Source organism: Medicago sativa, chromosome 6 (assembly GCF_051527215.1).
Source record: "Medicago sativa cultivar Bolivia chromosome 6, Bolivia_mono, whole genome shotgun sequence".
Lineage (NCBI taxonomy): Eukaryota > Viridiplantae > Streptophyta > Magnoliopsida > Fabales > Fabaceae > Medicago > Medicago sativa.
Genome location: NC_140754.1, coordinates 74,456,438 through 74,528,526, shown reverse-complemented (window position 1 = coordinate 74,528,526; position 72,089 = coordinate 74,456,438). Strand labels below are relative to the sequence as shown.

Sequence of the window (72,089 nt, the reverse complement as noted above, 5' to 3'; positions counted from 1 at the left end):
TAATTGGTATCTTATTCATTGTCAAAGTTGTTCCTTAATTGCATCACTTACTATCAAGTTAGTCCCTCAATTATATCACTTAATATTAAACTAACCTCTGAATTATATAAAAAACCATCAAATCAACCCTTGAAAGTCTGCACGAACACTATTCAAAATCAAAGTTTTTTTTCCTATTCGGAAATTTTAAGGGTGTAAATATCCGAACCCCACAATTTCATGGGGAAAATTGGCATTTGGATTTTCCCAATAGGTGGATAATGTTAGTGTTGACATATCCAATTTTCTTTTTTAATGAAATATAGATTTTTATTTTCCATACATTAGAATTAATTGTTTTTGAAGTGGAGAGAGAGACATGGATTGATAGAAGATTAGTGTATAAATTGTTATGTGATGATGCATGTTCCTTCCTTGTTTTTAGTTGATGTTTCAAATCAATGAAGATCAATTTCACTGAGGTGGCTCTTATGACGGTAACCACTGGTGGTCTCTCAAAACTACCAGTTACGATAGATTTAACAGAAAGCATTTCAAACCTACCACTGGGGTGTTTTGGTTTTGCAGTTAGAGACCTGTAAGTCAAAGAATCCGAGAAAAACAGGAAGCATTTCAAATCTGATAAAAATGTAATCAAAATGAAAACATGTGAACTGTGGCAGAACATTAATGCTGATTTGAGTGAGTTTGCTTACGGTTTCAGTGTTGGTACTGTCTTTGAACTACAAAAACGATTTCTTAATATAATAATGTTTCTTCTTTCACATGATCTGTTGAGAGCTTTTGATATTTTATCTACACTACGTACCATACTATTTTTAATGCAAAAAGCCAAAAAAAATCATTAAAGAAGAACTATTTACACTAATTAACAATGAATATCATAGAAGAACTTAATAATATAAAGAAAGTAAGCATTATACTAGAGAAAACAGTTTACACCACTATCATAACAATTGTCTATAATTTTAATTTTTGTCTTTGTCAAACAATTACCTATGCATCTTGAGTTGCACCTCAAGGAACTTATTGTGTGCGCAATAAGATCTGTTATTTGATGCATGAACAGGAAGTGTATTACTGTTGGTATATATATTGTCTTTGATCTTTAAAATAACTGCACTAGTAAAACGGTAACTTAATTTAGGAATTTTTGTACTAACCTGATCGATTTCTTCTTGCTCATTTACATGTTTTTGTTGTGAATTGTCGAACCAATCTCTATCTGGTTTTAATTCTAATGATCAGTTTCTATTAAGCGAAATCATGTTGCAGCATTTGTGTTGAGAACTTTTGCTTTATTTGTGTTGAAAACTTGTTGAGTGGTTGGTTTGTTTGATGTTTTAGCTCATTGTGTGAAAGAACTTCAGTTGCATATATGACATATCTATTTGAAATACTATTTCTTCTGTACTTTGCCCATTTGTTATGATGTCAATTATGTATGAAAAGGTGTTGTATTGCACTGTGCTTTTGAGATTGAGAAACAAAATTAAACATACGTAATTCCATATAAAGATGACAATGGATAAGAGATAAGTCAACCCATGAGAATGTTTAGATTGCTACATGACAAGGAACAAAATCTCTAGGATTGACAAATAGAGAATTGTGACTTAACACTAAGATTAAAGATGACTAAGTAAGTCCCACATCCACCAAAACCAATAGTGTCACAGTGTTTATATATTTCAAAGAGCTTCACTTTATTGTCAGATTATAGGATGGTTATTTTATTGTGTGAACTACTATGACTATCACTAACTATGCTATTATTTGGTTTTTTTTTATTTTTAATTCTCTTCTTTCACGTAAAAAATACAATAAAGAGTTCTATTAAGTTATCGAGAAATCTCTTTTTCTTCTTTCTATTTGATGTATTTCTGAGCCACTTCTCCCCTTACATTAATGTCATGTCGAAATTAAGAGGGTTCTCAAGAATGATTTTAAGAGTATAGTCCATTTCAATATTTTTTGCTCTTAGAGAAGTTAGAGATTAAAATGTCGGTAACATCATATTTGAGTTGTCACTATTCCATAGCAAAATGGTAATAGTGTGACATTTAAAGGGTTTTAGTGTTAAATTTGTGTGATCTTAGTTCCGTATTGTAGGTGTAACTCTAGAACGGATCCTACATTGCAGTAGGACTCTGACACAGTCGTAGCTGAATTGTTTTATTTTGGAGGTTATGTGGTTGATAATCTGCGTGCATAATATTTGAGCAGTTCCACTAAATATCTTAAAAAGAGTGACATAACTGTGACTCAATCTATTAAAAACTTTGGTGGCTGAAAATTCTTTTCGAAAATAGACTTTGAAAATAAAAAAATAACATTTTTAATTGTGTAGAAAATTATATCCACCATCAAGCACCTTGAATTTACAAAGAGACAAAACAACGAGGTAGATATTGACCGTAGAGTTTATAATATTACTGGTGACATGTCCTATAAATTCATCAATATCGTTGAGATTAATACTTATTTTACTTCATATGAGTCAGCCATCAAACCTTAAACTACATTGCAATTATCTGCAACATATAATTCTGAAATTAGTTTAGTCTAGTCTAGAAAAACCTAAAATAAAATTAGTCAGCTGTCAAACCTTAAACTAGATGAATCTCATTACTTGCTATTTGAACTAGATCCAACATTTTTTTACCACACACCATTGGAACTGTCCAATCTCTAGTGTCTTCATTGCTATAGCCAATATAAAACCTTCATTATTTCTGAAACTCTCATAACCCTCGGCAACTATTATAAAGAAATGGGGCACTTGAAAAGTCCCACATCGACAGAAAGAAGTATCATATTGCAGAAATAATTATGTTAAGAAGTTTATACTATGCTCCAATGCCATTTTGTGAATTACTTTTGAGGCTTTTAGTTGATGTTTCAATAATTTGTGCAGGTTTAAGTATATAGTTTTGATTTTATAGTTAGAGTATTGTTGTCATTTTTAACTATTGGAGTTGCCTCCTTGGTCAAAGAACCTGAGAAAAACAGGAAGTATTTCAAACTTGAGATGCATACAGAGATCATAAATGTGTAATCAGAAATGTTGGCTAAAATGCAACAAAAGTGCTTTCAAGGATTGAAAAAAATCAAATTGTAGAGTCATATTTGTTATGACTTGTCTTTCTTTGTGTGAGAATAAGTGAAATATTTAGTGTTTGCTAAATATGGAATAATCTAAAGATGGAATGTGCAAAGAGTAATGCAAATGAATGTTTACTCTCGGATTAGAGTAATAATAGGAAGGAGAGTACATGAGAGGTTTATAATTATTTGAAGTATTGTTCACTCAATTTTTAGCATGTACGTTACTATAAAATGTTCAGAAGTTTTGTATTTTAGATAACACAACAAAAAACAAATAGAGTGTAACAAAGTCAGTTCTATTAATTAGAAGTTCATCTTTCTTCTTAGATATCTTATTCCCTCATACAAGTTTCTTGTTCTAGCTTAGTGCATATTTCATATTATTATTAGAAGCCAAAATTCCGCTGCGGAACCAACAATTGGTATCAGAGCCAATTGTAAAATTTTAGAGTTGTAAAACTTTAATTTTTTTTTATCCAAAAAAAAAATGGCTTCTTCTAGTGGATCAGTCAAGGTCGACAAATATGAAATAGAGAAGTTCAATGGGAAAAATGATTTTTCCTATTGGAGGATGCAGATGAAAAATCTACTTATATCACAAAAGTTGCATAAGGCGTTAGTAGGGAAAGAACAAAACCTGTGAGTATGAAGGATGAGGATTGGGAAGAGTTAGATCTTGAAGCACGAGTAGCCATAATCTTATGCCTTGAGAGGGATGTTGCATTCTTGGTTAATGAAGAAGCAACAGCTGCTGGTGTATGGTCAAAGTTAGAGAAAAATTTCATGACGAAAACTCTGACAAATCGGATCTACTTAAAATCCAAATTGTATACATGCAAGATGGAGGAAGGCACCTCAATCCGGGATTATGTCAACAAGTTTGATAGGATTATATCAGACTTGAAGGATATAGATGTGAAGATTGATGAAGAAGACCAAGCACTCATGTTATTGCTTTCATTACCAGAGTCTTACGAAAATCTAGTTCAAACATTGATGCTTTTGGGTGATACTCTAACCATGGATGAGACTAGAACATCACTCTTAGCGGATGATCTGCGAAAGGTTGCTACAAGTGGGATGTCTAGCAGTGGAAGAGAATACAAGGAACAAGCTCAAGGATTGTTTGCTACTAGAGGGAGGACAAATGAAAGAGGACTAGGCAAGGGAAGGAAGTCTAGATCTAAATCTAGAGCTCTTGCGGAGAGACCATGTTTTAAATGTGGCGAGCATGGGCATTTTAAAGCAAATTGTCCAAATAAGAGGGTATTATTTAAGAAGCAGACCAACAACGACAACAACTCCAAAGGCAAACAACAAGATTTGCCGGAGGCGAGTTATGTTTCAAATGAAGAGGATGATTGTTTCTCTGTCTCAGAGAAAGACCACGATATTTCAGGTAAGTGGATGCTTGATTCAGGAGCCTCACACCATATGTGCCCAAATAGGAAGTGGTTTACTACCTACCAAAGTATAGATGGTGGAACTGTTTTAATGGGGAACAACCATGCCTGCAAAATTATGGGTATGGTACAATACGAATAAAGATGCATGATGGAGCATTGAGAACTCTGATGAATGTGAGACATGTTCCAAATTTGCGGAAAAACCTTATTTATCTTGGTGTTCTAGAGGAAAATGGTTGCAAAATAATTATGGAAGGTGGAGTTTTAAAAGTTGTACGTGGTTCATTGGTTGTGATGAAGGGAGTTCGACACAGAAATCTTTATCCTCTTATAGGTAAAACCGTTACAGGAGACTTGGCAGTTGGAATCATTGGAAGTAAAGATCAAACAGAATGCACGAGGATATGGCACATGCGCCTTGGGCATATGTCAGAAAAGGGTCTATCATTACTTGGTGAGAAAGGTTTGTTGAAGAACATGAAAAAGCCATGCATGGAATTTTGTGAACATTGTGTGTACGGAAAAGCACATCGCTTGAAGTTTTCTACAAACGAACACAAAAGCAGAGGATTGTTAGACTATGTGCATACTGATGTTTGGGGTTCGGCTTCGGTTACTTCTAAGGGTGGTTCTAGGTACTTTGTTACATATGTTGATGATTATTCGAGGTATGCTTGGATTATTTTCTTAAGCATAAGAATGAGGTATTTGATACTTTCAAGTGTTGGAAAGCAATGGTTGAGAACAGAACGGGTAGAAAGCTGAAAACTCTGCGATCGGATAATGGTACAGAGTATACAGATGGAGCTTTCAAGAGGTTTTGTGACCAGAAAGGCATTGTTAGACACTGGACGGTAAGAGGCACACCACAACAGAATGGAGTCGCGGAAAGATTGAACCGTACACTTCTTGAGAAAGCAAGGTGTATGCGCTCTAATTCTGGGTTAGGACGAGAATGGTGGGCAGAGTCGGTTGCTACAGCTGGTTATGTAGTAAACATATCCCCACATTCTAGTTTAGGTGGAGACACGGCCTATAGGGTGGGTCAGGCGAACATGTTAACTATGACAAACTTAAAATTTTCGGATGCACAACCTATTATCACGTCAATGATAACAAACTTGATAATAGAGCTAAGAAAGCTATCTTTCTAGGATATGCAAAAGGGGTCAAAGGCTATCGTCTTTGGAGTCTAGAAGATTCTAAGTTTGTGATCAGCAGGGATGTTACCTTTGATGAAAAATCTATGGTGCCTAACTATGGTGATGTTAAAGTATCAAATCAAATAGTTGAGATAGAATCTAAAGACCAACCAGATTCTAGTCATGTTCAAGTGGAACATCCTAGTGTTACTCAAGATAATGAGGAGGATGAACTTGATCATGAGGAGGTTCAGCAAGGAAATACACATGTATTGCAACAGCAGCTGCAGGAATCTTTGGCTACCACTAGGCCAAAGAGAAATTATAAACAAGTTCAGAAGCTTGGGTCAGACAAACCTTTGAGGCATTATGGGCAGGTAAACTTGGTGGAGTATGCACTCTCGGTTGAAGATGATGAGCCGGTCAGCTTCAAACAAGCTGTCAAAGACAAGGATAGAGAGAGTTGGTTGGTTGCAATGGAGGAAGAGATGCAATCTCTTCACAAGAACAAGACATGGGAGGTAGTCCCATTACCTGTAGGAAAGTCTGCTATTGGTTGTAAATGGGTGTATAAAAGAAAAGAAGATCATACTAAGACGTGCGGTACAAGATATAAGGCTAGACTAGTGGCCAAAGGGTTTGCACAAAAGGAAGGAGTTGATTACAATGAGATATTTTCTCCGGTGGTGAAACATACTTCTATCCGAGTGCTATTAAGTTTAGTAGCTCATGGTGATCTTGAGCTAGAACAACTAGATGTGAAGACAACCTTCTTGCACGGAGACTTAGATGAGGAAATATATATGTATCAACCTGAGGGTTACAAGGTTGAGGGTAAAGAGAGTCAGGTATGTCGCTTGAGAAAATCACTTTATGGGTTGAAACAATCTCCTAGACAGTGGTACAAGCGATTTGATTCTTTTATGATAAAACAAGGTTTCTTTAGAAGTAGTTATGACAGTTGTGTCTATATTCAGAAGCTTCATGGAGCACTACAAGAAATGTTGCATTTTTCCAGGGGCAGAAGCCCTGGTAAAATGCTAAAAGCCTTGGCAATTAGACGTTTGCCAGGGGTTTTGCCAGGAGCAGAATCACCAGCAAATCTGCTCATCGCAAATTGTCCTGCCAGGGGATTAGCTCCTGGCAAAATGCGCTCCTGGCATAGGCCCTGGCACAACCCCTGGCAAATTGTGTCTGCATGATTGTAGACTTTTATGACACATTCAGGTCAATGCAGGCTTTTGCAGACTGTGTTAGCATCACATGTTAGGGACTTTGCCAGGGGTTAACCCCTGGCAAATTGTATACGATTTTTTTTTAAAAAATGTTTTTTATTTGTTAATAAAATCATAATATTAATATTTAATAATTCAAATAATATTAAAAAGGAATTTAAATATTTAAAATAAACGTTTTTATTTCTTTTTTTTATTCCAAACCTTCACTGTCACTATGTTAACTTTATTATCTGCTATCAAATACTAATCCATAAACCTGACAAACCTTAAAAAAATGACCAAAATTAATGAATGGTTTATAACTAATCCAACCTTATTATATATCAAATCCTATTTACATTAACCATATCCTTCTTTATCCTTCCAATCAATTCCTTATCAAAATAAAGAGATATCACTCTCTGTTAGTGTCATGTCTTCTCCTTACAACACCATTGTCCTTCAATAGAGAAGCAGCATGAAAATAAGCATCACAGTAAAGCAGTAGAGCAGAACACGAGGTCAATGGAACAAAAATCCAAAGATGAAAGGGTTCAAGAAGTTACAGAAGAATTTCGGAGATTTATAGAAGAGATTTCGAAAATAGAGGAAGATTTATAGAAGAGAGAAAACACGAGATCAAGAAGTTACAAACCTGATGAACGGCGGCGGTGAGGAACGACGGCGGCGGTTTGCGGTGAAGGAAGAAAGATACGTTTGAGAGATTGAGAAGATGAGAGGCGCTGAGAGAGTGAGAGATGTGTTGTAAGAATGAAGGAAGGATGAGCAAAGCTTTGGCATTTTTTTCAACAATTTGCCAGGAGCACAAAATTAAAGATCTACAATTTGCCAGGAGCCCAACCAGGAGCTACCCCTGGCAAGACTCGGTCTCCAAGGTTCCTAGGGTAGCCACAGACCTACCAAAAAGGTGTCAGCAATTTGCCAGGAGTTTGTGCATTTTGCCAGGGGTTCTGCCCCTGGCATGTCAGCTTTACAGAATTTTGTCAAATTTTCTGCAGAATGCAAAGATTCCCTTACTTTAATTTGAATCAAATTTTCCCGCCTAAAATTTGCCAGGGGTTACTGCAATTTGCGAGGGGTTTGCTCCTGGCTTATGGTGTGGTTTGAATTTGCAATTTGCCAGGGGTTTCCCTGGCATTACTTCTGGCAAATTTTCCAGGAGCTGATGCTCCTGGCATTATTCCGTGGCAAAATGCAAGATTTCTAGTAGTGGAGGTGATTATATCTATCTATTATTGTATGTCGATGACATGCTTATTGCTTCAAAAAGCAAGGAGGAGATAGATAAGCTGAAGTCTAAACTTGGTAAAGAGTTTGAGACGAAGAATTTGGGCGCTGCAAAGAAAATACTGGGTATGTAGATTAGTAGAGAGCGGACAAACCGAAAACTGTTCTTAAGTCAAAAAGGCTATTTAGAGAGGGTTGTTGAAAGGTTTGGAATGAAAGGTGCTAAGTCGATGGTTACTCCATTAGCTCCACATTTTAGACTTTCTGGTAATCAGTCTCCCACTATAGCAGAAGATAAGGCAAACATGAAAAATGTACCTTATGCTAGTGCAGTTGGCAGTTTGATGTACGCTATGGTGTGTACACGTCCGGATATTTCACAAGCGGTAAGTGTTGTTAGTAGATTCATGGCAAATCCAGGAAAGGTACACTGGGAAGCAGTGAAATGGATTTTGAGGTACTTAAAAGGTACCGTTAACACTGGTTTGTGCTTTGGTGGAGATACATGTCAAATAAGTGGCTTTGTTGATTCGGATTATGCTGGTGATCTAGATAGACGACGATCTACTACTGGTTATGTGTTCAAAATACACGGTGCTCCAGTAAGTTGGCGATCTATGTTACAGTCTATAGTGGCACTATCTACTACGGAGGCCGAATATATGGCCGTAGCAGAAGGAGTAAAGCAAGCATTGTGGCTAAGGGGTCTTCTAGGTGATTTGGGTGTTACGCAAGAACGCGTGAAACTGATGTGTGATAGTCAAAGTGCAATCCATTTGGCTAAGAATCAGGTTCATCATGCTCGAACCAAGCATATAGATGTCAAATATCATTTTGTACGGAATGTAGTGGATGAAGGTCATATTTCTCTTACGAAAGTACATACTGATGAGAATCCAGCTGACATGTTAACCAAAGTTGTCACAGGTAGTAAGTTCCAGCATTGTAAGGACTTGCTAAACATATTCGCATGTTAAGTCATGTGGTACAGCTGAATAAGAAGGTGCAATTTATTCGTTCAAAATTTAAGGATTTCAAATTATGAACGAGGTGGAGAATTGTGAGAATAAGTGAAATATTTAGTGTTTACTAAATATGGAATAATCTAAAGATGGAATGTGCAAAGAGTAATGCAAATGAATGTTTACTCTCAGATTAGAGTAATAATAGGAAGGAGAGTACATGAGAGGTTTATAATTATTTGAAGTATTGTTCACTCAATTTTTAGCATGTACGTTACTATAAAATGTTCAGAAGTTTTGTATTTTAGATAACACAACAAAAAACAAATAGAGTGTAACAAAGTCAGTTCTATTAATTAGAAGTTCATCTTTCTTCTTAGATATCTTATTCCCTCATACAAGTTTCTTGTTCTAGCTTAGTGCATATTTCATATTATTATTAGAAGCCAAAATTCCGCTGCGGAACCAACACTTTGTCTATAATTGCATTTTTTTTTGTCAAACAGTTGACAAAAATCAAACAGTTGAGTAATTTTTGTCATTGTGGGAATATGATTTGAATATCCATTGTAGAAACCTCAAATCAAGAGGTAATGCAGATTTATTTGCCGATCATTATAACTAGTAGCATGATGCGTAGTAACACAAGTAATAGTAGCACGAGTCTCAAAGAACTTTGGCAGTATATAGAGGAAGATTCGACAATGTAGTCAGCCCAATCCACCATTGATATTGACAACACTGACAAAGCTACACAAGAATGAAAAAAATAAATTGTATAGAGACATATTTGTTTTGAAGGCAGCATTACCATTGAGATAAGAGTGTGATTCGGTGGAAAGTTTGGAAGAGAAGAGATCGTGGGGAGCTTCATTTTTGGATAAATGTTTTCTTATGATATGAATGAAAAACAAAAATTAATCCCCCATCGAACCAAAGACGTACTATGATATTATTTATAACCTTCAAAACATCAATTATTTATTGGGTTGATATTGAACTTGCTAAACATATCCTTGTCAAGCATACTTCTGTACAACCTTTTATTATTTATACATTTTTTCGACAATTTATATTTTTTTAACATGTGATAAACTACATGTTAATTTTTTAAACACTAAGATTTTTTTCTTTTTAAATATGAATTTTTTTTTGTTCGGTTTGTAGTTTCAAAAGCATGCTCGGATCCAAAACTAAGGCTTTGTTTGCGAGTTTGGAGAGGAGTGAAGGGTTTGGGAAAAAAGGAAGGAGTATGTGGGAGTTATAGAGGACATTGAAAGACTAGGGCTTTGGGGATTTATTTTTCTTCAAAATATAAAACTATTTTCATTTAGGAATCTCAAAAATTGTATTGGAGAAGAGTTTTGAAGGATTTATATGAATTAATTCTTCAAATTTAAATCTATATTGTTATCATATTCTTAAAAATAAAAATATATTAATCATAAGCATTAATTTATCACTCTCGAAATAAATACTCTTTCAAAAAATGTGAAAGATTTATCAATTTTTTCCTATATTTTTCATCCCTCAAAGTCATTACTTTCCCTCCCTTCAAACTCACAAACTTAATGGTTTGACTTACACTGCCAAAAGACTAGTTGGCCCTTCCAAAATGGTTTTTACGCGAGAAAGTGAGCGTCTTAGAAAAGAGCTATTGAATTTTATGTTTCTTCTGAATCTTAAAGAGCCAAGAAAAGGGCACTAAAGACATACACGTTTTCTTCTTTTTTGAAGGAACATACACGTTTTCTATTCGTGTTTATTTAAGCATTTTTTAATATTCTGTGTTTATTTGTATTTTCGCACAATATTATAACAATAGTAAAAGACACAAGAAATAGGGATTTGAAGGGTCTTTCAAATAGAACTAGATAATTATGTTTAAAAAAAAAGGAATTTGAATTAGTTTTTGAAATTTTTTAGTTGAAAATGTTTCTTTGATGTTTTACCAAAAAATTTAAATAGATTTTATGATATCTCTTCCAAATACATTTATTGGTACACTACTTTCTCTTCAATTTATCAAGTTTAGGAATAATAGAATAATAGATACAAGAAAAAATGCATTTCTTATGTACACAACAAGACCATCATCTATGCCTCGGTAGTATACTAAGGCACAATCATCTGGATTATTCTCAATTTTGGATGACAAGATCAAAACCAATGCCATAGCCATACACCATTTATGAATGCATGGTGGCAGTCGAGCAATTAGAGTTGAATTAATCTTCTAATTTGATATGTATATGCGACAAGGTAGTTATATTGTGTCAAAAAGAGACTATTATGATCATGAGTAGGCTATGAAGTACTGACACGAACATCAGACACAACACCAATACAAATATGTTTACACGTGTAAAATTTTAATCAGACACATCATATCAGTATAGGAAGTATGCTCAGTTATCTTCTGAAATTATCCAAGAGAGGTTAGTTGTACTTATGAAGCTGAGAATATTTTGTTTTTGGAATTGCAAATGTTAGTTTGTTAATAATTAGTATGTTAGTATTTTTCTCATTGCCAAGTATTTAACTCTAGACTTTGAACACCTTTAATCCCTTGGCTCAAATCAGTTTGGGCTATCCAACCCCCCGAAGCTGAGAATTTTCATGGCTGAGAATCTTAGGAAGTCTATAAAGATTGCCGAACACAACCTTGATTGACTCGCCACTTCTATGGCGCATGAAGTCTTCTCTGTCCACTTCCAATATCAGTTCTTTTGTAGTCGTATTGAGTGAATATGTTTTCATAAGGATTTTGAATTGGAAAAATTGTTGAATGTATTATGAAATTCATAGTTGTGTTATTTGTTTATTTCATAGATTTTGTATAGAAGGAGAAGAGAAATATTAAGGATATTTCAATATGGTAACTTTAGTTAAATACCTCCCTATGCTAGAGTAACCCTTTGGCTCTGTCAATTCTTCTTCGTTGAAAGCAAAACTGAAATTTGTGTAAAGGTCCCAGGCATAGAAGAAACAAAACAATGAGGTAAAAATTGGTTATAGAGTTCATAGTATTACCAGTGAATTATATTGGCCTATAAATCCATCAGTGTCATTCATGTCAATACTTATTTTGATTCATATTGAGGAAACTATCAAACCTTAAACATTGCCATTATCTACAACATATAATTCTCAAGTTGTTTAGTCAAGAAATACTGGAAAGAAAAAATATTCAAGGCATAAAATTATATAATGACAAAATTGATGAATCACAATTCTTGCTATTTGAAGTGGAAACAGACATATTCTTTTGGCAAACGCATTTAGACCTGTCCAATCTCTAGTGTCTTCATTGTACAAAATGTAAACATTCCAGCAATTAAAAGGAGAAACTAAAATCAATTTCCATGCCGGGTCACATTCAAACTTTGACATTAAATGCAAAGTTATAGCAGCTAAAGATTCTGCTCTTTGTTTTTGTCCTTATCGGTTCACCCATTTAATCTATCCTATGCATAGTCACATAATTCGCAATTTGCGTTAGTACGCAGTACGATTCGTTGTACGCATGAGAAGAATTCGATATATATGGAGTTATAAAGCTTCCGTTCGTGTTGGTTTGTAGTATTAGTACTCTCATTCATCTTGTAAGTTGTTTAAATTTAAGACGTAGTGTTAAACCAACTAACAACCATGTATCCCTAGAAGAATTCTAGAAACAACAAATCAAGAGGTAATGCAGATTTATTTTTCCTCTATTTCCTAAAATCCAAATGCCAATGTATGAGACCCTGATATGGTTTATTGATGACTTGTCGATCATTAGAAATAGTGGCATGATCATGCGTAGCAACACAAGTAATATATAGTAGCACGAGGTTCAAAGAACTTTGGCAGTATATAGAGGAAGATTCGACAATGTAGCCAGTCCAATCCGCCATTGATATTGACAACATTGACGAAGCTACACAAGGATGAAAAAAATCAAATTGTATAGAGTCATATATTTTTTTGTCTTAGCTGCATTGCTATAATGGTCCAAGGTATTGAGTTAGGCATACATATCACTGAGCAAGAAAAGAGCCACTAAGAATAGTCTCACAACAACCAAAAGGTGTAGTATGATATTGTTTACTTTCTGAAGCTAATAATTAAGATAATTGAGAGTTGTAACCTTTGATAGTTTGAATTAAGAAGGACTGTTAAATGTATTTCAAACTACTTAATGGTAGTTAAATGTATTTCAAACTACTTAATGGTAGTTATGTACCTAGAGATCTTTTTTTTTTTTTTTATAAAGGAATACTTAGAGATCTTTTAACTAGCTAGTTTATTGCTTTACTTGACTCACAAGTAACCGGGTTATTTACTTTTAATCTCATTTATAAAACGTGTAATGCATTATTGTAACAACTCACTTCTTTTTTTTTTCTTCAAGAGAATCAATATTAAGTCTCTTTACTAAATACTTCTTCTCAAAAAGTAAACAAAACAAAAAATACTTATTCTCAAATAAATCTTTTAGTTCATAGTGTGTGCTGAGATTTATTCTAACAGAACTATGTGAAATTAGATAATAAATTGTCAATGTTATTATAGAAAAGGATAAATTATTTGTACAAAATTTACTAGTGTTTTTATACTGATGTGTTTAGTAAGTTTAAAACACAGACAAAAGGATATATGAAAAGGGGTTTGAACTTTTGTTGATAAAGAGTTGGGTTCCCCATTTCATAAACTTTTGGTTCAGTGGGTACGTGGCCTGTGGGGAGAGGTGAATGAATTAGGCAGGCAATTAGATACGCTGCATATAGATATCACAATCTCCTGATAGGAACAACTTGGTGAGGGGAAGAAATGGCTGATGTGTGTGCGCTTAAAACCTTCGTTTCTAAAACTCATAACCCTCGGCAACTAATATAAAGAAATAGGGCACTTGAAAAGTCCCACATCCATGAAAAGAAGTAGTATCATATTGTTTAAATTTCGCAAACGTGCCTTCATAAATTGTCTTGATCAAGAGGTTGTATGAAATATTAATGTTTAATGTAATGATAATTCACTCACACGGCTTCTTTGATACTCACACGGCTTCTTTGATCATTGATTTTTGGAATTTTTATAGTTTCATATGGGTTATAATTTTTTATAGTTTCATATGGGTTATAATATATTACTTTTTCTCACAATTTTAATTTATTGATGCAATCTCTCTTCTTCTCTCTTTCACCAAAACCCTTTGTGAGCGCAAGGAATTCGTCTTTGTACGAGTTCTTGCTTGAATTGCGAAGGTGAAGGTTCGATGATGATGATTTTCAAAGAAAATCACTGAGAACCTTCTGCAAATTTGAACTAATTTCGCTGCATTGAACACATTTTTGTTTTGATCTTCTGGAAATTTGAATTGATTTCGTATGTTGAATGATGAATTTTGATGGAGAATTGGTATGAATTTGAGAGTTTGTGGTGGTGATTTGAGATGGTTAGGTTCTGTTACGGTGGAGGAAGTGGTGGTGGGAAGTTTGTTACGGTGGTTAGGGTTTGGAGAAGAGAGAGAAAGTTTGTTAGAACTTTTTTGTGATGATGTGTCAATGAATGAATGGTATCTCCTCTGTGCAATTGATGAGTTGGCTCCTTTTATAGGCTGACATGTGTATTTGAGTCCCAATGGAATGGTGACATGTGTCCTGGACCTTAACTGATTCGGCCTTGACTGATTTTTGGACTTGAGGGCTTTTCTGCAAAAAAATAGAAGTTGTGGACTAAACTGCAATTTGAAAAAAAAGAACTGGACTGCAAAAATTTTAAGACTGAAGGACTTAATTGCAATTGACCTAAAAAGGACTTAAAATAAAAGTTTGACCTAAAAGGACTAAAATTTAAAATAAAAAAGGACTTTAAAAGAAATAAAACGAAAAAGGACTTAAAGTGCAATTTTTAGAATTTCTAGGACTAAAAATGAAAAATTAAAAATAAAATTGAGTTAAAATTTGATAAATGGAAAATAACGTAAAGTGAAACGACTAAAATTAACAAAACGGACTAAAATGAACCAACTACTAAATGAGGTACTTTAAAGTAACCTCTCTCTGTCAAAATTTCGTGTGAAATGACCAAAATACCCCTAGGGACTAAAATGACTCAAAACGTCTCAGATGCAAATTTAAAATGGATTTTAACATGGGATTAAAACAAAGATTTACAAATCAACTGAAAAGACTCAGAGACAATTTTCAAAGATTAGAAGGACCCTTAACATATGAAATGACTAAAATGCCCCTAGGGGCTAAACTGACTCAAGAATGACTCAAGTGTAATTTTTGGAATGGGTTTTAACATGAGATTGAAACAAGGACTTTTACAAACACATTGAAAAGACTCAAACAATTTTCACGAATTAAAATGAGTTTGAATGCAGAAAATGACTAAAATACCCTTTTTCATGGATTTGGCAAATAACATTGAAATGAAATGCAGAGAAAGATGCAATTGACTAGAGACAAATTCAAATGACTTGAAATGCAAGAAAAATGTTCTGGGATGACTTGAAATACAAGAAAACATAGACAAATACACAATTGAAAAGATTTTTAAAACTGAATTGAGAGATAAAGCAGGGTAAAATGTTAGTGTAAACAACAGCAAATTGGCAATTCTTCAAGAGTGATAGACATATATCAAAGATGGAAGAAAATTTTGAACAAGTATTTTTATGTCCAAAATTAGGGTATAACAGCTGCCCCTATTTAAGTTTCTTTGTCCGGAGAGTCAAGAGATGAAATCTCTGTTTTGACGGGACGAAGATACTTAAATATTAACATTTGCACTGTTTTTGGACATAAAAATACGCCTCTCACATTTTCAAAGACATGAATGTCATGCAACATTTTGATTATGAATACAAGACAAACCACTGGAGTCTACAGAGCATGTCATATCACTGGGGATCTTGGTAGACATTGACAGGGCAGACAAACCAGGGGATAAAAGTGGGGTACAAGCTGTTCTTTGGATCGAACTTGCCACTTGACCAAGAGATACAAACAAGAGATGGGTACAAGCTGCTCTTTGGATCGAACTTGCCACTTGACCAAGAAATACCAACAAGAGATGGGTACAAGCTGCTCTTTGGATCGAACTTGCCACTTGTCCGGAGACAGGAATACAAGACAGGTACAAGCTGTTCTTTGGATCGAACTTGCTACTTGACCGGAGACATAGACATATAGGCAGATACAAGCTGTTCTTTAGATCGAACTTGCCGCTTGATTGAAAACATAGACATGTAGGCAGATACAAGCTGTTCTTTGTATCGAACTTGCCGCTTGATCAATATCACAACATGTCAGTTGGTGCAAACTGTTCTTTGGATCGAACTTTCCGTTTGACTGATAACAGAACATAAGCCGGGGTACAAACTGTTCTTTGGATCGAACTTTCCGTTTGTCCGGAAGCATAGGCATATAGGCAGGTACAAGTTGTTCTTTGGATCGAACTAGCCACTTGTCCCATAACAAGACATATAGCAAGATATAAATTGGAAGTTTAATTTGACAAGATACAAATTGAGGGTAGATTGACATTGACTTGATTTGAAAATAGACATGACCATTGTTGTTGGCCCAAAAGCAAATTGAGAGTGAATTATCATTGACGAAGACATTGAATTGAATTGGAAGTTGACATTGAAAGAGATTTTGAAAGTTGAGATTAACAGAGACACGGGCATAGACATAGAGTTTAACAGAGACACAAATATAGGCATAGACATAGAACTGGATTGAGAGTTTAACAGGGACACAAATATAGATACTGACATGGAATTGAGTTGAGAGTTGAAAATGAATTGAATTGGAAGTTAAGATTGAATTGGATTGAAATTGAGATTGGAAGTTAAGATTGAATTGGATTGAAATTGAGTTGAAAATGAATTGAATTGGAAGTTAAGATTGAACTGGAATTGAAATTGTATTGAAAATGCAACATGTATGTATGGTGTAACAATGTTATCAAATGTATGAGCACATAGAATGCATGATTATGCATGTATGGATGCTTGGAAATGCATGATTGGTTTGAAATTTGGCAGGGTAGTTTCACAGAGGCAGACAAGACATTGGAATATTGGGCACGTAGTGGCTCGTGCTATAACATATACACATAAATTCTCTTTGGGGAGACCGTCGTTGTAACACCCCGTTTTCCCAACATAAAAATTTCTTAATTAAAAATCAGAGTAATTAAACTTTAAACGGAATGCTACACTTCTTAAAAATTCATAAACTCCATTAACTAGCATCATTAATCACCTACATTAGTCATATACTTCATCAAATAACTTCAGTTATTAATAATAAAACATCATCAAATAATAGTCGCAACACATTATCATAATCATATAACATCTTATCATAAATCACATAACATCTAACATCAACAATAATAATAAGCATCAACATCTAACATCAATAATAATAATAACCATCAGCATCTAACATCAATAATAATAGGCATCACCATATAATTCACGTAATAGCATTATCAAAACATAGCATTTATTGGAAACAACTTCATAACCAAGTTCAATAATCAACTTCATAAACAACATCATCATTAAATCATAATCGCAATCAAATATCATCATCGAATATAATCATTAAATCATCATTAAATATAAGTTATGACGACTCTACAATGCAACAACAACTTCAACAACTTCAACAACAACTTAGACAACTTCAACATGCATGTGGTACCTGTCGGGCATTAAGCCCCCATCGCTAAGGTCATAAAGAACCTGTCGGGCATTAAGCCCCTATCGCTAAGGTCGTAAAGAACCTGTCGGGCATTAAGCCCCCATATGCAATGACACAATCTTCCTACAACTTGGCAACTTAAACAACATCATGAACATCTATGACATCCTAACATCTTGACATCTTGACAACATAACATCTTAACAACTTGATGACTTCATAACGACTCGACGACTTAACAACTCTTATCATCTTAACGTCTTAACATCTTAACATCTTAGCATCTTGACAACATATGGATCACATAAATAATTCATGTCATATCATAATATAACAATATCAAATGATAATAAAGAACATCTTAAAACATCATATTCATCAATCATAAACAACTTCATATAACATCGTATTTAAACATCGACAATATTTCACTATGTATCTTTGTAAAAACATAATAAATTATCCACAATCTATTTTCATGTCAAACCAAAGCTACTGGAAAGATATCACAAATATCAACAACTTTCATGTTTACAACAAAGATCAATTCAAAACAGAAACATATGAACAAAACGCAAAAACATGAAACAGAGAATGCTGTCACCGTACAATTTTGCTAAGACCTCTCTGTAGTATTTTAATCATAACTCAAAGACCAAACATCATTTTCACGTCAAACTACATCCACTGGAAAACTAACAAAATTATCTAAAACTTTCATGTTTATGCCTAAGACCAATTCTGTACCGATCAATACCTGTTTTCATTTTAAATTCGGAAAAGTTGTGCTGAAAGTCCATAAAAATTCACTGTGACCTACGTGCAGTAATATGACCATAACTCAAATTCTATATATTGTTTTGACGTGAGACCAACGGCATTAGAAAGCTAACATCCATACCTACAACTTTTGTGTTTACACCTAAGACCAATTCCGCACCGATCAATACCAGTTTTAATATCAAAATTCGGGCAGAATGCAGATTTTCTTCAAGTTTCACCTAATCTCATAGTGCTAACCTCAAAACTACTTCCAATAATCATCCTTTGGATTATCTAAGGTCTGTACACAATTTCTACATCAATTCAACAAGTTTTCATCATCTAATTATCAAATCTCTCTCAAAACCCTAATTCTTAAATTCTCACAAACTCTCCCCAACTTGTTAGATGTAATCTAATGATTTAACAACTTAATATTAATGCAAGATAGTCTCACCCTCACCTTAGATTAATTCCTGAATCAGCAGTAGCGTTCTTCTTTCCTAAGGTCTTCTCCTCTTCTCTTGACTCTTCTCTTCTCTTCTCTTCTTTCTTGTTCTCCTCCTTTCCAAAAAGTGGTTTAAGGTAAACTCTTTCTAACCTAAGCTTCTCTATTTATAATACTAAAATATTCTTCCCAAATCTATTTAGGCCTAACAACTTATTCTTCTTTCTATTCTAACCCCTAATTCCACTCACACTAATAATCCTCATAATCTTATTTATTTCTAAATTAAATATATCTCTCACAAATAACAAATATATTTCTACACCAAATAACAAATATATCTCTAACAAATAACAAATATATTTCTACACCAAATAACAAATATATCTCTAACAAATAACAAATATATATTATTCTAGTAAATACCAACATATAACATAACAAAATATCACTCATCAAAATAAATCGACTAAATCATAAAAAGACATCTAATCTCAAAACTACCTCCAAATCTACTTACTCTAATAATTCTCATATTCTAATAAATAATAGAATAATGCCACATAATAAAATACTAACACCTCATATAAATAAATAAATCACATAAATAGACTCTAACTTAATAAAAATAATTAAATAAAAAGGAGGGCGTTACAACTCTCCCCAACTTAAAAGAATTTCGTCCTCGAAATTCAAGCACAATAGAAAATAAATTTAGTCATTACTTCTTCAAACAAAACACAAAAACCACATCAAGTTAGCCATTTAAACATGATCACATAAAAACATAACTACTAGCTAGAAAACATGACGACACGACTCAACGACTCATCTACTTGGCCGGACGGACCGACCTGCTCTGATACCAATTGTAACACCCCGTTTTCCCAACATAAAAATTTCTTAATTAAAAATCAGAGTAATTCAACTTTAAACGGAATGCTACACTTCTTAAAAATTCATAAACTCCATTAACTAGCATCATTAATCACCTACATTAGTCATATACTTCATCAAATAACTTCAGTTATTAATAATAAAACATCATCAAATAATAGTTGCAACACATTATCATAATCATATAACATCTTATCATAAATCACATAACATCTAACATCAACAATAATAATAAGCATCAACATCTAACATCAATAATAATAATAACCATCAACATCTAACATCAATAATAATAGGCATCACCATATAATTCACGTAATAACATTATCAAAACATAGCATTTATTGGAAACAACTTCATAACCAAGTTCAATAATCAACTTCATAAACAACATCATCATTAAATCATAATCGCAATCAAATATCATCATCGAATATCATCATTAAATCATCATTAAATATAAGTTATGACGACTCTACAATGCAACAACAACTTCAACAACTTCAACAACAACTTAGACAACTTCAACATGCATGTGGTACCACCAGGGCATTAAGCCCCCATCGCTAAGGTCATAAAGAACCTGTCGGGCATTAAGCCCCCATCACTGACTATGCAACGACACAATCTTCCTACAACTTGGCAACTTAAACAACATCATGAACATCTATGACATCCTAACATCTTGACATCTTGACAACATAACATCTTAACAACTTGATGACTTCATAACGACTCGACGACTTAACAACTCTTATCATCTTAACGTCTTAACATCTTAACATCTTAGCATCTTGACAACATATGGATCACATAAATAATTCATGTCATATCATAATATAACAATATCAAATGATAATAAACAACATCTTAAAACATCATATTCATCAATCATAAACAACTTCATATAACATCGTATTTAAACATCGACAATAATTCACTATGTATCTTTGTAAAATCATAATAAATTATCCACAACCTATTTTCATGTCAAACCAAAGCTACTGGAAAGATATCACAAATTTCAACAACTTTCATGTTTACAACAAAGATCAATTCAAAACAGAAACATATGAACAAAACGCAAAAACATGAAACAGAGAATGTTGTCACCGTACAATTTTGCTAAGACCTCCCTGTAGTATTTTAATCATAATTCAAAGACCAAACATCATTTTCATGTCAAACTAAAGCCACTGGAAAACTAACAAAATTATCTAAAACTTTCATGTTTACGCCTAAGACCAATTCTGTACCGATCAATACCAGTTTTCATTTTAAATTCGGAAAAGTTGTGCTGAAAGTCAATAAAAATTCACTGTGACCTACGTGCAGTAATTTGATCATAACTCAAATTCTATATATTGTTTTGACGTGAGACCAATGGCATTAGAAAGCTAACATCCATACCTACAACTTTTGTGTTTACACCTAAGACCAATTCCGCACCGATCAATACCAGTTTTAATATCAAAATTCGGGCAGAATGTAGATTTTCTTCAAGTTTCACCTAATCTCATGGTGCTAACCTCAAAACTACTTCCAATAATCATCCTATGGATTATCTAAGGTCTGTACACAATTTCTACATCAATTCAACAAGTTTTCATCATCTAATCATCAAATCTCTCTCAAAACCCTAATTCTTAAATTCTCACAAACTCTCCCCAACTTGTTAGATGTAATCTAATGATTTAACAACTTAATATTAATGCAAGATAGTCTCACCCTCACCATAGATTAATTCCTGAATCAGCAGCAGCGTTCTTCTTTCCTAAGGTCTTCGCCTCTTCTCTTGACTCTTCTCTTCTCTTCTCTTCTTTCTTGTTCTCCTCCTTTCCAAAAAGCGGTTTAAGGTAAACTCTTTCTAACCTAAGCTTCTCTATTTATAATACTAAAATATTCTTCCCAAATCTATTTAGGCCTAACAACTTATTCTTCTTTCTATTCTAACCCCCAATTCCACTCACACTAATAATCCTCATAATCTTATTTATTTCTAAATTAAATATATCTCTCACAAATAAGAAATATATTTCTACACCAAATAACAAATATATCTCTAACAAATAACAAATATATTTCTACACCAAATAACAAATATATCTCTAACAAATAACAAATATATTTCTACACCAAATAACAAATATATCTCTAACAAATAACAAATATATATTATTCTAGTAAATACCAACATATAACATAACAAAATATCACTCATCAAAATAAATCGACTAAATCATAAAAAGACATCTAATCTCAAAACTACCTCCAAATCTACTTACTCTAATAATTCTCATATTCTAATAAATAATAGAATAATGCCACATAATAAAATACTAACACCTCATATAAATAAATAAATCACATAAATAGACTCTAACTTAATAAAAATAATTAAATAAAAAGGAGGGCGTTACAGTCGTTGGGAGACGTATCAAGACCATAGCTGAGGGCAATATATCACATCACATATACAAAACTTGCAAAGGGGGAACCTTGAAAGATTCTTTGATACAAGCCGCCATTGCTAGGCGTGTCAGTGCTGAGTAAACATTGGATGTTCGCATCTGTGGTCAATGCTTTTATATCATTTTCATTCTTTCATTTTTCAATCCCATTTTTGCCTGAACCGCCCTTTCGGGTTTTCGATTCACCGGGAGTAAGTTCTTTTCATTGCCCCATTTTTGCCTGAATTTCCTTCATAGGTTGTCAATCAGCGGGGTGCTCATTTTTGTCTAAGCCGCCCTTTCGGGTTTTCGACTTAGCGAGCTTTTCGTTTGCATTTTCATTTCTGTCTTTTCATTCTGTTTTTTCATTCTTGCCATTGACCACAGATCATCCTGGGGAATAACCTGCTCGTAATATGTATTGAAATAGACATTGATAGACATTTATTCATGCATGTTTCATTGAAATGTACCCTATTGCTCAGGTTTGCTTTCAAAATAGACAGAAAAAGATTTTTCAATTTTCAAGGATGTTTGTTTCAGACATTGATATTACCAAATGGAAAGAAAATATTTTGTTCATAGCATTGAAAGTAGAAAGGAAATAGAGTTTCAAACAAAAGCACAGGCTCAAATTGATGTATAAGAGTGAAAGTCAGCCAAAGGCATAACTTCACGGATTTACAAAGCTTGGAAAATGGTAATTTTATTGGTTGGTGATACATTGAGCACGATAACCACTACATTTCATAGAAATCTTGAATTCACAAATACAGAAGCTTCTGATGAAGACGATCATTGACAGTTGCAGATGCCCCAAGGGGTGATGGTGATTTGCCAGATATAGTTACTTGTTTTTCATTATCAATCTCATTTTTGCATGAACCGCCCTTTCGGGTTTTCGGCTCATCGAGACGCTCATTTTTGCCTGAGTTGCGTACAATCTCAGCGAGCTTTTTCATATTCATTTTTCTTGTCCCTAATTTTTGCCTGGATCGCCCTTTCGGGTTTTCGATCCACCGGGAAGCGCATTTTTGCCTAGGCCGCCCTTTCGGGTTTTCGACCTACCACGCTGTTCTTTTCTTTTTAGACAAAGTATTTCTTGACTATATCGGCATTAAGAGGATTTGGGAGTTCAACACCATCCATGTGTGTGAGAATCAAAGCACCACCAGAGAAAGCCTTCTTGACGACGTAAGGACCTTCGTAGTTAGGTGTCCACTTGCCCCTTGGGTCGGGTTGATGGCTTATCCTCCTTTTCAATACAAGTTCGCCTTCCTTGAATTCTCGAGGTCGGACTTTCTTGTCAAAAGCATCCTTCATTCACACTTGATACAGCTGCCCATGAGCCATAGCATCCATGCGTTTTTCTTCAATCAAATTCAACTGATCATACCGACTTTGACACCATTCAGCTTCAGTCAATTTTGCTTCCATGATCATTCGAAGAGACGGAATCTCCACTTCTAGAGGGAGAACTGCTTCCATGCCATATACAAGAGAGAAAGGAGTTGCCCCAGTTGAACTGTGCACCGTAGTACGATAACCATGCAAGGCAAAAGGTAGCATCTCATGCCAGTCTTTGTAAGTAGTGACCATCTTCTGAACAATCTTCTTGATATTCTTGTTAGCGGCCTCAACTGCACCATTCATCTGAGGTCTGTAAGGACAAGAGTTGTGATGTTCAATCTTGAATTCTTCACATAAAGCTTGCATCATGTTATTGTTTAGATTGGAACCATTGTCAGTGATAATCTTGTTTGGAACACCATACCGACAGATGATATTATTCTTGATAAACTTGACAACCACTTGCTTGGTCACATTTGCATAGGAAGCAGCCTCGACCCACTTGGTGAAATAGTCGATTGCCACTAGAATGAAACGGTGTCCATTAGAAGCTTTCGGTTCAATTCTTCCAATCATGTCAATGCCCCACATAGAGAAAGGCCATGGGGAGGAGATAACATTGAGGGAGTGTGGAGGCACATGAATTTTGTCAGCATAAATTTGGTATTTGTGGCATCTCTTGGCATGTTTGTAGCAGTCATGCTCCATTGTCATCCAGTAATAGCCGGCTCTTAATAGCTTTCTTGACATGGTGTGGCCCGTAGCATGGGTCCCAAAAGTACCGTCATGCACATCATGCATCAATTTCTCAGCTTCTTGTTCATCAACACATCTCAACAAGACCATGTCATAGTTCCCCTTGTATAGGATTTCTCCGTCCAGAAGGAATTTACTAGCCAGTCTTCTCAACATTTTCTTGTCTTTGTTAGAAGCACCAAGTGGATATTCACGATTCTGCAAGAACTGTTTGATGTCATAATACCAAGGCTTTTCATCATTCACATTTTCATCAGCCCGACTATGCACTTTTTCAATAGTAAACACATGAGCGGGTCTATCAAGACGCTGCACTTTGATTATGGGCAAATCGTTCCAGTGGTTCACCCGAAACATCGTTCCAGTGCTTTTCATCCCGAAGGATGTGGTGCAGCTCAACCTTTGTAAAGTATGTCAACAGACGTCTTGCATAGTCACGGTATGGGATCAGCTTCTCATGATGAGTCTCCCATTCACCTTTTATCTAATTAATGACAAGTGCAGAGTCTCCATATATGTCAAGGTGCTTGATTCTCAAGTCAATTGCTTCTTCAATTTCCAAGATGCATGCTTCATATTCAGCCATGTTGTTTGTGCATTCAAAAGTTATTCGAGCAGTAAAAGGGATGTGGTGCCCCTGCGGGGTTACAATAATGGCCCCAATTCCCTTACCATAGGCATTGACAGCACCATCAAAGACTAATCCCCACTTGCTATTGGGATCTGGCCCTTCATGGATCAATGGTTCTTCACAATCTTTTGCTTTCAGATACATGATCTCTTCATCAGGGAATTCAAACTCAATCGGCTGGCGATCATCAAGAGGTTGATAAGCAAGGTTTTCAGCGAGGATACTGCCTTTGATTGCTTTTTGAGCTTTATACACAATATCATATTCAGACAACAACATCTGCCAACGTGCAATCTTTCAGTAACAGCAGGTTTTTCAAAGATGTACTTGATTGGATCCATTCGGGATATCAACCATGTCGTATGATTCACCATATAATGACGCAGGCGTTTGGCAGCCCAAGCTAAAGCACAACAAGTCTTTTCAAGCATTGTATACCGAGTCTCACAGTCGGTGAATTTCTTGCTCAGATAGTAGATATCATGTTCTTTCTTTCCAGTCTCGTCTTGTTGTCCGAGAACACAACCCACGGATTCATCTAACACTGACAGATACATAATTAAAGGCCTTCCTTCCACTGGTGGGACGAGGATAGGAGGTTCTAACAGGTATTCTTTAATGTTATCGAAAGCTTCCTGGCATTCCTCATTCCATACAACAGGCTGATTCTTTCTAAGCAATTTGAAAATTGGTCCACAAGTAGCAGTCATGTGAGATATAAATCTTGAAATGTAATTCAGGTGTCCAAGGAAACCTCTGACCTGCTTTTCAGTTTGAGGAGCCGACATCTCTTTGATGGCCCGGACTTTGTCAGGATCAACTTCAATGCCTCTTTGGCTGACAATGAAGCCTAGCAGCTTTCCAGATCTTACATCGAATGTACATTTGTTGGGATTCAACCGCAATTTGTACTTTCTCAATCTTTCAAACATCTTTTTCAAATATACAACATGCTTCTCTTCATCAATTGACTTCACAATCATATCATCAACATATACATCAATTTCCTTGTGAATCATATCATGAAACAGAGTGGTCATACCCCTTTGATAGGTAGCACCAGCATTTATCAAGCCGAAAGACATCACTTTATAACAGAATGTTCCCCACGGAGTGATGAAGGACGTCTTTTCTCTATCTTCAGGAGACATCCGTATCTGGTTATAGCCGGAGAAACCATCCATGAATGAGAACACTTTAGATTGAGCAGTACTGTCAACAAGCAAATCGATATGAGGCAATGGAAAGTTGTCTTTTGGACTAGCTTTATTCAAATCTCTGTAATCAACACACATCCGAACTTTTCCATCCTTCTTTGGCACTGGAACAATGTTGGCAATCCACTCAGGATATTCAGCCGTCATGAGGAAACCCGCATCAATTTGCTTTTGTACCTTAGCCTTGATTTTAAGAGCCATGTCTGGTCGAGACCTCCTCAATTTCTGCTTGACAAGAGGACATTCAGGTCTTGTCGGTATTCTGTGTTCCATAATCTTGGGATCTAGACCTGGTATATCTTCATAGGACCATGCAAAGACATCTGGATAATCACGAAGAAGCTGAATAACCTTCCTCTTCACTTCTGGCTCAAGTGCGGCACCAATTTTGTTCTCCCGCTTGTTTTCCTCAGTACCCAGGTTGATAAGCTCAATCTCTTCCTGGTGAGGCTGAATGGCTCTTCTTTCTTGCTCAAGCAGTCGAGTGATCTCATACGGTATCTCTTCGTCATCATCCTCATCTTCAGCTTCATATACCGGGAATTCGAAATTTGGAGGAAACGTAGGGTTACCGTGCTCAACAGGTTTATTATGGTTCAATCTGCATAATATGATTGGGATGGTTTTAGAAAAGTTTTTTTTTTTCCATGCAGATTTTTGAAATTAATAAGAAAATAAAGATGTTTTGGTTTTTTCTAGCATTACCATTATTTCCAAGGAAAAAGGAACTAAAAAGTAAAAACAAAGAGTCGTGGAAAAAACGACAATTTTTATTAATAACGGCAATGCCGAAACAAACATGCCCTTACAAAGACATCACTTTCGCCTTGGGCAGAGCGAAAGGACTGTTATTTTGAAAACAAAAAACATGAGCAACAAGACACATTACAAGGAAGCATGCATGACTAAAGGAATGTCAATGGCCTCCCAATTTCTCACAGTGCCTCCTGGTACAACAAACGCAGGCACATAACTTCTTTCAGCAGCATCTATAGCATTGATAATCCCAGCACTGTAGAAGGTTCCTGTTGAAACGCCTGAGGTTGGGGAGAATCCAAGGCCTTCTTTGTGCTTATTCTCTAGAATCTGTATCACTTTGCCCCAGCCAGCAGCTTGCCCTTCTCGAACAGCCTTTTGGGCGTCTTTCAATGAGGCCATAGTAGCACCAGCTCTTCGAGGCTCCGCACCTTCAATAGTCAATCCTTGAAATGACGTCCCTTCAGCGGTCCCTGCTTCAACACAAGAGAAAGATGACACTTGGCTAACCAGGTACGCTTCTTCACCATGTACAGTGACAAGCTTACCATTCCTCACAAACTTGAGTTTTTGATGTAGGGTGGAAGTTACTGCCCCAGCGTCGTGAATCCACGGCCTTCCAAGGAGGCAGCTATAAGAAGCATTGATATCCATGACCTGGAAAGTGATCTGGAATGTCTCAGGACCAATGGTGATTGGCAGATCTACCTCACCAAGGACATCCTTACGAGACCCGTCAAAAGCCTTAACCAAGTAACTGCTTCCCCTTAGGGAAATTCCATGATGACTCAACTGTCTCAGTGTAGACTCAGGCATTACATTCAAAGATGATTCGGTGTCTACCAACACATTGGATAGCATATCAGACTTGCAGTGCACCGAGATGTGTAAAGCTAAGTTGTGGTGTTTCCCTGCTTCGGGGAGTTCATCATCACCAAACCACAGGTTGTTACAAGCGGTAATGTTACCCACGATTCCATCGAACTGATCCACGAAAACTTCATGATCAACATAGGCTTGTTCCAGTACTTTCATCAACACTTTCCTGTGAGCTTCCGAGCTCAGGAGCAGAGACAAAATGGATATCTTTGATGGAGTTTGCAGCAGTTGGTCTACAATCTTATAATCGCTCTTTTTGATGAGCCTCAAAATCTCATCCAGATTGGACTCTTCAATAGATTGGCCTGATGGGCTGGAGTTCTTGTCAACAGGAGGAGCAACTGGTTGGGCTACTGTGGCAGCAGGTGTAACAATCTTCTTCTGGAACAAGGGTGGACGGACCCTTCCACTTCTCAGAGTTGTAGTTGCTTCGGCGATGTTACTAACCGTAGCTGGGGATACCAAAGGCACTTCTACCCCATTCTCAATCATAGTTGCACTATATTTGTAAGGGATGGCTTTAGTAGAGGCATAGGATACCGGGCCAGGTAGTCTAATCACCAAAGGTTCGACCTTCCTAGTCTGAGGCACATTCTTGACAGGGGAATCATGAAACACTGGCACAATCATACAAACGTCGCTGACAATCAAGTGTTTATTATCCATTAAGCTCTGTATGTCACCCTGCACTATACAACAACCCATAGGATTCCGAAGACATTCTGACCAAGAAGCATGATCATGATTAAACAGAGAAGCTTTGCAGAGTTTGACGTGTAGCGGTACCAGAGGAGTGACGACATTACGGACATCTAAAGCAGGGGTTTCCCATGGTATTTCCTCCTCATCAAAGTCACAGATTCTTTCAAAAGCCTCAATCATGTTGACACCCCCATGATCTGGAAGTGGGTTATCAAGGACGTGCGGGACACTGTTTTCAAAAGTCAACCAACCCTTGTCCATCAGATCCTTTACAACATATTTCAGAGCATAGCATCCCTCAACATCATGACCTTGAGCGCCTTGATGGAATTCACATGTAAGATCCTGTCGGAACCTGGGAGGCAGTGGATTAGGCGGAGGCCTGCCTGGTCTAGTGACACAATGCCCTTTAGCAAGTAAAGTTGGGAGTAATTCAGCATACCGCATTGGTATTGGTGGAAAATAAGTTCTAGGCCGAGGGCCCTGCTGTTGTGGATGTTGCTGTTGAGCAGGAGGCTGTTGTTGTACCTGTGGAGCAACAGCATTAACGGGTGCTGGTGGCTGACCCGGTGGCAGAGGATATTGCTGGAAGAATGGTGCGAAGAAAGGATGTTGAGAGTATTGCATGTAGTGATAAGGTAAAGGTAATTGAGCAGCATTAGGAGCAACGACAGCTGTAGACTGGTTACCGGATACCATCCCTACTTCAGATTCCTTCTTCTTATGATGGCCGTTACCGTACTTCTTCGGTGCACTAGCTGAAGATTCACCCTTTTCAAGAACAACGATGCCTTCTCTGACAGCTTCCTCTAAACGAGTCCCCATGGTAACCATGTCGGAGAAGTTATTTGGTGCAGAGACTATCATCCTTTCCATATATTCCTTCTTTAGAGTTTTCAGGAATGTCTGTGTCAATTCTTCCTCATCAAGCCGAGGAGAAACATGGGCAGCTGCCCCTCTCCATCTCTGAGCATATTCACGGAAAGTTTCATCTGACTTCTGAGACAAAGCCTTAAGAGAATCCCTATTCGGCTTCAAGCGGGTGTTAAACTCATAATGACTTTCAAAAGCAGCATCAAGTTCCTCAAAAGTATGGATATTATCTTTACTCAAGCTGGTGTGCCAGTCTGCCGCATCATCAATCAGACTATCCTGAAAGCAATGGATCATCAGTGCATCATTGTCTGCGTAGTTGGCCATCTTCCGGACGTACCGAATGACATGGCTATGTGGACAAGTGGATCCATTATATTTGTCAAAGTCTGGCATCTTGAACTTCTTAGGGATCTCAAATCGGGATACCAAGCATAGATCACGAGCCTTAGCAGAAGTACCGTTCCCACGGTTAGCTTTGACCTCATGGAGCTCTCCAGATAGCTCTTTCAATTGTTCCTTCATTGCCTCCATTACGGAGTCCTGTCCGCGTGGAGTGTCAATATCAATTACCTGAGGTACGGTGTCTACGACAGGATTGGTAACAACAGCAGTCACTTGAGGCATGGAAGCGTTTGCAGAAGCGAAGTTTGTTGCAGGATTCTGTCCTTGATTGGTAACACCAAAAGCACCGGCCGCAGTATTTGGAGCATAGAAAGCTGAGAGTCCATAAGGACGCCCATTGGATATAACAAAGCGAGCATCAGAAGCTACAGTAGAGAGTGGGACAGATGGAATCCCTTCAGTAGAAGCTGGGACAAATGTAGCTGGTTGTTCTTGTGCAGCTAGTAAGGCAGACATGGTGTCATGAGCCTTAGCCAAGTCCTCTTTCATAGCAGCTAATTCGGTGCGGAGCTGAGCATTCTCTTCTTCAACATTAGCCATATTCCTTCTCTTGTGTAGTCTTGTTTGATAAACTCTATCTGGTTGGTAAACCTTGCGAGCACGAGCCACCTTTCAGACTGCGGCAGAAGAACCAGAAGGTAATGAGCACAAGGGAAGTTCTTTTTTGTGACCAATGAATGCATATGATGCATGATATGTGTTAATGCATATGCAAAAGACTCTTTTTATGTTATCGAAGGGTTTTAGACAAATTAGAAGTTTGTAAACATTACTAAACAACATAAACGGAAAACAAATAACCAACATATAGTTTTACAAGACGATTCCCTTTGAAATGCTAAGCCAAGGGATAGACTTTAAAATGTAAACAACATAAACAACAACTGGAAACAACAACCGGAAACAGAAATCCTCAAGCATAGGAAGTAGGAGAATCATCCTCAGGCTCAGACTCAGACTCATAGCTGCAATACCGGGCATAGAAGTCACGGGCACCCCTAGCCCTCTTGGAATCCCTCATAAGCAACCTATCCTTTTCCTCAGTTTCTTTTCTAGCCTTAGCTAACTCCCTCTTCAATGTCAAGACTTCATGAGTCTTCTGCTCATCCTTCCCATCCAAAGTCACAATCAGATTCTCAGCCTCATAGTATCTAGACTTCCACTGATGCTTCTCTCGGCTCTCCATAGCTAGATGCTCCTGATACATCTCCTGAGTAGGCAAAGGCAAAGGCAAAGGCATGGATGGAGTAGATGCAGACACATATTTCATAGCGGGGTAAGGCATGCCAATCTTCTCAGCTTGGTTTATCACTCATTGAGTATAGGCCTCATGAGCAATACCGGATCTCACACCCATATGCTTCACATCTTTCTTCCGAATCTTAGACCAAGCATCTATGAAATCTTCCCTTATCCCGGTAGGAGCATTAGAGTAATGAAAGAAATAAGGAGATGTAGCAAGATTGATGGGCCTTTCTTTCATCGGGAAACCAAATTGTCGCAAGGCGAGCTCCGGGTTATAGTTGATTCCACCTCGAGTACCAAGAAGAGGTACATTAAGAAACTTTCCACCACCGAAGATAATTTCTTTGACCTTAGCTGCGGGAGTGAGCCAAACTACTTCATTAGGAGTGAGAGCTATAATCCACTGCGAAATGGACCAATTCTCCGGATTATCATGGAAAGACTTCGGAAGGTGCAAAATAAACCACCTATATAGGAGAGGTATGCAGCAAAAGATGTATCAATGACCCTTGCCGGATCGATCATGAATAGCATGGTATGTGTCAGCCAACAAAGTAGGAACCGGATTCTTGGAGCGGAAGATCATGATAGCATTCATATCCACAAAGTTGTCAAGATTCGGAAAGAGAATAAGCCCATAGATGAGTAGTGCAAGAATAGCCTCGAGAGTGTCTTGACAAGTGGTTTTGAGATTGGCTTTCTCAAGTAGATACTTCAAAGTGAACCCTTGGATGCGAGCCTTAGTGACAAGATTCTTGGAAACATCGGAGGTCATAAGATGGAGATCCTTAGCAATAACCAAAGAAGTAGGAGGATGCTCAAGACCTGTGAAAGGTGTTCCCTTGGCTATAGGTATACTGGTCAAGGAAGAATAAGCCTCAAGAGTAGGTACCAACTGAAAGTTCGGAAATGTGAAGCACCGATACTCCCGATCATAAAATTGCACTAAAGTGTGCACAAGCTTCTCATCCACATTAGTCCGGAGAAGAGTAAGTAAGTCCTCGTAACGATGTCGGAAAACAGTCGGATCCTCAATCTTGAGTGCCAAATCCCTCAAACTAGCCAAATCCACTTCCTTGAACTTATAGGACTTAGTCTTCCCCATTCCTACAATGTTTACAAATTTAATTTGTCTAAGCCCTTCGATAAATGCATGGGAAAAGTTTATGCATGTATGCATGATCACATTCAAGTACGGAGAAAACATGAAGGGTTAAGATTCAAAGTCAAGGAGTCAAGGGTGGACACGGTGTTCGGTGAAACTAGGGCTTTAGGAAATAGTAACCGGGTTCTAAAAAGGTTCCCAAGTCGCAACCTCGCCGACGTATATCATGGTGCCACGAGACAAACACTCGCTCCATGATTATCCGCAAGAAGGTCTAACTTGAGTGTAGTATCGCATGACGACTAAGACTCGAGACAACACTCGGTTTAGCCTCCGCACTACATCCTAGAAAAATGGCCATGGATGGGCTTGGTTATCTACGGTTCATAGCGTCATAGAACAATTGGAAGTAAAGTGCCTAAACGCGACAAACACGCGCCGACAACATCACCTCCAAAATGCCTTAGCTATGTAGGATTGATCGCATAATCCAATGCACGAGGCAACCCCCGGAATGAATTGTCGATTATATCCCCCCTAAATCCTAAGTTCACTTAGCCCGGGTGCAGGGCTTTGATATTCTCACCCCCACACGTTTGCAAGAATTTAAACATTTATTCACATAAGAAAGCAAGTAAAAAAGCAAGTAAAAATACAAGCTCAGGCGTAAAAATAAAGACTAGGTGTAACTCTCAAATCTCCCCAGTGAAGTCGCCAGCTGTTTTATCTTGGTTTTCGGGTGTCAAACATTGATTAAGTTTGAACCTTTCTAACCTTTGATATCTCATTTTTTCTTGGGAAGGGAAAAATAAGAAAAACCCTTGAGAATCGAGGTTCGGGAGTTGTTTTCGCTACGGGAAGGTGTTAGACACCCATAACGACTATAGTATCCTATAGGAACCGTCTTTACTTTCTACGCGCGCGCTTTATTTTTAAATGCTATTTGAAAGTGATATTTACACCTAAGAGTTTACTAAGTGAAGAATTGGAGGGAGAAGAGTGTTTGAATTTTTATTTTATTTGAATCGAAGGAATTTTGATTCCTTGCCTACGTACCCTTTTAAGGGATCAAATCCACCGTAGTTCTCTTCCAAAATTGTTTTTTGTTTTTGTTTTTGTTGGTTGATTTTAAGTTTGAAAATGAATTTTGAAGAATGAGAGAGAGAGGCCTCAAGAGCATGAGATTGTGAAAATGTGAGGTTGAATTAGTCATTTGCAAAAGAAGTCCAAGTATTATTAGAATTCATTAAGGTTTTATTTAAGAAAATGAAAGGAAAATACAATGGGATTTTTGGATCCCAAGGTTTATTTAGAAAAATATTTGAGTGAAGTTGTTCATATTTCTCGGAAAATTGATTTTTTCTAAGTGTAAATCCTAAGCATTCATCTAAACATGCAATCCTAAACATACATCTAAACATGCATAACCTAAGCATACATCTAAAGTAACCATGTGAGGTGTGTGCATGTGTCGGTGCTTGTGTCGGTGTACATCATTAGAGTCCATAGTTCATATTACATCCTTCACCTACATACACACTACTTCCTTGTGAGAACTTAATCCCACATAAATGAATTAAAAGCAAAAGAAATGTAAAGAAAGGGGATGGGAAAGTGTGATGGAGAATATGCTTATGGTGTATGAAACATGAAACAAGAAAATGTTAGTAGCATAGGGTAATATCAAAGAAAATAAAGCAAGTACAATATCAAGACAAAAGCATAGAAAACTTCACAAAATCAAGCCAAAAAGTGCAAAAATATAACCAAAATTGACTCACAAAATGCAAGAATCCTATTGCCTAAAATTCTCACATTCTAATATATTTCTCAAAGGCTTAAAATCAGGTCTTAAAATGAGAATTAAGGAAACATGATGAACTTGACATTTACAAAGTAAACTTAGACATATTTGCACTATTTATTCACAAATGTAACTTGTAAACCAAGCAACTAATCAATATTCACACACAAGCATCAAAATTATGTACAAACAGTAGCTAAAGATTCATAGAATCATATAACATGTGTATCAAACAATCATCAAGAACATAGAATGGAATTGAGCAATTTTTTAGAGGTTTTTTCACATAAAATCAAGAAATAATACAAGAAAATGTGATAATATTTTTTAACAAAATTTTCAGTAAACAAAATGCATAAAAACATCACAAAAATAACAAGAAACATACATGAAAATTTTTAGAATTTTTAAGGGATTTTTTAAGCTTGAGAGCATATAAAACTTCACAAGTTTTAACAAAAATGGTAAACAATTAATAAGAAAATACCACACATATTTTTAATCAAGATTTAACACATAACAACATCACAAAAATGTTAAGAAAATGATCAAGAACATATAGAAATTTTTTAGGAAATTTTTTATGAAAAAATTAGACAGACAGGGGTGCAAGTAATGAAACAGTGTCATGATTACGAACTTCGTAGATCTACATTCTAAGGGTTCGGTTTCAACCTTTCCCAAAATTTTTCAAACTTTTTTGAAAGAACAAGTTCTAAACTTGTTAATCTACGTTGTTTCACCGTTTACTTTTGATTACGAACCTTCGATGATGACTTAGGATGAAAACGAGAAGGATTCATGTGCTTACCTGGATTTGAATGGAAATTTTGAGTGAGAAGACGAAGAAGATCTTCTCTAGGTCTCTGGTAAGTGCTTCGTTATTGTTCGTCTTCTTCTTCTCTGGTTCACTTCGGATCCAATCTCTCTTCTTCTCTCTTTCACCAAAACCCTTCGTGATCGCAAGGATTTCGTCTTTGTACGAGTTCTTGCTTGAATTGCGAAGGTGAAGGTTCGATGATGATGATTTTCAAAGAAAATCACTGAGAACCTTCTGCAAATTCGAACTAATTTCGCTGCATTGAACACATTTTTGTTTTGATCTTATGGAAATTTGAATTGATTTCGTATGTTGAATGATGAATTTTGATGGAGAATTGGTATGAATTTGAGAGTTTGTGGTGGTGATTTGAGATGGTTAGGTTCTGTTACGGTGGAGGAAGTGGTGGTGGGAAGTTTGTTACGGTGGTTAGGGTTTGGAGAAGAGAGAGAAAGTTTGTTAGAACTTTTTTGTGATGATGTGTCAATGAATGAATGGTATCTCCTCTGTGCAATTGATGAGTTGGCTCCTTTTATAGGCTGACATGTGTATTTGAGTCCCAATGGAATGGTGACATGTGTCCTGGACCTTAACTGATTCGGCCTTGACTGATTTTTGGACTTGAGGGCTTTTCTGCAAAAAATAGAAGTTGTGGACTAAACTGCAATTTGAAAAAAAAGAACTGGACTGCAAAAATTTTAAGACTGAAGGACTTAATTGCAATTGACCTAAAAAGGACTTAAAATAAAAGTTTGACCTAAAAGGACTAAAATTTAAAATAAAAAAGGACTTTAAAAGAAATAAAACGAAAAAGGACTTAAAGTGCAATTTTTAGAATTTCTAGGACTAAAAATGAAAAATTAAAAATAAAATTGAGTTAAAATTTGATAAATGGAAAATAACGTAAAGTGAAACGACTAAAATTAACAAAACGGACTAAAATGAACCAACTACTAAATGAGGTACTTTAAAGTAACCTCTCTCTGTCAAAATTTCGTGTGAAATGACCAAAATGCCCCTAGGGACTAAAATGACTCAAAACGTCTCAGATGCAAATTTAAAATGGATTTTGACATGGGATTAAAACAAAGATTTACAAATCAACTAAAAAGACTCAGAGACAATTTTCAAAGATTAGAAGGACCCTTAACATATGAAATGACTAAAATGCCCCTAGGGGCTAAACTGACTCAAGAATGACTCAAGTGTAATTTTTGGAATGGATTTTAACATGAGATTGAAACAAGGACTTTTACAAACCCATTGAAATGACTCAAACAATTTTCAAGAATTAAAATGAGTTTGAATGCAGAAAATGAGTAAAATACCCTTTTTCATGGATTTGACAAATAACATTGAAATGAAATGCAGAGAAAGATGCAATTGACTAGAGACAAATTCAAATGACTTGAAATGCAAGAAAAATGTTCTGGGATGACTTGAAATACAAGAAAACATAGACAAATACACAGTTGAAAAGATTTTTAAAACTGAATTGAGAGATAAAGCCGGGTAAAATGTTAGTGTAAACAACAGCAAATTGGCAATTCTTCAAGAGTGATAGACATATATCAAAGATGGAAGAAAATTTTGAACAAGTATTTTTATGTCCAAAATTAGGGTATAACACTTCCTGGCTTGGAGCCCCTTGAGTAGGTGACGTTGCACTGAACTGGGTTAACAATTCTCTGTGCCTCTTTTCTTTCCTATATGTTATTTTGTTTTATTATGTTTATGTTTATTAGCTTAATGTTCTAAACATCGTATACAACATCTGTTTGATGTGTTTTGTGTTGGAACATCGCTTAGAACATCTTAAGTCTAACGTGGCAGAATTTCAATTGGCATCAGAGCAGGCACCCTTTATGTTATTGGGTGAGATCCAGAGGAGGATATTTCTGGCATTATGAACAAGGAAGGAGGGTTAGTGAATAGACCACCATTTCTGGATGGAACCGACTATGATTTATGGAAATCACAGATGAGTGCTTTCCTTAAATCTATTGACAGCAAAACATGGAAAGCAGTGTTAAAAGGTTGGGAACATCCTGTGGCATTTGACAAAGATGTAAACAAGACCAATGTTCTGAAATCAGAGCAAGAATACAGCTGAGGATGAATCTTCTCTTGCTAATTCGAGGGCTCTAAATGCTATCTTCAATGGGGTTGATCAAAATGTGTTCAGGGTGATTAAACAATGCAAGATTGCTGAAGAAGCCTGAGAGATTTTAGAAATTACTTATGAAGGCACTTCAAAAGTAAAAAAAATCTAGACTACAGCTTCTAACCACTCAGTTTGAAAAACTGACTATGAAGGAAGATGAGAATATTCAAGAATTTTACGTGAATATTCTTGACATTGCTAATGCTTTTGATACTCTTGGAGAAAAGATTTCTGAAGAAAAACTGGTTAGAAAAATCCTCAGGTCTCTTCCTAAAAGATTTGACATGAAAGTCACTGCAATAGAAGAAGCTCAGGATATTTCTAAAATAAAGATAAAAGAGCTCATTGGATCTCTACAAAATTTTGAAATCATCATCAACAATAGGGCTAAAAAGGAAGATAATAATGCTCTCTCTACTGGTATTAAAGAAACTCAAGGGAATTCTGAAAATAATGAAAACTTGGCTGAATCTGTAGTGCTACTTGGAAAACTTTTCAACAAAATTGTAAGATAGCAAACTGGAAGCCCATAACAGATGGTCAGAACATTAGATCCAACATCAGAGAGAATTAAAAGGACAAAGGATGTGAATTCAAGGAGGATCAATGTCATGAATGTGGAAGTTTTGTTTATATAACAACAGAATGTGCTAACTTGTACAATCAACAAAAGGAAAGTGTGGATGTTGCCTATGGCTCAGAAAGAATAAGTGAAGGTATGTTCCCTAGAAAAGTAACTGCTCAAACAGGGAGAGTCTATTCTGATAATGAGTCTTGTGATGAAGAACTAGATTATGATGATCTAGCTACTGCTTATAAGGACCTGCATGCCAGAAGTACAGAAATCTGTAAGATGCTGGGAGATCAAAAGAAGATAAATAATCAACTTCTTTCAGAAAAAAGGACACTTCTGACAAAGGTATTTGAACTCAGTGCTGAAATAACATGTCTAAACTCACAAATTGAAGAGTTCAAGAGACAGGTTGGACTAATGGAAAATGGGTCTGCAAATCTGAATAATGTTGTAGAATGTGAGGGCAAGACACATGCAAAAGGTATAGAATTTAATTATCAGCCCCTGAATTGAAAACAGCTCAACAAAAAAATTGCATATGATGTGGAAGATTATGGGATAATGAGAAAGGAAAAACCTAACGAACACAATAAGGTAACTGGTACTTCAGGTAAGGGTGGCACGTCTAATAATAAGACAATGTTGGAACCTTCACAACAACATTTTCATGAGAAAAGAACAACTCGTCCTTGGGTGTGTCATCGTTGTAAGAAAAAAGGGCACATTAGACCTTTCTGTTACAAATTACATGGTTATCCAAGAAAATCCAATCACAAATGGATACCTAAGAGTGTCAATGTTGGTCTGGTAGGTCACATCTCTAAAAAGTCAACATCTAATGATGTTTGGTACTTTGACAGTGGTTGTTCCAAGCAAATGACTGGAAATGACAGCTATTTTGAATATATGAGACCATGTGAGAAAGGGTATGTTACCTTTGGTGATGATGGTAAGGGAGAAATACGAGGTAAAGGTAAGTTGGTCAATAATAAGCTACCCAGACTTGATAATGTATTATTTGTTTAAGGACTCTTCTCAATTTTAATCAGTGTGTGTCAGTTGTGTGACCAAGGTCTATAAGTGAGCTTCAACAAACTTGGATGAAGGGTAACAAATGAGGAGGGGCTGGTGCTTATGAGAGGAAGTAGGACTAAGAATAATTGCTATAAATGGGTTCCAGAAGATCAAGCTGACATCTTGAATAAGATGTTGAAACATCAAAAAGGTCAAAATTCATCACACTCACAAGACATATTAAGAAATTCTCATAGAGAAATATCTTTAGAAATTAATCAGGTGAAAATTCAGAAGAATTCTAGTAGAATCCCTGGAAAAGAAATCAGCTACATGCCTACAGAAGAAATGTTAATTGATAAATATACAATTGTTAGATCTCAAAAAGTTTGAAAAGATAAATGACAGACTGGACATTTCTCTTAGGAAGAAGTTATAGCAGTTAACTAAGAGCAAGCGTGCAAGAGAAGGTTGTGCTTTAAGTTACTTATTGGTGCACGCTAATTTAGGCAGTTTTTCCCTAATCAACTTCCATCACTCAACCAACCACAATCATATCACTCAAATCACACCTAACCCTTGTCATTCTCTCCTTTCTCTCAAACCTCTCGAAACCGTTCTCTCTCTTTTCACTTCAACCGATCTTCATAACTTTGTGTCCTTCCCTCCGATCGATTTCAAAATCTTCACGTCATGATGAAGTTAAAAAACGACGCCATTATTGCTTCTGAAAAGAAGGTTGTTGCTCAAACTAGCTCTTCTGCTCCGAAGATGGTCAAACCACTCAGCATTGTTCCTCATTCAAAACCTATGAAGAAAAATGCTGAGAAGTCTTCATCAAAGAAGAAGAAGACTACAAAGAAGGGTGAATCAAAAGTTGCCCTAACCATGACGGATCTCTACAACAAGGAGATTCCTTCTAAAGCCACCAAGGAAGAAACCTCAACTAAGATTGCTGTTGTTGGTGAAGGCACCAAGTTGTCCTCTGATGTTGCAACACCTACTGAAGAAAAAGGTAACCCTGTTTCCGCTCTCAATTCTGTTGAAACTGGTTCTGGTAAAAAACTAGGGTTAGATGTTTTGAATGATGCTATAGACAATACTGAAAACATGGGTGTTAGTAATCCTGATAATGAAACTGGTGGTGATGATTCTGTTGAGAATGTTTCGAAAGAAACCCTAGGTCAAGAGAATGTTGAACCGGATGTTAGCACATCCCTGGGTCAACCTGCTAAGTCATCTAGTGCAGAAGAAGTTGTGAGTGTTGAAAGAGTACCTAGTGTTGAGTCAGACTCTGAAAAGGAGATGGATCCTGAAAGGATTGTGGAGAAATCTCAAAGAGAAGAAGGTAGCGACTATGGTGATGATTCTAAAAGAAATGACGAAGATGCAGTTGAAAGTGACAAAGATGTTGTAGATGTTGATAAACTCAATCTGGAGGATGTTCCTCAGACACAGACTCTTGGTGATAACATGGCCAAGAGATTAAGAAGTAACAAATGAAAGGTTGTTCCTTCTGTTAGCAAAACCTCTTGGAAGACTAATAACACTGTGACTGAAAACCTCAAAAGCAAGACAAAATCTGCTGGTGTTGGTCCAAAGAAAGGTTGGAGTAAAGTGATGGTGAAAACTGTTGCTGGTAGTTCGAGAAAAAGGAAGGCTGTCTCTTCAAGTGAGTCTGAATATGATGCTGAGATGGATGTGCCAAACATCATCTCCTTTAAATCCAAGAAAGCTGATGGAAAGAAGGAAGTGTTGGTTGTGGAAGATGTCCCTATTGATAAAGTGTCTTTTCATCTTCCAAACTTTGCCCAGAGGTGGAAATTCATTTACCATAGGAGACTTGCGTTGGAAAGAGAATTGAGTGATGAAGCTTTGAAGAATGAAGAGGTTATGTTTTTGATCATAGAGGCTGGTCTAGAGAAAACTGTGTGCAAGCTAGGAGACTGCTATGAAAAACTGGTGAGGGAATTTTTAGTGAACATCCCTAAGGATTGTGATAATCCTCTTAGGAGAGATTTTCAAAAAGTGTACGTAAGAGGAGAATGTGTCAACTTCTCCCCCAACATCATCAATAGTTTTCTAGGTGTTGAAGGAGGTGTTGCTGAAGTGGAAGCTACAGACAATCAGATCTGCAAGGAAATCACGACCAATAAGGTGAAAGTTTGGCCTAAGAAAGGGAAGATTTCCTCTGGAAAGCTGAGCATGGAGTATGCTATCCTAAACAGAATAGGTGCTGCTAATTGGGTTCCCACTACTCACTCTTCAGACATTGCAACAGGTTTGGCGAGGTTTATTTTTGCTGTTGGAACTAAGACTAAGATGGACATTGGGAGGTATGTGTTTGATCAAACTATGAGGCATGCTAAGACTGATGCGGTGAAACTGCCTATTGCATTCCCCACACTGCTGTGCAAGATTATTCTGAGTCAACATCCCAACATCATATCTGCTGCTGATCTGCCTATGAAGAAGGAATCCCATCTCACTTTTCATCAGAATCTGTTTAGAGATAATCATGCGCCAGACCTTGCTGGAACATCTGAACCAAGTTCTAATACAGGTTTTATGTCAAAGGAAGAGATCATTGCAGCCTTGAAGGACACCTGTGTCATGTTGGATGAGAGAAAGGCTAAGTTTAAACTCATGATCCATGCTTTGGAAGGAAAGGAAGCTGATGCAGAAGACAAGGAGGCTGAAGGTGAGAAGGAAGTTGAAGATAAGGATGAGTCTGAGAAAGAGGATGAAGAAGCAGAAAATGAAGATGAGGAGATGAGCAAAGAAGAGGAAGAGGAGCAATCTGGAAGCAGCTCTGAGGCAGAAGAATGATTTCTGTTCTATTTCTCAGTTTCGTATTTTATTTTGTGGGCTATGCCCTGGATAATTTGAACACTTTTTGTGTTATGGTCTGTAACCGTATAATTTCTGCTTTATCTTGGTACTCTTATGTTCTGAACATCTTTGAATTTTGAAGTCTGCTTTATCTAAGTGTTTGGTTTTCTTAATATGGGATATTTTATGGCTAAAAAGGGGGAGTAAAAAGTAGATGCCATTCTGGTTGTGTCAGGTGATATTGGAACACATCACTTCTCTGCATTCTGTATGTGTACTTTAGTTTATGTCTGCAATCTCTTGATCTGGTGTTTAAGTGTTTATGCATGCATGCTGTTAATGTGCTTATTGATGTTGAGACATCAGGTTTCTGGTTTTCTGGTATGAGGAATTTAGTTTATATGCATGATATCTTGTTGCACTAGGAATTTTAAGTGCACTAGGAATGTTAAGTGCAGATATTCAGGGGGAGTAATAGATATGCTGTTTGTGCTCCTTGAGGGGGAGTAAACTTCTGTGTCCCTGAATGTTCCTATGGATATTGGAACATCCTACCTATTTGAGCTACTCAATATCATCCGGGAACTTATTTTTCCTGTATTTCTCTAAGTAGCGTGTTGTGACAGTTGACTGTCTATTTTGGATGTTATAGGAATTTATTTTTCCTTATATGTCCGCTGCTGCAAGACTCTAATTCTCTATGATGATACCTACTAGCTCTCTTGTCTGCATATTTCCTTGTGTTAATTGCTGTGTGAAAATATTGGAAGCAGAATTTGAGAATAATGTTATAATTCTTCTAAGTCTTGAAGATTATGTGTGATGACTGAAGAATTGTATTTTGGTATCAATTAGAAATCTGAAGTTGTGAACCTTTCTTCAAGGTAGAGTTCTTTTGAAGATTGAAGGAAAGGTTGCGTGTGTTTATCTCTTTGTTTTAATTAGTTGGCCTTAATTTGTTTTAGCCAAAAATTTGCCAAAGGGGGAGATTGTTGGATATTTGTATGTTGGCTTCACTTTTGCCTAAAACAAATATTCACTTCTGATGTGGAACACAATGTTCCAACATCCAGGCTTGGTTTGTACGTTCTGTGCCTTGTCTATATTCACGCACGCGTTCGCTTGATTGAAGGAATCCATGCCAGCATGAGTTGGTCTAAACCGTGTGCAATTATGAGAAGATCAGAACATATGTGATTTCTTAAGGAAGTGTTAAAACGACTTAGGAAAGTATTTTTAAGGAGATGATAATGTGACTTTTAATGAGCCTACTTTCTAGGAGTTTCTTTATCCGGGCATGATGATTAAGCAATGAGTCACTGGTTTGATCTGAAGCCCGATTGAGTTGATGATGCGTTTTGCTTCAGTATATAAAGGAGGCTGCAAGACCTGAAGAATCATTCAAGACATTATTTTACAAAATAGAGTTTGTTTAGGTTTTGAGTCTTTTGATTGTGAGCCTTTCGTGTATCATCTTGATGCATGTTTAGGACTGTACTTTGAGTTGTAAATAGTGCACTACTCCGAAGCTTTTAAGCAAGGAGCTAGGTAGACTGTGAACTGCATCTAGGCTTTTAAGCAAGTTGCATGTTGTTATTTTTGAAGGTAACTTCATTCGATAAGTGTGTGTAATTTGTAAATCACAGAGTCTGTGATCAGTTGTAAGGGAGTGAGATGGGATCTCAGATCTAGGAGTTCCTAGGTTGAAATCTTGTTGGGGTAGGTCCTAGGTCATAAGTGCAAACGTGGTTTGCTGAGAGTTTTTGAATACGGACTGCACTAGTGGATTTCCTTCCTGGCTTGGAGCCCCCAGAGTAGGTGACGTTGCACCGAACTGGGTTAACAATTCTATGTGCCTTTTTTCTTTCTTTTCTGTTATTTTGTTTTATTATGTTTATGTTTGTTAGCTTAATGTTCTAAACATCGTATACAACATCTGTTTACTATGTTTTGTGTTGGAACATCACTTAGAACATCTTAAGTCTAACGTGCCAGAATTTCAGTCTCTATGTGTTGCTGGATGTATTTGGTGCATTGCAGGATCGATTTGGATGAGTTTTGGGTCAAAATTGCAAATTTAGCACCACAGACACGAAGAAACTCGCCATAAGTGAAATAATTTCGCTTATGGCAAAATTTACAGAACCAGCCCAGATGAATTTCGCCTATGGCGAAATGCTTCTGTCCAGCCAGCAAGTTTTTGGCTTGTTGGCTCCTGTTAGGGTAGGTGGTGCATTCTGAAGCCTTTCTTTCAATGGTATACAACTATATAACCCCAAAACAACATCTAATCAATGCACATAACATCAAACGATTCCTGAAATTAAAATCATGGCCAAATTAACATATGCATCAAGAATGGCACAAGAGAGTTTAAGCCGATTTACTCGGGAAGTGATGAATTAAGAAAGGGAATGAATGTAAAGCCTCGACTTAGTAGTTGAGAACTAGAAAGATAGCATGAATCCCTAAGTATGATTAGTATAGGAATGTGAATGCATAGGTAAGTAAGACACGAAGTGTATTTCCATCGCATATGATTAAGTATGAGTATGCACGCATGATAAGTCGTGGATTGATAAGTTAATCTCTCCACAATGATTAAGTATGAACATGAATGAATATGAAGGTAGTTTATCATTAATCGGATCGACCCCAGATTCGAGGTAAACGAGTATGCATGTATAGGTTAGAAACCTTTCATGAATGTTAAGACTAAGACTTAATGAATGAAGTAGGTGGCATGAGTAACGGGATAAGCTCCGCAAGGGGGGCCTGCATGTCACTGAGTGTAGGAGTTGTGTCTTTTGTATTCCTTCCAAGGATGGATGCAAGAGGTTCTCCAAGGGGAATGGTTAAGCCGTAAGGGACCCGCACGTCACTGAGGGAGGTATGGGATTGTACTTGGGGCTACTCCACCCCGGGGCTCTCCGTAAAATGAATCAACACAATGAATGTTTGTTCAACGCTATTATAATGAATGTATGAACGATTATTACTATGTATGATATGATTATGTTATAATATGATGTTAGCTATGAATAAGTCATGTATTAGAATGTGTTATGAATGTTATACCGATGACGACCTTAGGTTTCCCTAATCGTTCGGTTTAGGACCGTGTCATGATTATGTATGTTAAGTCTTGATGCGTATATCGTATCTTGAGATTGCGGCTCTAGGATCCCTTAACCGCCATGACACGTATGATGATAGAAAGACTTATGACAAGTAAAATGAACCTATGAAGGGTCTATTATGCACTACCGTCTAGGAAAGCAAGTCCCCACACACGTATAATCAACCGCCAGGTTGTATTATAGATACGTGGTGACCGTAGGTTTCCCCCGTGGTTGCCTATAGCCTAGGATTAGGTGTAACTCATTCAGACATTATGTCTCATCCCAATCCTTATTGTTTCTGATAAGCAGGATGATATACAAGCTTGAAGCCGGATGGATGTTTCAACAAGTGCGCATTCGTATTGCTGCAGAACGCCAAGGAAAACAAGGATGAATTTTATATGTATGGATGAGATGTTTATGTTGTTGTATGTGCGAACGCTATTTGTTGTATAAATATTCATTCGTGTGTATTTTATGTTGTAAATTTTATGTATCCAGTACTAAAGATAACGCGCATGCTAAACTTCCTAGGTACGTTTAGTATCGGTGTTACAAAATAGATACCAAATGAAAGAAGAAAAACTTTGAAAAAATTGAAAAACTTTTGTTGTTGGCTCGTTATTGGTATCATATCTTCTTTCATTTTATTTTCCTCATTTAATTCATCACATAACTACTCATCAATTTTTTCCCCACTCCTCTCTCGTTTTCTTATGTTTTTATTATTCCTTTTCTTCCTTTTGTTTTTTAAAAAAAAAAAAAAACAATTCAACGAAGGAGTATAATTAAGGGTAGATCGAAATCGTGTTTTTAATGGGTTTATGATTTTTTGGGTTTTGATTTTCCTAAGTTTGATTAATTTGATGAAATCATGAATGTGAAAAGAAAGATGAAACTAAAGGAGAAATTTTTACGGGGTTGTGTTTATTGACGATGATGATTTTGAACGAGAGAGATGAAGATCAAGGTGGTAGAGATGGTGAAGGAGAGAAGATGGAAAATAAAAAAGATTTTGTTTTTTTTTTTTTTGTCGTATAATTTTTTTAATTTTTTATATATTTTTTTTAATTCATTCAATATTGAAAAAGCCAAGTGGAATCTAAATAAACTTTAATGAATTAATAATATCCACTAAGCATGCTACGTAATCAAAAAATGCTAACTCAACGCGCCACACAAATCAAACTAAAGATAAGATGATAGTTAAAATCAATAATAGTAGCATTTGGCTCGAAGAGGTTTGGCAGTAGGGGAAGATTCAATACTGTAGTTCAGCTCAATTTGCCATCGACAATGATAACATTGACCAAGCTACAAAAACAAGGTCACTAAACTATATACACATTGATGCAAAAACAGAATGTATAAAGTCATATAAATAAGATGATATTGATAAAATTGAATTACCTTCACCACAATGATTACAATCTCTTCATCAAATTCGCCATTTTACGGTTAGGACTTGTGACCGTTTTTTTTTTTTTTTTTTTTTTTTTTTACAAAAGAGGACCATAGGCCCATGACTTAATGCACTATTTATCTTGTATTTTGTCGAAACTAAAATTAATTTTTATCACTTTTTTTAGGGAAAGTAACTTATTGCATTTTATTTATCAAAATGTGTTCAATTGAGTGTAATATTTCAACCAGTTTTTGAAAACTAACTGATAATGTGGCCGCTTTAGGTAAACTGTGATCTACCTCATTCACCTTTTTTTTTTTTTTTTGTAGTATTATTACTCTCTTTCATAAAGCATCGTGAACATCTACCCATAATCCATTCTTCTACTTATTTTCTCTAGTCTATAGTAAAGTTCATACCAAGTCCAATTTGCTAACCTATTGTGATTTTCTCCCATGGAATGTCATACTCAACAACATCTAGTGCAGAACCAGATTTTGTGTTATCATTATTTTCTTATCTATCAGAGTTTTGGCTCACTTTCCGAGTTTGATCCTAAAGCATTATTTTCTCTATCGCCACTACTTTTTGTTTCATAATTTGAACCCTCATTATCTTCATCTCTTCGACAGCCCTGTTTATTAATAGAGCAACTACTGGAGTTTGTAGTATGCAATGATTAAAAGCCTACTACAACAAGTCCAAATGCATAACCAACCCTGCCTCCATATTTAGCTTCCTGCAAAGAGAAAAATTATAATTTTCTATAATCAACGAGCTAGAAATTGATTTCAAGTCCCCTGGGGAAAAATAACAGTAATACTCAACGTAATCCTTATAGATTACCTTTCGCAAGAAATTTTATACATCAATTGACGCAAATTAGTGGGTACTAAAAAGTATTTGAATAGTAGAACAAAGATAGACTTTTGAGATTATACTATTTTGGATACATAGCTGGAACCTAGTAGTCCACGTTTGGTAACACACCAGTAAGGAAATTTATCAATTCTATAAGCATCCACATTCACATAATTAATTTTTGCACCGGTAGGAGTGCATCAATCTTGCAGAATTGGATAATCTCAGTTGGTTTTTATAAATTGCTGCAGTTAGCATATAGCTAATTAACTTTGAGACAGATGAATCTCGAGCAGAAATACCATTGCCTTTGTAATACAGATTCCATAAAATTTTATAAAGAAAATGTTTGAAACATAGCCATAAAATCGTTGTCTTTACTAGAGATGGTTGTGAGAATGGATCCTGATGTTTTTGCTTGTTCAATTTATCTAGAAAAAGAGAATAATAACTTTCTACTCTATCTTCCTCCCTCAGTTTCTTAGCACATCTTCGACCTGAAGTGTTTTCTCTTTACCTCTCTTCATCAATTAATTCCTACTAAAGAATCTAGCTTTGGCGAAAAGTGTCACATGTCTAACAAAACCACTTTTAATTGACTCGTCATTTAAAAGGTTTTAAAGGCATTCATTGATGTCTGTATCAATGTCCATATAATTTGTTTCCTTGTATGTGCAATAAAATTGACACAGGAAAAGATTGAAGATATAATGCTACCTTGAGGGAAAGTTACATGCTACTGATTGCATAAAACATATACAGGAAGCAAAACAACATTAATGAGGAATCATGGAATTTTTTTTTTAAAGAAAGAACAAAATCTGTAACAAAAATACACATTATAGAATCTATACAAGACAACATATATATATGTATGTACGTATGTATTATATAATCTATAAATCCAAGAAGATACTGTGTGTTTATTATTGACTGAATACGGAGCTCAAAGGTTCTACAAATAGACCTTAAGAGTTTTAGAAAAATTCTCCCATGACAAAATTGCCGATAATCACAAATAAGTATAGCTGGTTATGAATTGGATTCAAGAAACCTCTTTGCCCTGTATTCATATTGTCTTCTTATTCAACATTTTTTATTATTTTATTTAATTAATCAATTTTTCTATGTCTAAAGAGTTTAATTAGAATGGTCCGTGTTATTTTAAATGTATGCAATGATGTCTTGCCACAATACATAATTTTTAAAATAATCCCACATCGTCTGAAAAAAGAAATAGACAGTCATTATATACTTCAAAATGCCTTTAAAATCTAGGTTGATGATTAAGTTATGTGAATGAGTTGATTGCTTTGAGTATGAGTCCCTGTATAGTTTATATTATTCAGATTAGCTGTTTCGTCAACGTTTTTATAACCGCTCTATAGCTGTTTCGTCAACGTTTTTATAACCGCTCTATCTAGGTTTTAATTTTATGCTTTTAACAACCAAAAAGAGAATAATTTCACTTCCTCAAACAATAAATTTTAACTAGTTTAAGTGTGTGAAACGTCCTTGTTTAATTTCCTCATTACTACTTGCAATTTGGTGAATTGCTTTTGAGGATTTTAGTTGATGTTTGTTCAGATTAGCTGTTTCATCAACGTTTTTATAACCGCTTGTTATACCCTAATTTTGGACCTAAAAATACTAATCAATCTTTCCTTTCTTGCATTTCAAGTCATTTGAACTGTCTTTGATCAATTGCATCTTTCTCCGCATTTTATTTCAATTTCGTTTGCAAAATTCACATGTAAGGGCATTTTAGTCATTTCCTATGTCAAAATTTCTCTCAGTCTTTCAAAATTTTGTTTGAGTCCTTTCAAATAATGTGAATATGTCTCTGTTTCATTCTATGTCAAAATCCATTTTAAAATTGCATTTGAAGTCATTTTTGAGTCAGTTTTGCCCCTAGGGGCATTTTGGTCATTTCAAGTGTCAAGTCACTGTATAAATCCTAAAAATTGTCTCTGAGTCTTTTAATTTTGTTTGTATAGGCTCTTGCTTCATTTTCCTGTTAAAAATCCATTTTAAATTTGCATCTGAGTCATTTTTTAGTCGTTTTTAGCCCTAGGGGCATTTTGGTCATTTCACACGAAATTTCGGCAGAGAGGTACTTTAAAGTACCTCATTTAGGCCATTGGTTCGTTTTAGTCCATTTTGTCAGTTTTAATCGTTTCACTTTACGTTATTTCCCAATTACCAATTTTATTTCATTTTTTACTTTTTATTTTTTAGTCCTAAATTTCTAAAGAATTGCATTTTAGTCCTTAATTGTCCAAGTCATAGTCCAGGCGCCACGTGTCAGTCCTTTATTTGTCCAAAAGTTAGTTATGCCACATGTCATCATTTAACAGGTCCAGCAGTCACAATTGTCAGCTATAAAGCCCAGTCATCACAGTCAAAGAGTCAACAATTATTCATTTTCTGCACATTCTCCAAAAAGTCTCAAAAACACTTTCACAATTTCTCTCTCCTCAAAACAGAATCAAAACTGAAAATTCTTCAAGAACAAAGATGAAGATTCATCTTCATCCTTGAACCATAACACACCAAATTTCTCAGAATCATCACAGTACGCATTCAAACGCAAATTCACGCAATAATCACGTAGATTACCGAAACGGAATTCACGTCGCCACCGTAACCACTGGTTCAAAATCATAAACACGTCGCAATTCACCACTGTTCCTCGATAACAACAGATTGCGAGCAAGAAAAGGCTCGAGTCACACACATCAAGTTCGAATCCAGTGGAAGTGAGAAAGAAGGTGTACGAGTTGGACGATAACGGAATCGAAGCCGTACGGGAAAAGAAGTATTGGTTCAGAACTGAATTAAGAGGTAAAATGCCGAAACAACCTCTTCCTTCTCAAGTCTTTGATTTTTTTTTTTTCGAACAATAAACTTTAGATCTAGAGTGTTGAGTGTGTGATCTCGAAAAACTGAAGCCATATTCGAAACAAGCGTGGAAAGAGAAGCTCAGATCTGCATTTAATTTTCGAAAAGGGGCGGTTTACGTTCCGGCACGGTGGCTCCGCCGCCGGAAGCTGGCCGGCCGTCGTGCCGGAAATTGCAGGCACGTCGGGGAAGAAAGGACAGACCAGAGCTTCTCTCTCTTCATTTTTGTTCTAGAGAGAGGAAATCTCGTGAATTATGAAGGTTTCTCTCTAGGTTTTGCTTTTATATCTGTTTGTTGTTCCTACACGTGCGCGTACATGATATTACTGTGCTCCCCTGCGTGTGGTGACGTTAGATCTAGGGTTTTGGCTCCCTGGATCAATCCAACGCACCTGATGCGTTTGGATGATCCAGGATCCATTTCCCTTGGGCCTGGACATCTTTTCTTCACAGATTCTTCGTTTTTTGCCTATTTCTTGCTATGTGCACCACTGGATCTTGCGTTTTACGCCCCTTCCTCATTCGAAATTGCTTTAAAAAATTCCAAATGAATTTCCATGAGTTCTTGATAACTTTCTTGATGTTTTTATAACATTTTTGCATAATAAATCTTGACAAAAAATATGTGTAGCATTTTTTCCTATTTGTTTACTATTTTTTTTTAGATTTGACAATTTTCTTGCACTTTTTAGCTTAAAAATCCTTTAAAAAATCCTAAATTTTTTCTATGTTTTCTTAATGTTTCTTTTAACATGTTTGTGGCTTTTTCTTGTGCTGGAAAATTGAGGAAAGTATTTGAAGCATTTTTTTCATTTTTTGTTAGAATTAGTAATTTTTCTTGTGCTTTTTAGTCCAAAAAACCTTTAAAAAATTCCTAAAAAATGCATGTAGATTTCTTGATATTTTTGTAGTATTTTGTGATAATTTTCACATGTTAAAATTGGTTAAAAATTAGGTGTCAATTTTCTTGCTATTTTTGTCATATTTTGTGCTAAAAATAAGTGGAACTTTGCTTGATTTTAATCCAAATGGCTTGATGAATGTTGGTGACCTATACTACTTGACTTCATAGGGTTGTAGCTACTGTTTGTGTTTAATTTTGTTGCATAATTGTGAATTTTGGTAGGTTACTTAGCTTACAAGTCATTAAGTAGTTAAAATAATGTAAATATGCTCCAAATTTGTTTTAAAACGTCAAGTAAATCATGTAGCCTTAATTCCCATTCCAAAACTTGTTTCTAAACCTTTAAAATGTAATTGGAATGTGAGAATTATAGGTCACTTGGTTCTTGCATTTTCATGAACAAACTTTAGCCATGTTTGCACTTATTTTCTATCTTTTATATTCTAGTATTTCTTTTACTTCACTTCTTTGATATTGTCATGTCCTACTAACTCCTTTCATTTCATGTTTCATATTCATCATAAGCATCTCTATTTCATCCCATATTCATCTCTATTTTCTTCTTGCAATATGATTTGTACTAAGACTTAGAATGTAATGTTTAGGAGCTTTTTGTAATATTTTACTTCATGCAATTTTTAATTTCTTGGCAAAGAGGCCATAGAATGTATCTAGGGTGTGATGTAAAGGACAATGGACTCTAATGATGTACACCGACACAAGCACCGACACACGCACACACATCACCACATATAGTTAGAATATGCATGTTTAGATGTATGTTTAGGATTGTATGTTTAGATGAATGCCTAGGACTTATACTTAGAAAAAACCAATTTTCCAAACAAATGTGAACAACTTCACTCAAACCTTTTCCAAATAAACCTTGGGATCCAATATCCCATTGTATTTTCTTTTCCATTTTCTTAATCAAATTTCAATGAAAATAATCAAACTTTGACTTCTTTTGCAATTCGCTAATCCAACCTCACTATTTCCTAATCTCATGCCCGTGAGGCCTCTTTCTATTCTTCCAAAATCCATTTTCAAACTTAAAATCAACCAACAAAGACAAAAAACATTTTTTTTGAGAGAGAACTACGGTGGATTTGATCCCTTAATCGGGTACGTAGGCAAGGAACAAAATTCCTTCAATTCAACTAAAATAAAAATCCAAAAACATTCTTCTCCCTCCAATTCTTCACTTAGACATTCTTAGGTTTAATAAACATTTTCAAATAGCATTTAAAAATAGAGCGCGCGCGTAGAAATTAAAGACGGTTCCTATAGGTTACTATAGTCGTTATGGGTGCCTAACACCTTCCCGTAGCGAAAACAACTCCCGGACCTCGATTCTCAAGGGTTTTGCTTACTTTTTCCCTTCCCAAGAAAAAAATAAGATATCACCGGTTAGAAAGGTTCGAACGTAATCAATGTTTGACACCCGAAAACCAAGATAAAACAGCTGGCGACTTCACTGGGGAGATTCGAGAGTTACGCCTAGTCTTTATTTCCACGCTTGCGCTTGTATTTTTACTTGTTCTTTTACTTGCTTACCTATGTGAATAAATGTTTAATTTTTTGCAAACGTGTGGGGTGAGAATATCAAAAGTCCTGCACCCGGGCTGAGTGAACTTAGGATTTAGGAGGGATATAATCGACAATTCATTCCGGGGGTTGCCTCGTGTTTTGGATTATGCGATCAATCCCACATAGCTGAGGCATTTTGGAGGTGATGTTGTCGGCGCGAGTTGTCGCGTTTAGGCACTTTACTTCTAATTGTTCTATGACGCTATGAACCGTAGATAACCAAACCCATCCATGGCCATTTTCTAGGACGTAGTGCGGAGGCTAAACCGAGTGTCGTCTCGAGTTTTAGTCGTCACGCGATACTACACTCAAGTTAGATCTTCCACGTATAATCATGGAGCGAGAGTTGTCTCGTGACACCATGAGATACGTCGGAGAGGTTGCAACTTGGGAACCTTTTTAGAACCCGGTTACTATTATCCTAAAACCCTAGTTTCACCGGACACCGTGTCCACCCATGACTCCTCGACTTTGAACTTCAAACCCACCATGTTTTCTCCGAACTTGAACATAATCATGCATTCATGCATACAAGCATACATGCATAAACCTTTTGTCATGCATTGTTATCGAAGGGCTTAGACAAGTTGAATTTGTAAACATTGTAGGGATGAAGATGACTAAGTCCTACAAGTTCAAGGAAGTGGATTTGGCTAGTCTGAGAGATTTGGCACTCAAGATTGAAGATCCGACTGGTTTCCGACGCCGTTACGGGGCTTTACTTCCTATTCTCCATACTAATGTGGATGAGAAGCTTGTGCACACTCTAGTGCAATTCTATGATCCGGGGTATCAGTGCTTCACTTTTCCAGACTTTCAGTTGGTGCCTACTCTAGAGGCTTATTCTTCCTTGACAGGTCTATCTATTGCTAAGGGGATACCTTTCTCAGGACCTGAAAATCCTCTTCCTCCATTGGTTATTGCTAAAGATCTCTATCTCAGGACCACCGATGTCTCCAAGAATCTTGTTACTAAGGCACATATCCGAGGGTTCACTTCAGAGTATCTTCTTGGGAAAGCCAACCTCAATACCACTTGTCAGGACACTCTTGAGGCTATTCTTGCACTTCTCATCTATGGGCTTATTCTCTTCCCGAATCTTGATGGCTTCGTGGACATGAATGCTATTATGATCTTCCACTCCAAGAATCCGGTTCCCACTTTGCTAGCTGACACATACCATGCTATTCACGATCGTTCCAGCAAAGGTCGTGGATACATTCTTTGTTGTGTGCCTCTCCTCTATAGGTGGTTTATTTCGCACCTTCCGCAGTCTTTCCACGACAATCCGAGGAATTGGTCTATTTCACAGAGGATTATGGCTCTCACTCCTAATGAAGTGGTTTGGCTCACTCCCGCTTCTAGGGTCAAGGAAATCATCTTTGGTGGTGGAAAGTTTCTTAATGTACCTCTTCTTGGTACCCGGGGTGGAATCAACTATAACCCGGAGCTTGCTTTGCGACAATTTGGTTTCCCGATGAAAGACAAGCCCATCAATCTTGCTACGGCTCCTTACTTCTTTCACTACTCCAGTGCTCCCACCGGAATTAGAGAAGATTTCATGCATGCTTGGACTAAGCTTCGGAAGAAAGAGGTAAAGCATATGGGTGTGAGGTCCGGTATCGCTCATGAGGCCTATACACAGTGGGTGATAAGCCGAGCTGAGGAGGCTGGTACGCCTTACCCCTCTATGAGATACGTGTCTGCAACTGTTCCTACCATGCCTTTGCCTCTACTCCCACCTACCCAGGAGATGTATCAGGAGCACCTAGCTATGGAGAGTCGGGAGAAACATCAGTGGAGGGCTAGATACTATGAGGCTGAGAACTTGATCATGACTTTGGATGGAAAGGGTGAGCAGCAGACTCATGAGGTCTTGACACTAAAGAGAGAGTTAGCTAAGGCTAAGAGAGAGATTGAAGAGAAAGATAGGATGCTTATGAGGGACTCCAAGAGGGCTAGGGGTGCCCGTGACTTCTATGCACGATACTGCAGCTATGAGTCTGAGTCTGAGGATGATGCTTCCACTTCCTATGCTTGAGGATTTGTTTTCCTGTTGTTATTTCCAGTTGTTTATGTTGTTTTACATTTCAAAGTCTATCCCTTGGCTTAGCATTTCAAAGGGAATCATCTTGTAAAACTATATGTTGGTTGTTTGTTCCTGTTTATGTTAATTGTTGTTTAGTAATGTTTACAAATTTCTAATTTGTTTAAAACCCTTCGATAACACATAAAAAGAATCTTTTCGCATGCATTTACACATTTCATGCATCATATGCATTCATTGGTCACAAAAAGCTTCTCTCGTGCTCATTGCCTCCTGGTTTTGTCCGCCGCAGTCTGAAAAGTGGCTCGTGCTCGCAAAGTGTATCAACCAGATAGGATTCATCAAACAAGATTTCACAAAAGAAGAATGATGGCTAACTTTGAAGAAGAAAATGCTCAGCTCCGTGCCGAATTGGCTGCTATGAGAGAAGACTTGGCTAAGGCTCATGATGCTATGTCCAATATGATGGCTGCACAGGAACAACCAGCCACATCTATTCCAGTTACTGCTGAGGTGATTCCCTCTATCCCATTGTCTACTGTGGCTACTGATGCTCGTTTTGCTATGCCCAACGGCCGTCCTTATGGCCTCCCACCTTTCTATTCTCCTAATACTGCTGCTGGTATCTCTGGTTTTGCTGGTCAAGGACAGATTCCTATGACAACTTTTGCTGGTGCAAGTACTTCTATGCCTCAAGTGACTACCGTTGTTACCGACCCTATTGTACACACTGTGCAACAGGTGATTGATGTTGATACTCCGCGTGGACAAGATCCCGCAATGGAAGCTATGAGAAGACAGTTAATGGAGTTGGCTGGAGAACTCCGTGAGGTCAAGGCTAGCCGAGGAAACAATGGTGCTCCTGCTAAAGCACGTGATCTATGCTTGGTGTCCCGATTTGAGGTTCCTAAGAAATTCAAAGAGCCAGAATTCGACAAATACAACGGAACTTCTTGTCCGCACAACCATGTTATCCGGTATGTCCGAAAGATGGCTAACTACGCCGACAATGATGCACTGATGATCCACTGCTTTCAGAGTAGCTTGACAGATGATGCAGCAGATTGGTATACTAGTTTGAGCAAAGACAACATCCATACTTTTGAGGATCTGGCTGCTGCTTTTGAGAGTCAATATGAATTCAATACCCGTCTGAGGCCGAACAGAGACTCTCTTAAAGCCTTGTCTCAGAAATCAGATGAAACCTTCCGAGAATATGCTCAAAGGTGGAGAGGGGCAGCTGCCCGTGTTTCTCCTCGACTTGATGAGGAAGAGTTAACACAGACATTCCTGAAGACTCTGAAGAAGGAATATAAAGAGAGAATGATAGTCTCTGCCCCAAACAACTTCTCTGATATGGTTACCATGGGAACTTGCCTAGAGGAGGCCGTCCGGGATGGTATTATTGTCCTTGAGAAAGGTGAATCTTCAACCAGTGCACCAAAGAAGTATGGTAATGGTCATCATAAGAAGAAAGAATCTGATGTGGGGATGGTGTCTGGTAACCCCTCTGCAGCCGCCACACAATTACCTATGCCCTATCACTACATGCAGTACTCTCTGCATCCTTTCTTCCCACCATTCTACCAGCAATATCCTCTGCCACTGGGTCAACCACCAGTGCCCGTCAATGCCATCGCCCAGCAAGTACAACAACAGCCTCCTGCTCAACAGCAGCAGCAACAACAGGGTCCCCGACCCAGACCTTCTTTTCCACCAATACCAATGCGGTATGGTGAGCTGCTCCCAACTCTACTGGCCAAGGGACACTGTGTCACTAGACCAGGCAAGCCTCCGCCTAATCCATTGCCTCCCAGGTTCCGACAGGATCTAACATGCGCATTCCATCAGGGTGCTCAGGGCCATGATGTTGAGGGTTGCCTCGCTCTAAAATATATTGTGAAAGACCTAATAGAAAAGGGACGGTTGACTTTTGAGAATAGTGCTCCTCATGTTCTTGACAACCCGCTTCCAAACCATGTTGCTGTTAATATGATTGAGGCTTTTGAAAGGGTCCCTGTTCCTCAAGAGGATCCCGTGCTGGATGTCCGCAATGTTGTTACTCCCTTGGTGCCATTACATGTCAAACTTTGCCAGGCTTCTCTGTTCAAACATGATCATGATTCTTGTTCAGAATGTCTGCAAAATCCCATGGGCTGTTGTGTTGTGCAAAATGATATCCAGAGTCTGATGGATGACAAGCACTTGATTACCAGTGATGTATGTGTGATTGTACCAGTGTTCCATGACTCTCCTGTTGAAAGTGTATCCCAGGCAAAGAATGTTGAACCTTTGGTGATCAGGTTACCTGGTCCGGTATCTTATACCTCTACCAAAGCAATTCCCTACAAATACAATGCAACCATGGTCGAGAATGGAGTGGAAGTGCCTCTGGTATCCCCAGCTACAGTTGATAATGTTGCTAGTGAAGTCACAGCTCTCAGAAGCGGGAAAGTCCGTCCACCCTTGTTTCAAAAGCAGGTGGTCACACCCATTGCCCCAATAACTCCACCAGTTGTTCCTCCTGTTGACAAGAACACCGGCCCAGCAGGCCAATCTATTGAGGAGTCCAATCTGGACGAAATCCTGAGGCTTATCAAGAAAAGTGACTATAAGATCGTTGACCAGCTGCTACAAACCCCATCAAAGATATCCATCTTGTCTCTACTTATGAGCTCAGAAGCTCACAGGAAGGTGTTAATGAAGATACTGGAGCAAGCTTATGTTGACCACGAAGTCTCTGTGGATCAATTTGATGGGATAGTAAGTAATATTACTGCCTGCAACAGCTTAGGGTTTGGTGACGATGAGCTCCCCGAAGCAGGGAAACGCCACAACTTGGCTCTACATATCTCGGTGCACTGTGGGTCTGATATGATATCCAACGTATTGGTAGACACTGGATCGTCTCTGAATGTAATGCCTGAATCCACACTAAGGCAATTGAGCCATCATGGAATTTCTCTGAGAGGTAGCAGCTATCTCGTTAAAGCTTTTGATGGATCCCGCAAAGATGTTCTCGGGGAAGTGGACTTGCCCATTACCATTGGTCCTGAGACCTTTCAAATTACTTTCCAAGTCATGGATATCAATGCCTCTTACAGCTGTCTCCTCGGAAGACCATGGATCCACGACGCTGGAGCAGTCACATCCACTTTGCATCAGAAGCTCAAGTTCATGAGAAACGGTAAGGTTGTCACCGTATATGGTGAGGAGGCATTTCTGGTTAGCCAAGTATCATCTTTCTCTTGTGTTGAAGCAGGGTCCGCTGAAGGGACGTCGTTTCAAGGATTGACTGTTGAGGGTGCAGAGCCCCGGAGGGCTGGTGCTAGCATGGCTTCACTAAAAGATGCCCAGAAGGCTGTTCAAGCAGGGCGAGCTGCTGGCTGGGGCAAGGTGATTCAGATTCTGGAAAACAAGCGTAAAGAGGGCCTTGGATTCTCCCCAACATCTGCTGTTTCAAAGGGAACCTTTCACAGTGCTGGGTTCATCAACGCTATTACTGAAGATGCTGCTGGAGGTGGTCACATGCCTGCATTTGTTATACCAGGAGGCACTGTGAGAAATTGGGAAGCCATTGATGTTCCTTTAGTCATGCATGCTTCCATGTAATGTGTTTTGTTGCTCATGTTTCTTGTTTTCAAAATAACAATCCTTTCGCTCTGCCCAAGGCGAAAGTGATATCATTGTAAGGGCGTGTTTGTTTCGGCATTGCCGTTAATCAATAAAAAGTTGTCGTCTTTCTCACGACTCTTTGTTTTTTACTTTTAGTGCCTTTTTCTTGGAAATAATGGTAATGCCAGAAAAAACCAAAACATCTGTATTTTCTTATTAATTTCAAAAATCTGCATGAAAGACATTTTTCTAAAAATCATCCCAATCATATTATGCAGATTGAACCATAATAAACCCGTTGAACACAGTGACCCTATGGTTCCTCCAAATTTTGAATTCCCTGTATATGAAGCTGAAGGTGAGGATGATGATTATGAAGAGATACCGTATGAGATCACTCGACTGCTTGAGCAAGAAAGAAGAGCCATTCAGCCTCACCAGGAAGAGATTGAGCTTATCAACCTGGGTACTGAAGAGAACAAGCGAGAGATCAAGATTGGTGCTGCACTTGAGCCAGAAGTGAAAAGGAAGATTATTCAGCTTCTCCATGATTATCCAGATGTCTTTGCATGGTCTTATGAAGATATGCCGGGTTTAGATCCCCAGATTGTGGAACATCGGATACCGACAAGACCTGAATGCCCTCCTGTCAAACAGAAATTGAGAAGGTCTCGTCCAGACATGGCTCTTAAGATCAAGGCTGAAGTACAAAAGCAAATTGATGCGGGCTTCCTCATGACAGCTGAATATCCTGAGTGGATTGCCAACATCGTACCAGTACCAAAGAAAGATGGGAAAGTTCGAATGTGCGTGGATTACAGAGATTTGAACAAAGCCAGTCCAAAGGATAACTTCCCTTTGCCTCACATTGATGTGCTTGTTGACAGTACTGCTCAATCTAAAGTCTTATCTTTTATGGATGGTTTCTCCGGTTATAATCAAATACGAATGTCTCCTGAAGATAGAGAAAAGACGTCCTTCATCACTCCGTGGGGAACGTTCTGTTATAAAGTGATGCCGTTTGGCTTGATAAATGCTGGTGCTACCTATCAAAGAGGTATGACAACTCTGTTTCATGATATGATTCACAAAGAGATTGAAGTATATGTTGATGATATGATTGTGAAGTCAAGTGATGAAGAGCAGCATGTTGTGTATTTGAAAAAGATGTTTGAAAGATTGAGAAAGTACAAGCTGCGGTTGAATCCGAACAAGTGCACATTTGGTGTAAGATCTGGAAAGTTGCTAGGCTTCATTGTCAGCCAGAGAGGCATTGAAGTTGATCCTGACAAAGTCCGAGCCATCAGAGAGATGCCAGCTCCTCAAACTGAAAAGCAAGTCAGAGGTTTCCTCGGACGTCTGAATTACATTTCAAGATTCATATCTCACATGACTACTACTTGTGGTCCAATTTTCAAATTACTCAGAAAGAATCAGCCTGTTGTATGGAATGATGAATGTCAGAAAGCTTTTGATAGCATTAAAGAATACCTGTTGGAACCACCTATCCTTGTCCCACCAATGGAAGGAAGGCCTTTGATTATGTATCTGTCAGTGTTAGATGATTCAGTGGGCTGTGTTCTCGGTCAACAAGATGAGACTGGTAAGAAAGAGCATGCTATCTACTATCTGAGCAAGAAATTCACCGACTGTGAGACTCGGTATACAATGCTTGAAAAGACATGTTGTGCTTTGGCTTGGGCTGCCAAACGCCTGCGTCATTATATGGTGAATCATACAACTTGGTTGATATCCCGAATGGATCCAATCAAGTACATCTTTGAAAAGCCTGCTGTTACTGGAAAGATCGCACGTTGGCAAATGTTGTTGTCTGAATATGATATTGTGTACAAAGCTCAGAAAGCAATCAAAGGAAGTATCCTTGCTGAGCATCTTGCTTGTCAGCCTCTTGATGATTATCAGCCGATTAAGTTTGATTTCCCTGATGAAGAGGTCATGTATCTGAAAGCAAAAGACTGTGAAGAACCACTGATCAATGAAGGGCCAGATCCCAATAGTAAATGGGGCTTAGTGTTTGATGGTGCTGTTAATGTTTATGGTAAAGGAATTGGGGCCATCATTGTAACTCCACAGGGGCACCACATTCCTTTCACTGCTCGAATAACTTTTGAATGCACAAACAACATAGCTGAATATGAAGCATGCATCTTGGGCATTGAAGAAGCCCTTGATCTGAGAATTAAGCACCTTGACATCTATGGAGATTCTGCACTTGTTATCAATCAGATAAAGGGTGAATGGGAGACTCATCATGAGAAGCTGATCCCATACCGTGACTATGCAAGACGTCTATTGACATACTTTACCAAGGTTGAGCTGCACCACATCCCCCGGGATGAAAATCAGATGGCTGATGCTCTTGCTACTTTGTCTTCCATGTTTCGAGTCAATCACTGGAATGATGTGCCCGTGATCAAAGTGCAGCGTCTTGATAGGCCCGCTCATGTGTTTACCATTGAAAATATGCCAGATCAAGCTGACAAGGATGTGAATGATAAAAAGCCTTGGTATTACAACATCAAACAATTCTTGCAGAATCGTGAATATCCACCTGGTGCTTCCAACAGGGATAAAAAGACCTTGAGACGATGGGCTAGCAGATTCCTTCTGGACGGGGAAATCCTATACAAGAGGAACTATGACATGGTCTTATTGAGATGTGTTGACAAACAAGAAGCTGAGAAATTGATGCATGATGTACATGACGGTACCTTTGGGACCCATGCTTCGGGCCACACCATGTCGAGGAAACTGTTAAGAGCCGGCTACTACTGGATAACCATGGAGCGTGATTGCCGCAAACATGCTAAAAGATGCCACAAGTGTCAAATCTATGCTGACAAGATTCACGTGCCTCCACACGCTCTCAATGTTATATCTTCCCCATGGCCTTTCTCTATGTGGGGCATTGACATGATCGGAAGAATTGAACCAAAGGCTTCCAATGGACATCGTTTCATTCTAGTGGCAATTGACTATTTCACCAAGTGGGTTGAAGCTGCTTCCTATGCCAATGTGACCAAGCAAGTGGTTGTCAAGTTTATCAAGAATAACATCATCTGTCGATATGGTGTTCCCAACAAAATCATCACTGACAATGGTTCCAATCTGAACAATAGCATGATGCAAGCTTTATGTGAAGAATTCAAGATTGAACATCACAACTCTTCTCCTTACAGACCTCAGATGAATGGTGCAGTTGAGGCCGCTAACAAGAACATCAAGAAGATTGTTCAGAAGATGGTCACTACTTACAAAGACTGGCATGAAATGCTAGCTTTTGCCTTGCATGGTTACCGTATTACAGTGCGCAGTTCAACCGGGGCAACTCCTTTCTCTCTGGTATATGGTATGGAAGCAGTTCTCCCTCTGGAAGTGGAGATTCCATCTCTTCGAGTGATCATGGAAGCAAAGTTAACTGAGGCTGAATGGTGTCAAAGTCGGTATGATCAATTGAATCTGATTGAAGAGAAACGTATGGACGCTATGGCTCATGGACAGTTGTATCAAGTACGAATGAAGAATGCTTTTGACAAGAAAGTCCGACCTCGAGAATTCAAGGAAGGCGAACTTGTATTGAAAAGAAGGATAAGTCAGCAACCCGACCCAAGGGGCAAGTGGACACCTAACTATGAAGGTCCTTATGTTGTCAAGAAGGCTTTCTCTGGTGGTGCTTTGATTCTTACACACATGGATGGTGTTGAATTCCCAAATCCCGTCAATGCCGATATAGTCAAGAAATACTTTGTCTAGAAAGAAAAGAACAGCGTGGTAGGTCGAAAACCCGAAAGGGCGGCCTAGGCAAAAATGCGCTTCCCGATGGATCGAAAACCCGAAAGGGCGGTCCAGGCAAAAGTTAGGGACAAAAAAAATGAATATGAAAGAGCTCGCTGAGATTGTACGCAACTCAGGCAAGAATGAGCGCCTCGATGAGCCGAAAACCCGAAAGGGCGGTTCATGCAAAAATGAGGTTGATAAAAGACAAGTAACTATATCTGGCAAATCACCATCACCCCTTGGGGCATCTACAACTGTCAATGATCGTCTTCATCTGAGGCTTCTGTACTTGTGAATTCAAAATTTCTATGAAATGTAGCGGTCATCGTGTTCAATGTATCACCAACCAATAAAATTACCATTTTCCAAGCTTTGTAAATCCGTGAAGTCATGCCTTTGGCTGACTTTCACTCTTCTACATCAATTTGAGCCTGTGCTACTGTTTGAAATTCTATTCTTCTTTCTACTTTCAATGCTATATACAAAATATTTTCTTTCTATTTGATAATGTCAATGTCTGAAACAAACATCTTTTGAAAATTGAAAAATCTTTTTCTGTCTATTTTGAAAGCAAACCTGAGCAATAGGGTACATTTCAATGAAACATGCGTGAATGAATGAATGTCAATGTCTATTTCAATACACGTTACAAGCAGGTTACTCCCCAGGATGATCTGTGGTCAATGGCAAGAATGAAAAAACAGAATGAAAATGAAAAAATAAAAAAATGAAAATAAAAAGCTCGCTAAGTTGAAAACCCGAAAGGGCGGCTTAGGCAAAAAATGAGCACCCCGCTGATTGACAACCTATGAAGGCAATTCAGGTAAAAATGGGGCAATGAAAAGAATCTTTACTCCCCGGTGAATCGAAAACCCGAAAGGGCGGTTCAGGCAAAAATGGGGTTTGAAAATGAAAAATGAAAGAATGAAATATTGAAGAAGCATTGACCACAGATGCGAACATCCAATGTTTACCCAGCACTGACACGCCTAGCAACGGCGAACTGTGTCCAAGGACTTTCCAAGGGTCCCTCCTTTACAAGTTTTATTGCCCTCAGCCATGGGTTTGATACGTCTCTCAACGACGGTCTCTCCAAAGAGGTTTTCCCCCTGTGAATATGTTGCAGCACGAGCCACTACGTGCCCAATCTTCCAATGTCTTGTCTGCCTTTGTGAAACTTTCTTGTCAAGTTACAAGCCAATCATGCATTTCAAGCATTCATACATGCATAATCATGCATTTTATGTGCTCATACATCCAAAAATCTTGTTGTACCATACATACATGTTGCATATCCAACTGTCAACTGTCAAATTCAATGCCAATTTCAATTTCAATTGCAAATGCCAATGTCAATGTTAATGTCAAATGCCAATGTCAATGTTAATGTCAAATGCCAATGTCAATGTCAATGTCAATGTTAATGTCAAAATGTCAATGTCGATGTCAATGCTTATGTCAAATGCCGATGTCAATGTCAAATGTCAATATCCAACGTCAATGTCAATGTCGAATGTCAATGTCAAATGTCAATGTCAAATGTCAATATCCAATGCCAATGTCAATGTCAATGTCAAATGTCAATGTCAAATGTCAATGTCAATTTCAATTGCCAAGCCAATGTCAATGTCAATGTCAATTTACTCTTGGGCCAACAAAAAATGGTCATGTCTACTTTCAAATCAAGTCAACGACAATTTACCCTCAATTGGTATCTTGTTAAACCAGACTTTCAATTTGTATCTTGATTACTGGTCAAGTGCAAGGTTCAATCCAAAAAGAACCACTTGTACCTGCTTATATGTCTATGTTTCCGGTCAAACGGCAAGTTCGATCCAAAGAACAGTTTGTACCCTTTGCTTATGTTTTGTTATCGGTCAAACGGCAAGTTCGATCCAAAGAACAGTTTGCACCAACTTACATGTTGTGATATTGATCAAGTGGCAAGTTCGATCCAAAGAACAGCTTGTATCTACCTTTTTGTCTATATTTCCGGTCAAGTGGCAAGTTCGATCCAAAGAACAGCTTGTACCCGTTTCTTGTTTGTATTTCCTCGGTCAAGTGGCAAGTTCGATCCAAAGAACAGCTTGTACCCGTTTCTTGTTTGTATTTCCTTGGTCAAGTGGCAAGTTCGATCCAAAGAACAGCTTGTACCCGTCTCTTGTTTGTATCTCTCGGTCAAGTGGCAAGTTCGATCCAAAGAACAGCTTGTACCCGTCTCTTGTTTGTATTTCTTGGTCAAGTGGCAAGTTCGATCCAAAGAACAGCTTGTACCTGTCTATTTTTTGCCCGTTCTTTCTACCTTGATGTCTATAAATCCTTTGGTGGTGTGACACAACCCGTAGATTCCGGTTCGATTGTCTTGCATTCATAAATGAAATGTTGCATGGCATTCATGTTTTTGAAAATCTGAAAACGTATTTTTATGTCCAAAAGCAGTGCAAATGTTAATATTTAAGTATCTTCGTCCCGTCAACTCTAAGACTTCGTCTCTTGACTCTCCGGACAAAGAAACCTAAATAGGGGCAGCTGTTATACCCTAATTTTGGACCTAAAAATACTAATCAATCTTTCCTTTCTTGCATTTCAAGTCATTTGAACTGTCTTTGATCAATTGCATCTTTCTCCGCATTTTATTTCAATTTCGTTTGCAAAATTCACATGTAAGGGCATTTTAGTCATTTCCTATGTCAAAATTTCTCTCAGTCTTTCAAAATTTTGTTTGAGTCCTTTCAAATAATGTGAATATGTCTCTGTTTCATTCTATGTCAAAATCCATTTTAAAATTGCATTTGAAGTCATTTTTGAGTCAGTTTTGCCCCTAGGGGCATTTTGGTCATTTCAAGTGTCAAGTCACTGTATAAATCCTAAAAATTGTCTCTGAGTCTTTTAATTTTGTTTGTATAGGCTCTTGCTTCATTTTCCTGTTAAAAATCCATTTTAAATTTGCATCTGAGTCATTTTTTAGTCGTTTTTAGCCCTAGGGGCATTTTGGTCATTTCACACGAAATTTCGGCAGAGAGGTACTTTAAAGTACCTCATTTAGGCCATTGGTTCGTTTTAGTCCGTTTTGTCAGTTTTAATCGTTTCACTTTACGTTATTTCCCAATTACCAATTTTATTTCATTTTTTACTTTTTATTTTTTAGTCCTAAATTTCTAAAGAATTGCATTTTAGTCCTTAATTGTCCAAGTCATAGTCCAGGCGCCACGTGTCAGTCCTTTATTTGTCCAAAAGTTAGTTATGCCACATGTCATCATTTAACAGGTCCAGCAGTCACAATTGTCAGCTATAAAGCCCAGTCATCACAGTCAAAGAGTCAACAATTATTCATTTTCTGCACATTCTCCAAAAAGTCTCAAAAACACTTTCACAATTTCTCTCTCCTCAAAACAGAATCAAAACTGAAAATTCTTCAAGAACAAAGATGAAGATTCATCTTCATCCTTGAACCATAACACACCAAATTTCTCAGAATCATCACAGTACGCATTCAAACGCAAATTCACGCAATAATCACGTAGATTACCGAAACGAAATTCACGTCGCCACCGTAACCACTGGTTCAAAATCATAAACACGTCGCAATTCACCACTGTTCCTCGATAACAACAGATTGCGAGTAAGAAAAGGCTCGAGTCACACACATCAAGTTCGAATCCAGTGGAAGTGAGAAAGAAGGTGTACGAGTTGGACGATAACGGAATCGAAGCCGTACGGGAAAAGAAGTATTGGTTCAGAACTGAATTAAGAGGTAAAGTGCCGAAACAACCTCTTCCTTCTCAAGTCTTTGATTTTTTTTTTTTCGAACAATAAACTTTAGATCTAGAGTGTTGAGTGTGTGATCTCGAAAAACTGAAGCCATATTCGAAACAAGCGTGGAAAGAGAAGCTCAGATCTGCATTTAATTTTCGAAAAGGGGCGGTTTACGTTCCGGCACGGTGGCTCCGCCGCCGGAAGCTGGCCGGCCTCCGTGCCGGAAATTGCAGGCACGTCGGGGAAGAAAGGACAAACCAGAGCTTCTCTCTCTTCATTTTTGTTCTAGAGAGAGGAAATCTCGTGAATTATGAAGGTTTCTCTCTAGGTTTTGCTTTTATATCTGTTTGTTGTTCCTACACGTGCGCGTACATGATATTACTGTGCTCCCCTGCGTGTGGTGACGTTAGATCTAGGGTTTTGGCTCCCTGGATCAATCCAACGCACCTGATGCGTTTGGATGATCCAGGATCCATTTCCCTTGGGCCTGGACATCTTTTCTTCACAGATTCTTCGTTTTTTGCCTATTTCTTGCTATGTGCACCACTGGATCTTGCGTTTTACGCCCCTTCCTCATTCGAAATTGCTTTAAAAAATTCCAAATGAATTTCCATGAGTTCTTGATAACTTTCTTGATGTTTTTATAACATTTTTGCATAATAAATCTTGACAAAAAATATGTGTAGCATTTTTTCCTATTTGTTTACTATTTTTTTTTAGATTTGACAATTTTCTTGCACTTTTTAGCTTAAAAATCCTTTAAAAAATCCTAAATTTTTTCTATGTTTTCTTAATGTTTCTTTTAACATGTTTGTGGCTTTTTCTTGTGCTGGAAAATTGAGGAAAGTATTTGAAGCATTTTTTTCATTTTTTGTTAGAATTAGTAATTTTTCTTGTGCTTTTTAGTCCAAAAAACCTTTAAAAAATTCCTAAAAAATGCATGTAGATTTCTTGATATTTTTGTAGTATTTTGTGATAATTTTCACATGTTAAAATTGGTTAAAAATTAGGTGTCAATTTTCTTGCTATTTTTGTCATATTTTGTGCTAAAAATAAGTGGAACTTTGCTTGATTTTAATCCAAATGGCTTGATGAATGTTGGTGACCTATACTACTTGACTTCATAGGGTTGTAGCTACTGCTTGTGTTTAATTTTGTTGCATAATTGTGAATTTTGGTAGGTTACTTAGCTTACAAGTCATTAAGTAGTTAAAATAATGTAAATATGCTCCAAATTTGTTTTAAAACGTCAAGTAAATCATGTAGCCTTAATTCCCATTCCAAAACTTGTTTCTAAACCTTTAAAATGTAATTGGAATGTGAGAATTATAGGTCACTTGGTTCTTGCATTTTCATGAACAAACTTTAGCCATGTTTGCACTTATTTTCTATCTTTTATATTCTAGTATTTCTTTTACTTCACTTCTTTGATATTGTCATGTCCTACTAACTCCTTTCATTTCATGTTTCATATTCATCATAAGCATCTCTATTTCATCCCATATTCATCTCTATTTTCTTCTTGCAATATGATTTGTACTAAGACTTAGAATGTAATGTTTAGGAGCTTTTTGTAATATTTTACTTCATGCAATTTTTAATTTCTTGGCAAAGAGGCCATAGAATGTATCTAGGGTGTGATGTAAAGGACAATGGACTCTAATGATGTACACCGACACAAGCACCGACACACGCACACACATCACCACATATAGTTAGAATATGCATGTTTAGATGTATGTTTAGGATTGTATGTTTAGATGAATGCCTAGGACTTATACTTTGAAAAAACCAATTTTCCAAACAAATGTGAACAACTTCACTCAAACCTTTTCCAAATAAACCTTGGGATCCAATATCCCATTGTATTTTCTTTTCCATTTTCTTAATCAAATTTCAATGAAAATAATCAAACTTTGACTTCTTTTGCAATTCGCTAATCCAACCTCACTATTTCCTAATCTCATGCCCGTGAGGCCTCTTTCTATTCTTCCAAAATCCATTTTCAAACTTAAAATCAACCAACAAAGACAAAAAACATTTTTTTTGAGAGAGAACTACGGTGGATTTGATCCCTTAATCGGGTACGTAGGCAAGGAACAAAATTCCTTCAATTCAACTAAAATAAAAATCCAAAAACATTCTTCTCCCTCCAATTCTTCACTTAGACATTCTTAGGTTTAATAAACATTTTCAAATAGCATTTAAAAATAGAGCGCGCGCGTAGAAATTAAAGACGGTTCCTATAGGTTACTATAGTCGTTATGGGTGCCTAACACCTTCCCGTAGCGAAAACAACTCCCGGACCTCGATTCTCAAGGGTTTTGCTTACTTTTTCCCTTCCCAAGAAAAAAATAAGATATCACCGGTTAGAAAGGTTCGAACGTAATCAATGTTTGACACCCGAAAACCAAGATAAAACACCGCTCTATCTAGGTTTTAATTTTATGCTTTTAACCACCAAAAAGAGAATAATTTCACTTCCTCAAACGATAAACTTTAACTAGTTTAAGTGTGTGAAACGTCCTTGTTTCCTCATTACCTACTTGCAATTTGGTGAATTGCTTTTGAGGATTTTAGTTGATGTTTCAAATCAACAAAGATAAATTTCAATGAGGTGGATCTTAAGGCAGTCTCTCTAAGTATTTAACCATCGGTGGTCCTCTAAACTACCGGTTACAACAAATTTAACTGGAAGTATTTCAAACCTACCACTAATGGGGTTTTGGTTTTGCAGTTAGAGTATCTTGGTCAAAGAATCTGAGAAAAACTGGAAGGATTTCAAACTTGAGATGCATACAGAGACCTTAAAAATGTAATCAAAATGAAAACATGGCTCGTCACTCAGGTTTTGCAAACCTCGGTATTTGCTATGACAAATCTTTCTTTGACTATAATCTCATTTTTTGTCTTTGTCAAACAGTTGAGTAAATTTTATCATTGTAGGGAACGATTTGGATATCCAGTGTAATGCCTCCCGCCCTCTCGTGTCTATTTTCGGACTGAATTGTTTTTTCATGAATAATAGTTTGTGTTACCTATGCATCTAGAGATTAAATGGCTTATCGTTCTAAGGAAGTTATATTCTGTTAAAATTGCAACCTAATCAAATTAAGATCACATGACAAAACCATCAAAGTGCAACATAAACAATTATCAGAGTCAGATAGAGTTCACAGTCTGAAAGGGTTAAAAGTCTTGAATAAAGTTCAGAGTCTTACGCAGCGGATAAAGTAGAGAGAGAGAGAGAGAGAGAGAGAGAGAGTGAAGAAAGACAAAAAGTAATTATACAGGTTCCTTCCACAATCCGAAAGTAGTCCTGCCCCCCTTGCACTTCCAAGGAGAGTTCACTAAAATCAATATCTGATTACAAATGCTCAAGCACAGAAGCAAGAGACTTCAAAATACTCAAGCACAAAAGAAAGAGGTTTCCTATGCCCAAGCACAAACGCAAGAGACTTCATATGCTCAAGCACAAAAGCAAGAGACTTCTAAACAAACACAATTGCACATAAAATGTTTGAGGTTTGAACACTTGATATACAATCAGTGGTGTTCACAATACAAATCAAATACAGACTCTTTAAGACTATATAATTTCTAAGATATGAAAGTTGTTAAGAAATTCTAAGTGTTGCGGATTCGATGAGAAAACCCACACCAATAACAACTTGATGTGTGGAGCAAGGGATAATTAAGCAACCAATAATCAAAGTGTATGGAACAGTTATAATCACAAGCCAAAAGTAGAAAACAACAGCGAGAGAAAAGGAAGAGAGAACACAAAAGAATTTGTTGACCCAGTTCGGTCCAAATTGACCTAGTCTGAGGGAGAGAGCAGCCCTCCGTTCCACTATATGATGAGTAACGTTACAAAAGAGATATCAATGGGTTACAAGAATAAGTCTCCCGCCTAATTCTACCCAAAACCCAGCCTCTTCCCGTAACCAAGAGACTCAATCCTAATAGTGTTTCCCAAGGTGAATCAACCCTCAAAACCTAGTGTTTGTTCCAAAGAGACAAACTCTATACAAACCCTAGTTTTGTTTTTGCCTTTCTAAACCCTTGTTTCAGCCCCTCTATCTCCAGGTTTACTATGATACAATGTCTATATTTATAGTAAAAGTATAACTCATAAATTTGGAACGAATATCACACTGAAGATACATTTTTTTTTCTCTCCTTCAGTGAAAGAATATTTGCATCAAAAATATAATATTCCCTTTCAAAATATATTTTCATCAAATCGTCCTTCATACGATACAAAAATATATTTATTGTCCATAAATATATTTTCAGCACAAAATATATTTGAAACAAATCCTTTATATTTTTAGCAACAATATTGTCCATCCATCAAATTTTGAGTCATACTACAACATTCTCCACCTTGACTCTAAATTAGTGATGTTGCCAATTTAACATCAACCACCATGCTGCTCTTTCCCTTGCTTCCCACTACACCAAGTAGCTCCACAAGTTTACACCCTAACCCCTTCAGCCATTGGAATGTCTTCCGCCTTCTCGAAGGTACTTGCAGTCTAACTGCGCTAGGAATTTTAGGTAGTTCCACAAGCCTTTACCTCAACCTCTTCAGCCATCGGAACGTCTTCCGTCTTCTCGAAGAGTCCTTGCAATCCAACTACACTAGGAGTTTTAGGTAGTTCCACAAGCATTCACCATAACATTTTCAACACAGGACATCTCCCGTTTCCTTGAAGGTCTCCTTGCATCCAATCACCCTTGGCCTTTTTTTAGAGTAATCCCGCAAGTCGTGCTATATATTCTTCAACCTTATGAAGAAATCCCTTGCTCACCATAGAGCATAGCACCCAAGGTCCTCCATAGTCGTACCATTACCGGTGTGTTCAACTCCACCTCAAGCTAAGCGTACTCTACCTCAACTAGCAAATGCGTACAACCCACTATGTCTTCAACCTTGAAACTCCACCTCAACAGGTAGATCATGAGTATTGTTGCCTCCGCCTCTCCAGACTGATCATGAGTATTCTTACCACTGCCTCTCCAGGCTGATGTTGAGTGTTTAACGTCTCTCCAGACGACCACCGCTCCACTAGGCATCAATCCCAAGGTGACCAACATCACCTTCATCCTCCAAACAACACCACACCATCAGAGCACCCGTATCCCCAAGACGCACCTCAATGTTCTCCAAATCACCAATGATTTTGTTGAACTCCACAAGTAGCTCCATGACGGCCTTTAACTTTACCATCCTGAATAAGTAAAGTTGTTGCTTTAGGAATTGCCGACGAGCCAAAGACTTTGTCATATACAAATATTTGAACTTTGACCACATCGATGCCGCGGTTTCTTCCTTTGCTGCTTCTCTCAAGACTTTATCCCCGAGGCACAAGACCATGGCACTCCTAGCCTTGTCCACCATCTCGGTCTTCTCCGCTCGTGACATGGTGATCGGTAACGCACCTTCACCCTTCAAAGCTTTCTCACACTTCTGTTGTATTAAGACCGCTTCCATCTTTACCTTCCATAACCCAAAATTGTTATCTCCGGTAAACTTCTCAATATCCCACTTCGAACCCATGGTACTAGATTATCCTTTGACCCTTGCCCCACGGTGGGCGCCAATTGTTGCGGATTCGATGAGAAAACCCACACCAATAACAATTTGATGTGTGGAGCAAGGGATAATTAAGCAACCAATAATCAAAGTGTATGGAACAGATATAATAACAAGCCAAAAGTAGAAAACAACAGCGAGAGAAAAGGAGGAGAGAACACAAAAGAATTTGTTGACCCAGTTCGGTCCAAATTGACCTAGTCTGGGGGAGAAAGCAGCCCTCCGTTCCACTATATGATGAGTAACGTTACAAAAGAGATATCAATGGGTTACAAGAATAAGTCTCCCGCCTAATTCTACCCAAAACCCAGCCTCTTCCCGTAACCAAGAGACTCAATCCTAATAGTGTTTCCCAAGGTGAATCAACCCTCAAAACCTAGTGTTTGTTCCAAAGAGACAAACTCTATACAAACCCTAGTTTTGTTGTTGCCTTTCTAAACCCTTGTTTCAGCCCCTCTATCTCCAGGTTTACTATGACACAAGGTCTATATTTATAGTAAAAGTATAACTCATAAATTTGGAACGAATATCACACTGAAGATACATTTTTTTTCTCTCCTTCAGTGAAAGAATATTTGCATCAAAAATATAATATTCCTTTTCAAAATATATTTTCATCAAATCGTCCTTCATACGATACAAAAATATATTTATTGTCCATAAATATATTTTCAGCACAAAATATATTTGAAACAAATCCTTTATATTTTTAGCAACAATATTGTCCATCCATCAAATTTTGAGTCATACTACAACACTAAGTGAACTTGATGTGAAAACAATTTCAGCAGAGTTTTGGCACTTATAAAATTGTTGTGAGTCTCTTACAATCTTCAAGTCTTCACTCCTTTATATAGAGGTGTGAAATAGACATTGTTGATTGCCAGCACATCAAAAGAGTCGTCATTGAAACTTGATAATCACCAATGATTTGTTGCTTGATTTGGTTATTGTCCTTGGAGTGAACAATTTCAAATTCATTCCAAGAATAGAGAACAACCAGCGTA

At 37.3% G+C, this 72,089-nt stretch overlaps 3 protein-coding genes across 3 annotated transcripts; 2 read left to right on the top strand and 1 right to left on the bottom strand.

Annotated features, from left to right (window-relative positions):
- Positions 1 to 27,243: 27,243 nt before the first annotated feature.
- Positions 27,244 to 30,463, bottom strand: LOC146916802 (uncharacterized). Its single transcript, XM_085721741.1, has 5 exons — positions 29,174 to 30,463; positions 28,730 to 28,912; positions 28,484 to 28,627; positions 27,773 to 27,856; positions 27,244 to 27,297 (listed from the first exon to the last, which is right to left on the bottom strand). Exons 1-5 carry the CDS (start codon positions 30,461 to 30,463, stop codon positions 27,244 to 27,246), a joined length of 1,755 nt encoding a protein of 584 aa, XP_085577867.1.
- Positions 30,464 to 37,207: 6,744 nt separating this feature from the next.
- LOC146916801 (uncharacterized) lies at positions 37,208 to 38,661 on the top strand. The gene is made up of 3 exons (XM_085721740.1): positions 37,208 to 37,567; positions 37,735 to 38,116; positions 38,246 to 38,661. Exons 1-3 carry the CDS (start codon positions 37,208 to 37,210, stop codon positions 38,659 to 38,661), a joined length of 1,158 nt encoding a protein of 385 aa, XP_085577866.1.
- Positions 38,662 to 40,269: 1,608 nt separating this feature from the next.
- LOC146916800 (uncharacterized) lies at positions 40,270 to 41,478 on the top strand. Its single transcript, XM_085721739.1, has one exon. It carries the CDS (start codon positions 40,270 to 40,272, stop codon positions 41,476 to 41,478), a length of 1,209 nt encoding a protein of 402 aa, XP_085577865.1.
- The last annotated feature ends 30,611 nt before the right edge of the window (positions 41,479 to 72,089 follow it).

Coding starts and splice junctions, on each gene's coding strand:
- LOC146916802 (XM_085721741.1), bottom strand. CDS start 30,463: ATGGCTAATGTTGAAGAAGAGAATGCTCAGCTCCGCACCGAATTAGCT. Junction 28,913..29,173: donor TTAATGCTGTTGCTCCACAG/GTACAACAACAG, acceptor TATGTTGTAAAG/GATCTGATGGACAAGGGTTG. Junction 27,298..27,772: donor GTAAGGATGTCCTTGGTGAG/GTAGATCTGCCA, acceptor TCAATGCTATAG/ATGCTGCTGAAAGAAGTTAT.
- LOC146916801 (XM_085721740.1), top strand. CDS start 37,208: ATGAAGGAAGATGAGAATATTCAAGAATTTTACGTGAATATTCTTGAC. Junction 37,568..37,734: donor GAAAACTTTTCAACAAAATT/GTAAGATAGCAA, acceptor AATCAACAAAAG/GAAAGTGTGGATGTTGCCTA. Junction 38,117..38,245: donor GGGCAAGACACATGCAAAAG/GTATAGAATTTA, acceptor CTGGTACTTCAG/GTAAGGGTGGCACGTCTAAT.
- LOC146916800 (XM_085721739.1), top strand. CDS start 40,270: ATGGTGAAAACTGTTGCTGGTAGTTCGAGAAAAAGGAAGGCTGTCTCT.